General features: G+C 38.1%; 1 protein-coding gene and 1 pseudogene across 1 annotated transcript; one reads left to right on the plus strand and one right to left on the minus strand.

Annotated features, from left to right (window-relative positions):
• Positions 1-4,517: 4,517 nt before the first annotated feature.
• On the minus strand, positions 4,518-36,226 carry LOC122739409 (olfactory receptor 1N1-like). Its single transcript, XM_043981167.1, has 3 exons — positions 36,141-36,226; positions 34,014-34,935; positions 4,518-4,787 (listed from the first exon to the last, which is right to left on the minus strand). The coding sequence occupies exons 1-3, from the start codon at positions 36,224-36,226 to the stop codon at positions 4,518-4,520; spliced, it is 1,278 nt and encodes a 425-aa protein (XP_043837102.1).
• A 27,491-nt stretch (positions 36,227-63,717) lies between these two features.
• Positions 63,718-64,663, plus strand: LOC122740401 (annotated as a pseudogene).
• Positions 64,664-72,089: the final 7,426 nt, after the last annotated feature.

Below are 72,089 nucleotides of genomic sequence, written 5' to 3' on the forward strand. Positions count from 1 at the left end.
ATATACAACAATAACAATAACAATTTTGTAGCTACTTTTTGCACATATACTGCGTTTCTCTAACAGAATGTAATGTCCACAAGAGCAGGAACTATTTGGCTTTTGTTTTTCCATCCTCAGCACTTACACATTTGTGTTCCTTGTATATAGTATGCACATAAATACTAGTGGAATGATAGATCAGATAGAGAGATAGGAACGCATTTAAATATATCACTTCTTAAGTGCCCCTGTGAGCAGGCATCAGGGAAACAAAGGGAAAATACACAGGGAAAGGGGAAAACGATGCATAAATAAGGTCAGGAATGGGGTCTGAGATGTGTGTATCAGCATAACTTGGGCAGGCAGGAACGGGCATGGAAGCCTGGGTATGGACCGCGTCAGCAAGATAAGGGAAAAGCTCACTTATCAGAGCCAGGAGTTGATGAGGGAATTTGAGTTTCAAGTCAGGAAGAGAGAGAAGGCTCAAATAGTCATGGTACTGCAAGGCGCTGATTGGGGATGATTATATCATCTAATAGCATTCTTATATAATTAAGGCACAGACATATGATAGAACAAATACAAAGTAAAATAATCTGAAGTGGGTCCTCACAGTGGCAAGGCAATCCTTTTCTATTTCCCTTATAGATTCACTATTCTACTCACTACAGTGTCTTTTCCAAACCTTTCATCCCTTCTAAAAGTTCCCATGGCTCCCATTCCTCCCACTCTCTCAGATGAATATATGTATGTATGCATGTATGTAATTGCTGACTAAATATAATAATGGCATGGATTTGGAGTGGCATGCATAGATTTTGATCTGTGAACTGGCCCAACAAAGAGAGACAGAGACAGAGACAGAGACAGAGAAACAGAGAGAGACAGAGAGACAGAGAGGGGTGAGAGAGAGAGAGGAGGGAGGGAGGAAGAGAGAGAGAGAGATGAGAGAGAGAGAGAGAGAGATGAGAGAGAGGATGAGAGATGAGAGAGAGAGAGAGATGAGAGAGAGAATGATCTTTACAAGGGAGGGAATCTGCTTTAAACAGTCTCTAGACTTGCAAGTGCTGGAAGTCAAAGGACATGTTGGATAATTAATTGCCATTACATGCCTGACTCGATAGTTGTAGGAAGTTATTCAAAAGTTTGTGCTGTCTCCCTTGGACTGCTCTTTTGAAGTCCTCCAATCATTGGAAAAGCTCCCTTATCTACTCACATAAGTCTGTAGCTCAAAGACTTAATGTTCTCTTAACCAATAATGAGTCAAATTCTCTTACACTAACATAGGGCAATGTTGCACCTGGGTGTTCTTCAAGCACTGCCCAAATGAATGGGCAAAGGTAAGAGACTTTTTAAAATCGTCTCTATTGAATTTTATTTTTGAAGGTTCTTTAGCTAATATTTTTCTTATCCTGGTATTGATGCTTTGGGATTTTGGCCACGCACAGAATATGGAATCACCTCTTTGTTAAGAATATTAAGACATAAATCATCACTCCTGAATTAAAATAAAAACTTAAGGGAGGAGCAGATGAAAGAAATAAGATCAAGGTATATATCCCTAACAGGGACCCTTAAATTTTCAGTAGGAATTAAATTATAACAACAACTCCCCACTAACTTGGGGGTCAGAAGATCTATGTTCAATTTTCTACCTTTGACATTTATGAGATATATTCATTGGGTCTTTGTTTTGTTTGTTTAGCAGGGAAATGAGGGTTAAGTGACTTGCCCAGGGTTACACAGCTAGTAACTGTCAAGTGGTCTGAGGCTAGATTTGAACTAAGTCCTCCTGAACTCCAGGGCTGGTGCTTTATCCACTGCACCATCTAGCTGCTCCATTTTTGTTTTTGTTTTTTTGTTTAGCTACATTACCTTGGGCAAATCAGTTAACCTTTCTGTGCCTCAGTTTCCTCATTTATAAAATAATATATATTTCTAATGTTCCCTCTAGCTCTAAATATATAGTACTATTATAGTACTATTATAAGCAATCCTCTCAGGATCTCCATTTTTCCTCTATTATCATGGCCACTTTCATTATTATCGGTATTATTTCCTAATGTTTTATATTAATTACTCTTATATTAATGAAATTAATCATATAAATGAAAAAAATTACATCCATTTAGTACAGAATGAGAAACCAGTCATAGCACTTACTTGGTCACAGAAAAGGGTATCAATCTCATGCAGGAATTAATTCAAACCATGAAAGACACAGGAGGAAATACTTTTGGGGAAGCCAGAGGATAATTTGGATGAGGAAGGGGGTGAAAACAGATAAGGTGGTAGTGTACAGTATGAAAAGATGTTTGAGTTAAGTGACCTGAAGCTGAATGTGTTACCATGATGTGTACTTGAAATTACAGAGTTGAATTGTCCCTTATTCCCTTCAATTATGAAATAAATGTCTTTTGCTCCACACAAATTCTCACGCTCAGTATATGTCCATGTCTTTTGTTGCTTGGCTACTGGGAAGTGGAACAAATATACAAGATAAGAATTGAGATGGATCAATAGTGTAATGTGCTAGACAAAACAAAACAATGCATGCAAACTTGCCTTTCATAACAAGGGGTTTGGAGTCCAGAAAAAAATAGAGTGATAGTCCTGTTGTATTCTGATGTACTCCTAGATGGGCCACATGCAGAACACTGTTTTTAATTCTGGATGTTACATTTTAAGAAGGACATTGATAAGCTAGAGGGCCTCTAGGAAAGGACAACCAGAATGGTGAAGGTCCTAAGTCCAAGTGATCTGAGGATAGGTTGAAGGAACTAGAAATATATATATATATATATATTTTTTTTTTCCTGATGTGGGGACCAATTTTTAATTGGGGAGTGCTAGCTAAGCGGCTCGCCGCAATATTGGGGCAAGGAAAGAAATCGGCAGCTTCCCTCAAAACAGAACAAGATTTATTTTAAGAAGAATGAACTTAAAAAAAAAAACACAAACAGGGTCAGTAGGATCAAGGGAAAGGAAATAAAAATGGGGAAAGGGAAATTATAATACCTGAAAAAATACCACTGCCAAGGAATCAACTGAAAATACACAGCAGAACGCCTGTCACTCTCCAGCTTCCACCTAGAATGCCCAATTCTCCTCCTCCAAACCTAGAAAAACCCCACACAGTCCCAGCCAATGGGATGGCTGCTCTGACAGTCACATGACTGCCCTCACTAGGCTTCCAATCTTTATAATTTTGCCAGGCCCATGTAGGCATCGGAAAGTGGTGATGAAGTGAGGTGCCAGAGCCCTGGCAAGGGCTACAACCAGTGGGTGGAGCACCATGCGGTTTGCGGAGCCCCAGGCTAGTGCTTGTGGAGGCATAAAAACCTCAAATAACAATTAATTATTTACACTGAATAAGAGAAGACTCAAGGGTAATATATTAACAGTCTTCAAATTTAAAAAAAAATTGTCACATGGAAGAGATTTTCTTTGTTGTTTAGTAATTTGAGTTATATCTGGATCTTTGTGACCCCACTTGTTTTCTTGGCAGAGATAGTGGAGTGATTTTCCATACCCTTCTCCAGTTCGTTTTACAAATGAAGAAACTAAGGCAAACAGGTTTATTTGTCTCAGGGTCACACAGATAATAAGTGTCTGAGACTGAAAGATAAGTCTTCCTGACTCCAGACCTAGCCACTCATCCACTGTAACCATCTAGCTGCCCCTAGAAGAGAGATAAGGCTTGCCCTTTTTACTTTAAGAGGCTGAAAGTAAGAGCAATTGGATGGAAATTGCAAAGAATTTGTCTATGTTTCATGTAAATAAAGCTGCCCTATGATTGTAGCTATTAAAATGGGGAACAGGATGCCTTTCAGTGATATTGGCCTCCCTTTCTTTCTATGTTTTTTAAGCAAATGCCAGATGGCACTTGTTGGAAATGTGGTTGTCTCTTCTTTCAGGTACGGGGTTGTACTAGACAGTTACTACTCTCAAACTCTCTAATTCTGTTATTATATTTCTCTGTGACTGAGGCTACAAGTACAAGTAAGAAATTGTAAGTCCTACAACAGGCGATCATGAGCTTATTATTTCTTCATAATGACACTAGTTCCTTTTTCACCATGAATAACCGTAACAATGAAGCTTTGATTTCTTGATTTTGCAGGCTATAATGTAAGGGTTAGTGTTGGAGCCACCACAGAGAACATGACTGTGGCCACTATGGTCTTGATCTCTCCCCTGTGTATTTGTCTGGCTTGGGGGCTGCAAATAAACACCCACTAGAGTCCCTATAGAATAGCCCAACCACACATAGATGGGACCCACATGTGGCAAGTGCTTTGCGCACACCCCCAGTTGTTCGGATTTTATTACACAGCAGAGCCAATGAAGGCATAGGAAGTGACAATGCAGGCAGCAGGTAATAGGATGACGGGTCCTCCTTCAATTAGAATAAACTAGGTAGTTGAGGGATGTATCAGAACAGGCAAGATGCAGTAAGGGATAGGACATCACAGTAGAAGTGTTGGAAGGGGCATGGTTGCTTACAGAAGGACAATCGAGCAATGAGCAATGTGTTAAACAGAGAGTACAGGGCTGTACCCACCCACACAGCCCCCAGGAACATGTGACATCGTGGCAATGTTGCTATAGTTAGTATAGTGAAGTGGTCGGCATATAGCCACGTATCGATCCCACGCCATGGCAGCTAACACATAGCTATCCACATTCCCTGACATGTGGAAGAAGAAGACTTGGGTGAAAAGCAATGAATATGGTGTGATAGTCCTGTCCCTGTCAGCAGGGCATGGAGAAGTCGGGCATTGTGGTAGATGTAAAGAATAAGTCTGCCAGGGACAGGTTCACCAGAAGCAAGTACATAGGTGTATGGAGATGTGGTCCATTCCAATGGCAAAAGAATCAGCAGGTTTCCCAGGAGGGCTGCCAGGTATAGGGCCAGGAATAGAGGTAACAGGATCTCTGGGTGACTGGAAAAGGCCAGAAGAAGGAATTCAGAGGTGCTAGTCTGGTTTTCCACTGTTTATTGCTGGTTGGTCTGAGCCTGGGTTTAGGAGGAGAAGAAATAAACTAAGAGAGACTCCTGAGTTCTTTTTCTAAAACAACAATCCATCCACCAAAGCATAGATCATGTGGTGGATAGAGTGCTGGATCTGGAATCAGAAAGAACTGAATTCATATTCAGCCTCAAACAAAACCCCAATAGTTGGAGGTCAACAAGGGTACATTATGTCTGTAATCAAGGGTGGACTAACTGGAACCTGGGAAGTTGGACTTCATTCTTTCCTAAAAGCAGTGGGGAGCCACAGCAGCATCCTAAGCAGTTGTCCATGCAACAAAGAGAAAATGAAACAGCAGCTTTATTTGTTTAATACCTCTTCTTGTGTGTGTATCTTATGACTTGTTGTCATTCAAGCCCCTTAGTCAATGTACTCATCACTTCTCTGACCCTTTTCCTACAAATAAAGAAGGCTAATTCCCAAAGCTCAGCCAGAAAAAAAAATGTTTAAATAACCTGTTGTATTATTTCCTGTGCATCTCCTGAGGGAATGACTTCTGAAATTATTTTTGGACTGGCTCAAGTTCCCTTTGTAAGACTGAATTGTACTTATTAAAACAGTTGGACTGGAGGGACTTTCCCATAAGGAACTATTTTGAGGAGGATTGTGAGCTACTTAAAAGAGGCAAAAGCCATCCCCATAAACTCAAGGTGTTTACAATCTAATGGAGGAGTCAGTACAGCAAAGGAAATAATTAAGAGAGGGAAGGTTTAATTAGAATTAAATTAAGAGGGGTTGAGGATGGCTTATTGTAAGAGGTGAGGTTTTATTTGAGAACAAAAGGAAGCCAAAAAGGTAGGCATGGAGGATGGAATGTTTGAGAGTAGTAGCTGCCTAGTACAAGCCATACCTGAAAGAGCTCACATGTCCAACAAGTGGCCATCCGGCCTTTGCTTAGAAATTTATAATGAATGAGAGCCCAATACCACTGAAGGCATCTAATTCCTATTTTAAATAGCTACAATTGGAGGGAAATTTCACACTCCCATAGCCCATGTAAAACTTAGCATTTAAAGCTTTGACAATCTGAAAAGTGTGAGTAAAACCTCAGTTTTAAGTGTATTCATTCTTAGTTATTTGGAGCTTATTTAATATGATTATTTGTAGGCTTGAATCTTTTTGGAAAATACCTTTTCATTTTGGGAAATGGTTCTTGCTTATATTCTATCAATTAGATTTTGTGTATACATTTACATAGATGCTTATATCTTTACCATAGAAATTAATATAAACATTGCCCCTGATTAACCACTTTTATATACCTTCATTTGAGTTTGTTTTTATGAAAACATTTTAAATTTTAAGTAACTGAAATGCCCCTTCTATAATTAATTCTGTCCCTTGTTTAATAAGGAATTCTTCCCCTAGCTACAGTTATTCAATGAAGATTCTTGCATTCTGCTCCTGTTTTTTCATATTCTTCATGTTCTTCAGTGATACTGCTACTACCTATAATATATACCTCAAAGAAATCAAAGATAAGAAAAGGACCCATATGTCCAAAAATATGTATAGCAGCACTTTTTGTTATAGGAAAGAGCACTAGCACACCAGAGTTCATGGCCACAGTAGAATAGAGACCCTCCTCAAATTTATAGGACAGAAAAGATGACATTTGATTGCTCACAGACAAGAGCACAGGCCAGGAGAGTAGTAAACACACCTTACCTAAGATCATATTGCCTTGGAAGCACTAAAAACTTATAGGTCCCTAGAAGTTTCTGGAAAACAGCTACACAAAACCCTTGAAACTTGAGATAGTACATGTTCCACCTTGGAAGCAGAGCGTTATTTTAATAGAGTTGAAAGTTAAAAAAGAGGTTGGGAAAATGAGCAAACCATGGGAAAAGTTGACCATAGAAAACTACAATGGTCACAAGGAAGATCAAAACACACCCTCAGAAGAAGTCATAACAAAGTCAAAGCTCCTATATCCAAAGCTCTCAAGCCAAATATGAAGTGGTCTCAGGTCATAAAGGGGCTCTAAAAAGACTTTGAAAATGAAGTGAGAGGGGAGGAAAAATTGGAAAGATAAATTAGAATGATGCAAGAAAAATCATGAAAAAGGAATCAATAGTTTAATAAAGCAGACACAAAAAATGCTGAAGAAAATAACACTTTAAAAAATGAGGATTTTTCCTACTAAAAGAGGTACCAAAAGCCATTGAGTAGAACAATACCTTGAAAAGTGGGATTGGCCAATTGGAAAAAGAGGCACAAAAATTCACTAAAGAAAAAAAAATCAATACAAAGTAAAATTGGCCAAATGGAAAAGGAGATACAAAAACTCACTGAATAAATTAATTCCTTAAAATAGAATTGAGCAAATGGAAGATAATGATTTTATGAGAAATCAAGAATCAATCAAACAAAACCAAAAGAATGAAAAAGTAGAAGACAATGTGAGCTATCTCATTAGAAAAACAACGGACCTAGAAAATAGATTCAGAAGAGATCATTTAAAAATTATTGGACCACCTAAAAACCATGATCAAAAAAAGAGTCTACACATAATTTTTCAAGAAATTATCAAGGAAAACTGCCCTGGTATTCTTGAAATAGAGGCTAAAATAGAATTTGAAAAAAATACTACTTACCTCCTGAAAGAGATCCCAAAATGAAATCTCCCAGGAATATTCCAGTCAAATTTCAGACCTCCCAGTTCAAGGAGAAAATATTGAAAGCAGCCAGAAAGAAACAATTCAAGTACTATGGAGCCAAAGGCAGGATAATACAAGATTTAGCAGCTCCTACATTATAGGATCAGAGGGCTTGGAATATGATATTCCAGAAAGCAAAGGAACTGGGATTACAACTAGGAATCCACTATTCTGCAAAACTGAATATAATTATTATTTTTTTTTTTTAGTGAGGCAATTGGGGTTAAGTGACTTGCCCAGAGTCACACAGCTAGTAAGTGTTAAGTGTCTGAGGCTGGATTTGAACTCAGGTACTCCTGACTCCAGGGCCGGTGCTCTATCCACTGCACCACCTAGCTGCCCCTGAATATAATTCTTAAGGGGAAAAGATGAACATTCAATTAAAAAAAAGTATTTTCAGGCTTTTTTGATAAAAAGACAAGAGTTTAATAGAAAATTTGACTTTCACATGCAAGACTCAAGAGAAGCAGAAAAAGGTAAGCAGAAAAAGGAAATCATAAGGTACTTTAAAAGTTTAAGCTATTTATATTCCTATGTGGGAAGCTTTACTTGTAATTCATTAGAACTTTCTCATCGTTAGGGCAGCTAGATGAAGTATATATAGACAAAGGACAGAGGAATGAGTGGAATATGAAGGGATGGGGTCTAAAAAATTAAAAATTAAGGGGTGAGAGAGGAATGCACTGGGAGAAATTGAAAGGAAGAAGTGAAATGGAGTATAAAAAATATAAAAAAGCAAGAAAAAGCTAATGGGAGAGGTTAAGAGAAGTGAGTTAATCTTACTCTCATTAGAATTGGTTCAAATAGGGAATAACATACACACTCAATTGGGTATAGACATCTGTCTTACCCTGCAGAAAATTAGGAGGGGAAGAGAATAACAGGAGGAGGAGGGGAATGATACATTGGAGGGCACAATAGGGGAGGGACTAGTCTGAAGCAAAACACTTTTGCGAAGGGACAAGGTGACAGGAAAGAGAGAATATTATAAATGGGTTAGGGAGGGAATAGGATTGAGGAAAAATCTAAGTTAACAATAGTAACTGGAAAAGTTTTTGAATCAAGTTTCTGTGATTAAAGGCCTCATTTCTCAAACATATTGAGAACTGAGTCCTATTTATAAATAAGAAGATCCATTACCCCAATTGAGAAATGATCAAGAAATATGAAGTTTTCACATGAAGCAATCATAGCTCTCTATAACCGTTATTAAAAAAATGTTCTAACTCACTACTGTTTGGAGGGATGCAAATCAAAGTAATTCTGAGGTACTAATTCATACCTATTAATTTTGCTAATAGAACAGAAGAGGAAAATGACAAATATCAGAGGGGATGTGGAGAAAAATGAGACATTAATACACTGTGGAGTTGTAAACTGATTCAACCATTCTGCAGAGCAATTGTGAACTATTCTCAAAGGCTATAAAACTATACATACTCTTTGACCGCAACACCACTACTAGGTCTATATCCAAAAAGAGATAAAAAGGAAAAAAGGAAAAGGACTTATAGGCACAAAAATCTTTATACCAGCTCTTTTTTAATGGCAAGGATTTGGAAATTATGGACATGCCCATCAGTTGGGGGATGGCTGAACAAATTATGGTGTGTATTATGATGGAATACTACTGTGCTATAATAAATGATGAGCAGGATGCTCTCAAAACCTGGAATGACTTACATAAGTTGATGGAAAGTGAAATGTACTGTTAACAAATAACAGGAATGCTGTGGATGACCACCTATGAATGGCTTAGACTATTCTTAGCCACACAAGGATCCAAATAGCTCTGAAGAACTTATGATGAAGAATGCTATCTATCCCCAGAAAAGAACTGATAATGTCTGAATACAGACTGAAGCATGTTTTTTTACTTTATTTTCTTGAGTTTTTTTTTGGTCTGTTTTCTTTCACAACATGACTTACATGGAAATGTTTTGAATGACTATAGATGTATAATCTATATCAAATTGGCTTTGCATTCTCAAAGGGGTGGGAGGAAGGAGATAATTTGAAACACAAAGTTTTAAAAATAGTTGTTAAATTGTTTTATATCCAAAGGGGGAAACCAAAATACAACCAATGTAATTGGGAAATTTTTAACAAATATATAAAAATACAATAAATTAAGGTATATTAAATATGCATGATTTTCTAAGTCATTATGTAGCCCATGGGATTTTGACCTTTGATAGCACTAGCCTAAGATAATTTAACAAATGTGTATATAGATTTACTAGTCGCTCAACAAATTAGTAATTAAGACTTTATCTGAATGCTTAAAGTTCAGGAAAAATCTTTGTAGCTAAATGATTCAGTTGTTTATACAAAATTACTTATTCAAAGTTGCCTTAACTACCTCATTTCTCCTTTAAAGGGAATAGACAGGAGTTCTGTGGTTCAATCTAACTTACTGTTAATGAATTTATTGAGTAGGGCTGTACCTCTTTCTCTTTGTTCCTGTTCCCTCATACGTTAAATTTTGTACTTAATAAGGTCCCCAGATCACTTGTTCATAGGGTGAAAATCTATTCTGATGAAATATAAAGGATGTTCATAGAATTTGAGGGTTAGAAGGGACTTCAGCAATCAATCAATTCAATCCATATGTGAAAGGGGTCACCACTACTAGGAACATACCCCACAAGAAGTGATCCTTCTTTTGCTTTTTGAATGAAGACCTCTGATGAGAAGGAACCTACTGCTTTTTTTTGTTTTGTTTTGTTTTTTAGGCAATGGGGGTTAAGTGACTTGCCCACGGTCACACAGCTAGTAAATGTCAAGTGTCTGAGGCCGGATTTGAACTCAGGTACTCCTGAGACCAGGGCCGGTGCTTTAAACCACTGCGCCATCTAGCTGCCTCACTACATGCTATTTTTAAGGCAGCCCCCCTTCTGGTTTGGGACAGGTCTATTTGGTGGGAATTATTTTTCATTTCAAACCTAAATTTTCCTCCTTATAACTTCATCCCTATTGTTCCTGGATCTGCCCTCTCCAGACAAACAGAACTAATCTAACCCCTCCTTCAGTCTAACAGTTCTTCAATACATGGAGGTAGTTCTTATGTCTGAGTCTTCTTTTCTCCAGGCTAAAAATGACTAGTTCCTTCAATTCCTCATATGACAAGACTCAATGGTCACTCTACCAACTTGCTGACCCTTCTCTAGACATTCTCCAATTTATCATCCCTTCCTTAAAACGGTTGGCACCAAGAACAGAGCACAATTTTACATTGAAAAAGAGGTCCTGAGAGGAACAGAGGGAGACATCAGTTCCTTCTTCCTAGAAACTGCGCCTGTAGGAAAAAAAGAATTACCATATTGTTCTGAAAAATTATGATACTGTTTAAATCCAACACATGTATTAAAAAATGGTTTGCACCCAGAATGTCATCTGACTCCAATAATTCTCAGAATTGCTAGAGAGGACTACAAAGGTCCTGAAATCTTCCAAAGCAATCTGGTTTGGGTCCCACAAAGCTTGTGTTTTAGGTTCCCTGGTGTTTGACTTTGCTCAAATTTTATTGAATCTCTATCTCAATCTACCTTTTTTTCAAGTTCCACGTCTAGCAAAATGCTTAACTCTGTGGCTTATGTGCAGGCACCCTTTTTAAAACTATATTGTTCCTTCCTTCCTGCCCTCCCTCCCTTCTTCCTCCATTCATCTTTCTTCCTTCTTTCCTTCATTTGCTTTGACTAGGTAAAGGAGGCCATTCTTTGCCTCACTTGTTACCTAGACCACTGAATGGGCACTGCCACAGACAAACTGAGGCCTGGGAAAAACCTTAGCTTATAAAGGTCAATGTCTCCCACTGCCTCAGGGCATCTCTACTTTTCTGATGTATATCTTGCCACTGAACCCAAATGTCTCTGAAGGAGAAAATGAGGCTGGTGGCTTTGCACAGCCCTCCCTCACTTAAATCCAATTTTACTGCTAGTCAAGGCAATATAAGTATACTGCTCCAGCAGGAAGACAAAAAGCATTCTTAAATGAGCCCCAGGGTATTATACTGAAGATGGGTTTAGTCCCCAAAAGCCTTGAACCCTAGACATATTGGGTTACCACTCTTTCATTTGAGTTTTCTCTTAGTACTTTCCTAGCCTCTGGGCTTCCAGGATTCCTAGCCTTCCAGTCATAGGAAAGAATTAAAAGCTTTCTCATGTGATATATGCTCACTTAGAAAGAAAGATAGATGATACATGATAGATAAGAGATGCATTGATAGCTAGATATCTATTTAGATAGATAGATGGATAGATGGACATAGATAGATAGATAGATAGATAGATAGATAGATAGATAGATAGATAGATAGATAGATAGATAGATAGTTAAACAGATTTATGTGTACTTATTATGTTCCAGGTGCTATTGTGTGGGGGAGGTCTGGTTCCAGGCTTCATAAAGGGTAACATCTATCAGAACCAAAAATACTTCCAGGAGCAGAATAGAAGGTTCCTTTGGGGAGCAGGTGGGGAGGAAGGCCAGGGTACATGCAAAATGTTTTTGGAGCTGGTATCTGAAAAATGAACCTCCTCAGGGTAATCCATGTCAGCTGTGCTCTAGGGAAAGGTTACTAGGTTATTCTCAGACCTGGATGTCATTGTCCTGTTTAACTATTACCAGCTGTGTAAGTATGTCAGTGAATAAGTAAGTATGACTTAAGTAGTCCTACATTATCAGTATGTGGTTTATAAAGTCAAAATGTTTGGAAAATGAAAGTAGGGGATTACTAAGAACCATATAAATTTAAGACACACAGTCAAACATTATTATAATGTGTAGCTATTAATTTATTAATTAATGTACAGGCATAAAATGTTAGGTCAACATCCCATTTCAGTAAGATCACATAACATTGGTGTAAAAACAAAACACATTTAAAAAAAGAATATATGAGCAATTTACAGATAAATGGGAGAATGGCTAACAGTTTCTTCATAGACCAAAAAAGAAAATGGAGGGACTGCCTGCTTCATCCACCCAAATGTAACAAGAAACACCTTTTTAGGGGACACTTAGTGATTCCAACTTCAGGTGTTCATGATGAAAATAAACAAACCAAAAAAAATCACAGTGAAGATAACTGTTGTATATATGACAAGATCTCCAAATCAAGTCAATATATACACTCATGCATATACAGAGCAACCATCATTTATATAGAGACATTGATCATATCCCCCTTAATTCTTCTATCCCTAGGATGCTAGATTTGGAATGCAGAAAGAGAAAAATGCAATAGAGCTCAGCTCCAGGTTCCAAAAGAGAATCTTTTAGCATAAGATATATACACTTCACTCACCTCTGCAAGAGACTTGTTGACCCCCATTCACCTCCAGAGGGAGATTCCAACCCAGCTCTGATTCATCTTATAAATCTTTCATGATCCCTAGCCCTGATGGCAGCAAGTCTACAACAAAGATAAGAAATTTTGGCCACAAGTAAGGGGCTATGAGGAAAGGAAATAAAGGAAGCATAGCATACAGTTCTTACTCTGTGTCATAACCCACAATTCTAGGGCAGTGTTGGGGATATTTAAAGGATTGGTACACTTAAAATTTAACTTTGGCAGAAGCCAAAGATAAAGGGGCTCATTATTTCATTCTTCTCTAGGGGCTTTCTCTTTTCATTCTCCAGGGAAACCCCCTTGTCATATTTTTATCTCCCCAGTGTCTTCATTATAAGAATATGAGAATGCCAAATATATCCTAGACACCCTCTGTTGGTGCCAGGGTTTTATGCCAACATATTCACAACCCTCTTCTAAGTCAATTCTCAGTAATAACCTGCCCTCCCTGTCACTGTTTTATTCTGGATTTAGAGCCCAAATCACTGACTCACCTTGCTCTCTCCTGGTTGTTATCACCTTTCCTTGCCCCAGAATTTCCTCTACTCCAAGAGCCTAAGGAAAAGAGAATGATGTTTCATAATTTCTCCCTTTCCCTTTGGTTTATAACTGAAAATAAAGTAATAAGAAAAAATTTAAAAGATATCACAAAATCTTGTCTCACAAATTGCTCCTAATTTCTTTTTATCTATCCATCCATCCATCCATTCATTCAACAACTATTTATTAGAAACTTCCTGTATGTGAAGCACTGATCTAGATACTGAGGGGAATATACTTAAGTGAGTCTGTTTTCCATCAATTTATCACCATCAATATATCCCACAATTTAAATCAATCCCAGGCATACCTTCAAACTGATAGTGCTCCCAGGGAACTCTCCAAGAAAATAAAATCTTTAAGAGGTAAAATAAACTGCAACCTAATTGAGTGTCCTATTTTTTTTAAATGACCGCACTTCCCTGTCTTCTAATTGTTTAAAGTGCAGCTAATGGCCAGTGGAGCTTCCTCACTTTAGGAAGGGCACCAGGGAGAAAAGGATGCAAGTAAAAGAATCAAACATTTATTAAGCACAAATTGCATTCTAGGCACTGTGCTAAGTGCTTTGCAAATATCTCCTTTTTTAAAAAAAATATCTCCTTTTTATCACCACAAATACCCTAGAAAGTAGCTTCTATAAATATCCCCATTTTACAATTGGGGAAAATTACGTAGACATAAGTGACATGCTGAGGATCACAAAAAATAGTGTGTCAGGTCTTCCCGACTCCAAGCCGGGTGGTCTATCCATTGTATCATCAAGCTTTTCTCTGCATCAGCCCTCCTATTTTTGTGCTCCACAGCAATACTGAATGTTGACAAATAGAGCGTCCCTGGTTTCCTCCTTTATAAAATAAGAGCAAAATTAATGACATTCATATGGTATTTTCTCCTATTGACGTCTAGATAGAACTAGAGAAGGATTTTTTAAAAAGCACTGATCTACTGATCACTGGAGAAAAGCATCCTGATTCATAGACCTCAGTACCATTCCTTGCAGTGGAGTCTAGATACTTGATTCAAGGAATTAGAGGGTGATAGGAATGTAGGTAATCAGTTCAATCTAAATTTTTAGGAAGTTATCATGTAAAGAGAGGAGATATATGGAGCTATAGTCTTTGGGAGTGAGAGTCAAGAGAAGAATTTTTAAGGGTAATGGAATTTTCTGGGCATGTGTATAGGCAGTGAGCATGTAGATAGTATTTGGAGAGAAAATGGGAGAAAAGAAGAGAGGAATGGTCAACCAAGTAAACTCCCAGAGGAGAGGTGAGGAGATAAAATAAAAGCCTTCATGGCACCAATGGATCCTGATAGAACTTGGTTATCCTGATGTATAAAATGGTTATTTCCACTCCAATCTGTAATATATTTAAAGTATATTACTCTGTTTTCTTAGGTCTTTTGTTTAGTGACCCCTTAACATGTCAATGACATGGGACATGGAAATCAGACCAGTGTCTCTGAGTTTCTTCTCCAGGGGCTCTCCCAGTGGACAGAACACCAACAACTCTTCTTTGGATTATTTCTCTGCATGTACCTGGTTACCATGGTAGGGAATGTGCTCATCTTCCTTGCCATCATCTCTGAAGCTCACCTCCACACCCCTATGTATTTCTTCCTGGCCACTCTTTCCTTTGCTGACATTGGTCTATCCTCTAGTATAGTCTTGAAGATGCTACATAACCTGTATACTCAGCATCACACCATCTCCTATGCAGGGTGCCTAACACAACTCTATTTCTTTCTCTTTCATTTGGGACATGGACAGCTTCCTGCTGCTGTGATGGCATATGATCGCTATACATGGCCATCTGTTACCCACTCCATTATATCACAGCCATGAGTCCCCAGCTCTGCATCCTTCTGGTGAGCATGTGCTGGGTGATCACTAATTCTCCTGCTCTGTTACACACTATTGCTCATGGCAAAATTGTCCTTCTGTGTGGTAGGGAAATAATCCCACTTTTTTTTGTGACATTAGTCCCCTGTTGAAAGGTCCTGCCTCTTCCACCCATCTAAAATGAATTAATGGTTTTGTTGCAGGTGGTCCAGTTATGACAGTTCCTTTCCTATGCACTCTAATCTCTTAATCTACATTGTCTCTGCAATTCTCAGATGGCCATCTTCAGATGGTAGGTGGCAGGAGAAAGGCCTTCTCCACTTGTGGCTCTCAACCTCTCTGTGGTCTGTATTTTTATGGTACAATTTTCAGTGTGTATCTCTGCCCTTCATCTACTTCTCCTCCAAAGACATTGTGGCCTCTGTGGTATACACAGTGGTAATGCCAATGCTCAACCCTTTCATCGTATAGCCTAAGAAACCAAGACATGAAGGTGCCCTGGGGAGTCTCCCTCAGAGGCAAGTATACTACCTCTCATCACATTGACCCCTTAGCCTTCTATGCTCAGCATTCTCTTAATCGCTTTTCAACTTTGAACTGAAAAGGATATCAGGTCTTTTTTTATTCCCTCTGATTTATTTTTATTTTTATTATAGACCTCAGTACCATTCCTTGCACTGGATTATAGGATTAGGCTCCCTACCTTAGGAAAAGCTAGTCCTAATGGCTAAGACAGACTAACATAGATAGTCTTTTAAGTCTAGGTTTCCCATAGATTTAGGGAGCATATAAATTGTGAAAACTTTGTTATTTAGTAGCATATAAGTTAGAGTAAGATATAATAAAATAATTTTAGGATTAATATTAAAAAAAAACAACAAACAAACTAGGTTTCCCTTGCTGGCACAAAGGGATGTTTGACCAAAGGCTACGTCTACATTTCTGGCAGTTGGAGAAAACTTAGCCAGAGGCTAAGAGGTTAAATTCCTCTTTCCAGTCTCAGTGGACAAGCTCCTTTTTTCTTGAGCTGCTGGCTAAGTGGAGTAATGGAATATTCTAAGGAAGATTGAGGTGGGGGGGGAGGGTTGACTGCTAAACAATGACACAAATTCCTCTTTCCCAGTATACTTTCTGGTTACAAAAGGCCCCACCTTGTGGAAAAGACCTCTGCCATAGGATTAAGAAAATGTGGGTGGGGAAGCAGCTAGGTGGCACAGCAGAGAGAGCACCAGCCCTGGATTCAGAAGGACCTGAGTTCAAATTTGGCCTCAGACACTTGACACTTACTAACTGTGTGACCCTAGGGAGTCACTTAACCCTTATTGCCCCACCATAAATAAAAAGAAAAAAGAAAAAGAAAGTTTGGAAGATGTTAACTACTCAGGTGACCTCACTTGTTTAATTGAATTATGTTCAAAACAAGGTTCAGTCATTTTTATTCCTTCTTTTTACTATAGAATTCAGCTCTCTAAATCATTTCTCTCATACCTCTGAAGTGTAAGGTGACCTAGTTTAGTATGCAAATACTAGCTTTGCAAATTAAACTATAGATGACTAGATAACTGTCCTTGGTTCCTGGTTTATTGCAGACAATCAATTTTGTCAGAAAGTGGTATGTTTTGAAAAGTATTCACTAATGGGTAGAAGAAAACCTGGAGACAAGTTTCTAATGAAATGCCCCAATGCTTTGTCCTTAGCACTGTACTATTCAATTTTTTTAACAGACTTAAGTAGTCATACATACCATATTTATCAACTTTGTAGATGGCCTAAAAATAGGAGAAACACTTGAGATGACAGAACTGACATCCCAAAATAAATCATCAGGTTTTAATTATGGCCTACCTTACTTTATCACAGAATGAAAGAGCTAGAAAGGACATGTGAATACTAAGAACCTAAACTAATCCTGACGAAGAATGTTCTCTACAACACTCCCAACTTCAACCTGACATCAAATCTAAATTGTCTTCTTTGGAACTTCTACCTGTTGCTTTTTGGGACCAAGTAGATCAGGTCTAATCCCTCTTTCACAGGACCACTTTTCCATTCTTCAAGACCACTATAATGGCCCTCTCATCCTTCTAAATAGTCCCTTTTACATTCAATTCAACATATTTCCTTTAGCTCACATATGATACATTTATAAGTCATCTCAATCTTTCTGTTCATCCTCTCCTGCTCATTCATCAAAATATCCCATTTCTTTTCTCTTTAAAATATCATGCCCAGAGCAGAAAATATTCCAGCTGTGGCATCACTAGGTCAGAGTACAAGTATTACCTGTCTTTTTGTGGGCCTCTTCCCTTTTAATCCTGCCCAGGATATGATTAAGTTTTAATTTTAATTGACTCAGGTTTTACTTACACTATAAGGAAACATTGAGTTCTTTTCACAAGAAAGACCACATTTAGTAGGGAGAAATATGAAGTCTAGCTCTTACATTAAAGACAATCCACAGTATCTGTTCATACAAGCCTTTTCATATCCTTTTGAAGCAATTAATTTCCTTATTCCTTATACCACAGTCATGCTCCATTACATTCATTAACACAAATGATTCCTCAATATACTCCCTTAGTTTCTGACTCTTTTTTCCACTATAAAAGAGAGAGTGAAGTGAGCAGAGTTAGAAAAAAAATTTCTACTCATATCAATATTACAGGAAAAAGCAATTATGAAGAAATTTGCAAACCAATGCCAAGTAAAAGAGAAGAATCAGTAGAACAATTTGTGCAATAAAAATAACACCATAAAAATGAAAAAAATGAAATCTGTAAAGAAATATGATCAATATAATGACCATTCATCATTTCAAAGGGCTGTTTATGATGATGAAGAATGCTACCTTTTTACAGAGAAGTGACAGATTAAGGGGTTAGAATGGGGCAAATATTTTAGTATACCATTACTGATGGGATTTTGTGCTTGACTACTTATGTTTGTTTTAACAAATTTATTTTCATTTTTCCCCATTGTAGCAGGGATAAGAAGGAAAGAAAATAGATTTCTATTATTTAAAAAAATTGAGAGGTGGAAGGGTGTTCCAGATATGAAATGCTACATGAACTTTCAGTTGATGTTTGTTATATTATTAATTTTCATTACCTGTTTCATTTGGTTACAAAAGGATTCTGAAGAAGTAGGAATCATTTTAAATATTTATAATATAAAAAGATAATCCATTTATAAAATGTAAAAAGGAATAATTAAAAATTAAGGGCATAAATACAAGATGGAAGATTTGTATTTAAACAGCAATTCATGAGAAAAAGGCCAGGTAGAGTTAGGGGACTGTAAAAAACCAAACAAACAAAAAACAATGCCCTTCCATACTCCATTATTAGATGTAATGTGTTCATAATACTTTGCCTTGGTCAGAATATAATGTACATTTCGTTTCCAGTTCAAGTACGTAAATTCTATGAAGAATATTGACAAGTTAAACTATATCCAGAGGAGCTAGATGAGGGTGTTAAAGAGAAAAACAAAGTCATGGTAGGTGAAAATCATTGAAAAGAATTGTGTAATCTATATGTTTAATCTATAAGAGGAAAAAAAACTAAGCTAATTAACCTGTTTCCAAAGATCTGAAGGTCTTTTGAGTGAAAGACTCATTTGGTTTGGCCTTAGAAGTCAAAACTCGAAACAATGATCAGAAGTTACAGAGACACAGGTTTTAGCTGAGAAGAAACTTTCTAAAAATTAGATCTGACAAAAGTAAAATAATGCTGCCTCAGATGATAGCAAGCTCTCCAAACTGGAGGTCTTCAAGCAGAAGCCAAAAGGCCATTTGTGGGATGTATAGTAGAAGGAGCTGTTAATGAAGGAGAGGTTAAATTAGGAAGGAAAGTAGGAACTCTGAAGAGCCTTTCTATACTGAAAATCTGATTTTATAGTTCAAAATAATAAAAGTAATGATTTTTCTTCAGCTGAGAAGCTTTCATTTTCCAGATGAGGAAACAACCCCAGAGAATTATATAACTTAACAAAGATAAGAAGCCATGCGAAGATTGTTACCAATATCACCTTTATGTTTAGAAGGATCTATGTTATCCTTAAATGACATCTTTTGAACTTTGAATTGAGGGTGAAGGGGTTGGGGGGTATAATAGATTAACTCCAGTGTCATGCCATTTAGGGAACAAGGTTATATTCCTCTATTTGATATTCTATAGGCTTGTATTTTTTCCTTCTAAATCTTCCAGGGCAGCTAGGTGGTACAGTAGATAAAGCACCGGCCTTGGATTCAGGAGTACCTGAGTTGAAATCTGACCTCAGACACTTGATACTTACTAGCTGTGTGACCCTGGGCAAGTCACTTAACCCCCATTGCCCCACAAAAAAAAAAAGATATAGCCTTCTAAATCTTCCAAACTGAAGAGTCCTACTCTTCTGAGAGTGTGTTCTTAGAAAAGCAATTTATTATGTAAGACTCTGAAGGAGTGACAAGCAAAGGGAATTAGTGACTCTGGAGGAGGGAGCTGTGGGGATCCATGCAGCTACCTCTCAGTGAGGTTCAAAGTTATTACTACTGAGGGATTTCTACTAAGAAGAGCTTTCTCTGCTAAGAATTGGGACCCCATGACCTCAGCTCCTGACAATAATGTAGGTTTCCAGAGTTAATTTCAAGTAATGTTTTCCATCATTTTTATCATTAAATTCAGTGAAGAAACAGTGCAATCTACAACAGAAGTAGTTTTGCAAGATAATGACATTTGATGATATCACACTCTAAGAACCTAAATATCGGTTTGCCAAATCTTATATCTTTTTGCCCAGTCATTTTTTGATTAGCTGGAGGGTTCTTTCTGCCTTTCCACAAAACTTTAGCAATTAAGAAGCAAATAGCTAAACTACCAAACTTGAAAATAAATTTTTATTTTCCTTATTATTTTGGGCGTTTTGAAATTTTTCCTTGGAATAAGAAGGGGCCTTTACTGGTCAAAGTGGTTCCTCTACTAAGTATAAGAGTTCTTAGAGGTGATGAAGTAGATAGAATGTTGGACTTGGGGTTGGGGAAACCTGTGTTTTGATCCAGCTCCAGAGTCTCCTAAGCTGTATCACTCTGGCCAAGTCAAGTAATTTCTGTCTGCCTCAGTTTGCTCAGTTGTAAAATAAGAATAATGGCACCAACTTTCCAGGATTGTTGTGAAGATAAAATAAGACAATATTTGCTGTGTAAATGGTACCTATATATGGTCCACCAAAGTCATTATTAGAATTTTGGCTTTAGCTAAATTGGAATATCAACTCTGAAAAGTAGATAGCATGAGAGATCAGTCATCCCTGGAAACTTTGTGGTGCAATCAAATGTCATATTAGAGCACCTCAAAGAAGATACACAGTCAGAAAAAAGTTTCAACAATGAACTGTCTCACAAGAGAACCACAGAGTAATAAAACTTGTGTAGATTATAGAAAAGAAGATATGCGTAGAATATTAGTTCTTATCTTTAGAGAACCTGAAGGATTGCATATGATGAAGGGGCTGTACATGTGTTCTGTTTCAGCAGAATGTAGAACTAAATCCTATAATTTTAAAAAGATACTTTCTAACTCATTTTAATGAAGATTTCTAGAACTATTATGACTGTCCCAGAAATAAAATGAACTACCTTGGGATGAGCTGCTCTCCCCATCATTTGAAATGTTCAAAGAGGTTGTTTGACCATTTGTTAGGAAAATTTTAGTTCTGAATGGGAGCTTAGACTAGATGTTCTGTAAGGAAGTTTTTAATCATTATAAATAAATAAAGGATTGTCAATATTATTTGAATTCTGAATCTGTGATTTTATAGCTTCCATGACTATAGCTAATTATCACATCAAGCCTTATGCCTACACGTCACTAAGTATTAGGAAAACTTTTTGAGAGGAGGTGTGGTGGGTGAAAAATGAAATTATTATGGAAAAAAAGTTTTGAGCTTCTAAGAATGTTATTGCATGATAAGTCAATAACAGATCTTCTCAGCTTAGGGCTGCATCCCAAATACAGGGCTGACAGATTTTTATACATTAAAAACAATTAAATAAATAGGACCAATTAAAAGAAAACAATTAGCCAGTATAAAAATTAGGTAATCTGATTTCTACTTGGAGGAAAGAGTAGGGACTTTCCAAGTTGGGAGGGGAGAACTAACAGGTAAAATTCTTTGAAATTAATAAAGAGATGTCCTACCTATCCCCAAGTGTCTGTAAGAAATAATAACTGGTTGATTTGCAAGGTGCCAGTTTTCAGATAAGATTTATGGGTTGCTTGAGATATATAATTGTGAGAAACCTCCTTGCATCAATCTTTGGATCTGATTGGGTTTCAGGTCAGCATAACCTAGGTCCTTATTTAAACATCTCTAAACAATAGGTAGAGGTTGTCCAGCTATCCAATAATGCAAGGCTAGGTTCAAACAATGCAACAAAGTCCTTTCACAATTTCCAAAAATGAATATTTTTACAAGACAAAAATTGGACTAAACTGATAATTGAATAGAAAGGGAACTGAACTTGCTTCAGAACTGAGTCACAAGATAGAGTCAATTTCCCTACCACTTGCTATTCCAATCTCTTCTGTTCCTTCACAGGAAATGCTTTTCTATTTCATCTGTTTACCCTCAGCATCTAGAACAGGGCTTTGCATATAGTTGGCACCTAATAAATGCTTGATGAATTGGACTGAATTAAAATATGAACCCTGCTTATATATAGAAAGATAATCTCATAAATGCCATTATAAATTCAAAGTTTTGACCTTATTTTATCTTATGCTTCAACTGATTGGAACTCTTTACAAATAGCATTTTGGTGAAATATGGACTTTGTGAATTTGAAGTTGTCATGAAATTGGAAAGTTGACATTTTCTTGTGATTCTGACTGACAAGGACTTGAGCCTCACCACCTCTCCATGCAATAAATAATGAAAACATAGCTTTAGTTTTACATCACCAATTGCTTACTGGAAACTTTCAACAGATATTATATATTGATAACCAACTCAACATGTCAAAAATTAGAACTATGATCTTTTACCCTGAATTCACTCATATTTCAAACTTCCCTGTTGCTGTCCAGAGTAGCACCCTTTTTATTTCCTCTTTGGTTTGTATTCTTCATGTCATTCTTGATTACTCATTCTCACTCACTCCACACATCTATTCAGTTGCAAATCTTGTGATTTCACAACTAAAGTTGTGATCCTGGGTAACTGAAAGGCTTATGACATTTTTGATAATAATAGAGATATTTGGAAGAGGGTTGGGATTGGGAGAAAAACTAAACAGCTTTGACATAATGAGTTTCATTTGTCTAGGGGGGAAGCTATTTCTAAGTCAAACTGGCAGTTGGTGTTATAGGGTGGGAATTAAAGAGGATCACAAATAAAATTGAACACAGGTAAATTGAGTCAATTCTCTAAGGAGCATATTAGGTACTAAAACAGGCATGTGACCTGATAATAAAGAATGTGTATAATTGCTATGATTCTGGACAAAAGACCCAAAATTTAGACTGCAATACATTTTTATAAGCATAGAATAAGGAATAGAACAGAAACCATTTAATTGACCAGAATCACAGAGAACAAGGAAAGCAGGTATAGTGCCCACATTTCATGAAATCTACTTCTCCTTCTCTAAGGAATGCCCATGTCAATTTAAATGTCCTTGGGACATACTGAAGTTACTGAGAATGGCAAACTTACTAGTGACTAGGGAATTAGATAAGGCCACATTAATTTTTTTTATTTAGAATTTTATTTTCCCAAATTATATATAAAAACAAATTTTAACATTTATTGTAAAAACTTTGTGTTCCAAATTCTCTTCCCCCCTCCCACTTAAGAACTCAAGCAACTCAATATAAGTTATACATGTGTAGTCATGAAAAACATTTCAACATTTGTCAGGTTGTGAAAAAAAAGACAAAAAAAATCTTTAGAAAAAGGAACTAACAAAAAAGTTATGCTTCAATCTGTACTCAGAAATGATCAGTTCTTTCTCTGTAGATGGATTGCATTTTTCATAAGTCTTTTAGAGTTATCTTGGATTATTGAATTGCTGAAAATAACTAAGTCGTTTACAGCAGATGATCTTTCAATACTGCTGTTATTTTTCATACGGTACATTTCACTTTTCACCAGCACATGAAAGTCTTTCCAGGTTTTTCTGCTAGCTTCATGCTCATCAATTTCTTATAGCAAACTATATTTATATAGTACTTTAAAGAGAGATTCCATTACAATAACCCAATGATGCTGATTATTGCAACAACAATAATAGATAACATTTATATAGTACCTTATACCTGACAAAGAATTGTCTTCACAAGAGGCCAGCAAAGTACCACGAGTTCTATCATCATCATCCTAATCAGCCTAATCATCATCTTACATTGTTCTTTACTCTGCTTCAATTTTTTTTCATACTTACTATTGCTAAGTGTTTCCCTCCATCCTATTCCCTCCCCATAATATTTAATCTATTTTTATCATCTTTCACCCTATCCCTCCTCAAAAGTATTTTGCTTCTGACTGCTCCCTCCCCCAATCTGCCCTCCCTTCCTTCATCCCTCCCCCCTTATCTTCTTCCCCTCCTACTTCCCTGCAGGTTAAGATATATTATTATACTGTGATAAAATAATGGGATTTAGCAGATACTCAAAGACCCACCTGGAGATTAATCTAAACTGATTGTATCAAGTGAGAGTGATTGACTGCTGATTAGTCGACTTCAAAGTTAACTAGATTGTAATCACACCTGGCTAGCCCTTAACACATTATGGTTCTCAGAAGCTAGACTGTGAACTTAACTTGAGAACACCTTCAAGTTCAGTGAACCAATGGATTTGTAGGACACCAACCAATCAGCTTGAAGCAGTATGTAAGGACCACCTCTATAAAAAGCTTCCACAATCAGTTTTCCAGTGAGTTCCTGATTAAAGCAGGTTGGTGATGGAGGACGTGAGGAGGAACCAGACAAGGCTGGAATTCTAGACTAGGTAGGCCTTCTTTTTCTTAACTTTCTGAACTCCATGTGAATACCTGTATGCTTTTAATAAATGTTTAATGCCTAAAGACTGGTACTGAAGCTTTTTTATTTAAGGCGATCACACAATCTAGATTTTAAACATCACAATACCCAATTTAATGTGTATTCTATTCCCTCTTTGAGCCAATTCTGATTTTCATCATTCACTCCCCTGCCTCTCCCCCATATTCCTCTCAACTTCATAATTTTCTTCTTGCTTCTTTTATGTGAGATACTTGGCCCCATTCCACCTCTCCCTTTCCCTTTATTCCAGTGCATTGCTCTCTCCCATTAATTTTATTTTTTTAAGATTTCATCCTTTCATATTCAATTCACACCTGTGCTCTGTCTAAATATATTCCATTAAGCTGCCCTTATAATGAGAAAGATTTTATGTGTTAATCATATCATCTTCACATGTAGTAATATAAACAATTTAATCTTTTAACATCCCTCTTAATTTTTCCTGTTTAGATTTTTATGCTTCTCTAAGGTCTTGTTTTTGAAAGTCAATTTTTCAATTCAGTTCAGTTCTTTTCATCATGAATACCTGCAAGTTCTCTTTTTCACTGAAGTCCTATTTTTCCTCTAAAGGATTATGCTCAGTTTTGCTGGATAGGTGACTCTTGTGATCCCAGTTCCTTTGCCCTCTGGAATATCATATTCCTAGCCCTCTGATCCTTTAATGTAGAAGCTTCTAGGTCTTGGGTTATCCTGACAGTGATTCCACCATACTTGAATTGTTTCTTTCTGGCTGGTTGAGATATTTTCTCCTTGACCTGGGAGCTCTGGAATTTGGCTATAACATTCTTGGAAGTTTTCACTTTGGAATCTCATTCAGGAAGTGGTCAGTGGATTCTTTCAATTTCTACTTTGCCTTCTGCTTCTAGAATATCAGGGCAATTCCCTCAGGAGAGATGCTAGGACTGAAAGTACAGGTTTGGGAAGTCATATGGATATAAATGTTTGTCCTTCATTCTCGAAGAGGACCATCCCATTACATTAAGGTCATGACTTGCATTGAATTGGATTGAAGTGAAGGATGTGTGTTCAAGGTCACCAAGCTCATTCTCTCCTCCAGAACCATGTGGGTCCAGTGTCAAAATATACATTAGGATGACTGGAGACGGCCCAGATGTTTAAACAATTGGTGTTAAGTGATTTGTTCAGGGTCCCACAGTTACTAAGTGTCTGAAGTGAAATGTGAACTCAGGTCTTCTTGACTCAAGGGCCAGTGCTCTATACACTGTGATACCTCACTAATTTGGTACACAGAAGAGAAGTAAGGTTACGAAGTCACTCTGAGAAGCAAGTTAATATAAACATGTTCAATTTTGTATATACCTAATATATATATATATATGTATACATATATACATACACATATATGGACAATGTAGAATATATTGCATTATTTTATGTATGTATTAATATACAACAAGTTATTTATGTAATTAAACACTAATATATAATGTATTATATATATATATGCTGAAAACGGACTCATATGTAATATATAACATAAGTATATGTATATATAAAATACATAAAATCACTCTTTGGCTCTTCTTTGAGTAGGGAATATTTGGGTGTCCTTGATTTTTTTAAAGCCATAATTAAATTTTAATTTTATAAAGAAAATGATTTTTGTGATTCAAAAACTAATTACCATCAACAATGAGCTTCTGTGGAAGCTAATCCCTGACCTCAAGAAGATTGAGTTCTAGACATGTACACAAGAAAAGATAATAAGTGATATAAAAGTATATTATGAAGATCAAATGAATTGTTCCCATTCTAAATGCGATAAATGAGTGGCAAGGACACTGGGGAATCTAGATATTTGGACAGTCTTTTTTTGACCTGGATCTTGAAGAATCGGAACAGCGAATAAAGAGATAGATGTGAGACGGCTCACCATGGAGGAGGACAGAATGGAACAAGAGTTCAGAAGCAGCAAGGTTTCAACATATAGAATAGGATTGGTATATTTTTAGATCTAGAGATTTACTTCTATGAACGATGACAAAGTCAGAACATGTATGGGAGAATAAGGTGTGGGGGGTCTCATGACACAGAGAAGTGAGAGAGAAGTGATATACAAGTAGAATAGACCAAGGAGTAATACAAAAAATAATCATAATTGGGGAGAAAGTAAGTAATGCTATGAAATCAGGAAGTCAGCACGACTTGAGATGGAAGATGTCAGGTTCGCTGGGAGTAAGGGGCTTCATGAATGAAGTAAGAAGCCTCCAAGGAGACTCTCTAAACCATGGGTACATGCATTTTATAGGAACCTCCATGACACCAGTCATAAATTCCCAGAATATAGAGTCCATTACATAATGTTCTTTTTCTACTGAGAGCATAGGATGCAGGAGGCTAAAGGCCAGAAAGAATTATTGAACAATTTTTCCTCTTTTCTCTAAGAAGGATTCATGGCAATAAAATTCCAGAGGCACTGAAACTAAGTAAATATTCCTGCATTGAACTGCACTCCAATTCTTCACCCTTAGAGGCAAAGAACCCAGGCTTTAGTTCCTTAATTTAACCAACTCCACTAGGGGAACGTCATAACTCAGAATCATCTCATCTTAAAAGACAACAGATATCTGCAATCACAACCTCTAGATTTGAATTTGCTCTTGTCTTAAGCAGAGAAATAAACACAACAAAGATGGTTAACATGATCTGACATGATCACTGACTAACAGGGTAAGATTTAGGGGCACATAAATATAAGTGTTAGATAGGTTTGGGGGCTGTCATTAATGAATGAACCCTTTTCCCTACTCCCCCATTCCCAGATCTTACTCAAAAAATTAATGCAAAGGGGGGGCCAGGTAGATGGTGTGTGCAGTGGTTAAAGCGCTGACACTGAGTTCAAATCTGGCCTCAGACACTTGGACACTTACTAGCTGTGATGATGTTGGGTGGGCAAGTCACTTAACCCCCATTGCCCTGCAAAAAAACAAAGCACAAACAAAAAACAAACAAAAAAAAATTAATGCGAAATAGTCATTATAGCACCCAGCAAATTTAAAGTTTGGTGTAGTGAGAAGTCAAAAGAGGCGCATATAGACAAGGAAATATGGGGGTAAATTAGCACCATTGTATTAGATGAGAACATTAAAGGCTCCAAGAGGAGATTTGTGAGAAGGATGGTGGGCCTCTTGGTGATCATATCCTTGTTTAGGAAGTCAGGAAGATGGGCAACCAGTCTAAGATAATTCTCTGTGATGGGTAGCAAATTACTTCTTTTCTTTGGTATTTTTTCATTTTATCTTCAGTTGTAAATAGCTATCTTTCCAATGACACAAAGATATTGAGATGATGAAAGGGGATAGCAGTTCAGACACTGGACTCTTGGTTGACCCAAGCACCATGCAAATGCTAGGTGGTATTTGTGTAATTATATTGAAGGTGGATTTTTGTGAGAGCTGAGGAATGTAATCCTGTCTGGGCTAAACTTCCTCTGCATCCTCCCTCCCAGTATACATACATACATACATACATACATACATACATACATACATACATACATACATGTATGCATGCATGTATGGTTGCAGGATAGCTATTTACATCTAAAGATAAAATGAAAGAAGACCAAATATATAGCTTTTAACATACACGCACATACATACACACATGTTTATATAGCTTTGAATGAACCGAGGGGAAGGGAAGGGGTAACAGGAAGGAAAAAACAGGAAGGGTAGGGGAGAAAGAAGTACAATATCATGAATTTTTTTTCCTTTCAGAGTGGACTTGGTCTCTGTGAACAATCAACAACTGGGGAAAACCTTAAAAAGAGTCCAGCCTCCCCTGTTTGTGGTTCCCTTTTCTCTACAAACTAATTCTAAGCCAAGTGAGGAGATCTCAGGGCTGTTGCTCCTTAATTGTTTTTCCAAACATCCTACTCTGTGTGACCTTGTTCCTGTCCCTGAAAACTGTTTTCACCTCTATAAATATGACTGTTGAATGTCAGATGAAAGAAGTGAAGATCAGGTGAGTAAAGAAATTAATCCCCTTCTCCTTCTCTCTCTCTCTCTCTCTCTCTCTCTCTCTCTCTCTCTCTCTCTCTCTCTCTCTGTTTTTGGCAGGGCAATGAGGGTTAAGTGACTTGTCCAGGGTCACACAGCTAGTAAGTGTCAAGTGCCTGAAGTCATATTTTAATTCAGGTCCCTCTGAATCCAAGGCCAGTACTTTATCCACAGTGCCACCTAGTTGCCCCCTGAATGCACTTTTCTTAATGCTTCCATAGTTCTTTCTGATGAAGCAAAGCCAAGGAGGCTAGCAATACAGACATTACTGTTGTATCAGATCCAGAAATTTGAGGTAAAGATTAGTCACCTCTTAACTCTGCAACTTGAGAGTCATCAGTACTCACTCCCTTAAATACATGATTCTGCATTAGGACTGTCCTGCTGCTCCTGGGAGCCCTTAAAGCCCTTCTCCTGGTCCTTCCCACTTCCAGACAAACAATCTCAGGGGAAGAGTTAAGCCAGACAGAATGAAGAGTCCATATTATTACTGTCCCAGTGAACCAATTTAAGAGGACTAACCCAAGGGATCTTAACCATGGTGGATACTCTTAAGGCAATATTGCTTTTACTTCTAATGTTGTTAAAAACCCATCTGAATCCTTTAATAATGCTACTTATTTCCTTGTCATCCTTGGTAAAAATTCCTCATGCTAGTATGCTGTCAATGAATCCCAGCTATGGCTAAATAACTCTTCTCAGTCTATTATGTGAATTGGATGGGATTTTTCTTTACCACGTGGATACATCCTTAATTTTAATGTGATTGCCTTTCCCTAGTGTGCCCCAAGAGGGACTCTGCTTTTGTCAAGATACTGCATCCCCCAAATTACTGCCATCCGATGGGTGTACCCCAGAGGAGATTGGGAGACCTTTCACATACACAAGTGACTACTTACCCTACACTGGAGAGGAGTGAAAGTAAGGACCTCCATCATGGGGTTAGGAACCAGGAATCCATTGGTTGATCAGCTACCTGGTTGTCCAAAATCCAGCCTGACCTTGGGATGGATTATATCTTTATCTACCTAGGGCTAGGTTCCTGGGAGTTATCATTTCATAGTATCTTCTAATCTGTCACCTTCATTCTCTTACTGATTTTTATACTTATGCAAACACTCCTAGGTTTCAATGGCCAAACTCTAAGTAAATCACTCCAAGCTGCCCCAGTAAGGGCTAATCTTCCTGAAGAGATGGCTAATATGACAAAATATTTCAGGGCTTTTGGATATAATAAGCAACCAAGGATCAGGTTTAAATTTGTCATGTTCCTCCTTGGCCTATATAGCAATGAATCTTTACATAAGGCAAAACCATAGCTAGTGTACCATAACTTCCCCATTTGTCTGGTTTTCTTTGGCATAGTTAAAACTCTTCTATGTGGAGTTGCTCCCTTGCTGATTGGTCCTTGTTAGGATGAACTATTCCTGCCCCCTGCACTAGCCCATAATGGTCAGCTCCAGTGGTTCAGTGTCTTCAAGAGGAGTACATTCATCCCATTACATGTCTGGGCCACCACTGGAATACTTGCCCAGTGGGACTAAGTTCAGCACTTTGTTTCTGCAAAACACTGGGGATAGAGACAAAAAAATTAAATAGTTTTTGCCCTCAAGAAGCTTTTATTCTATAAGTTTATACATTATCTTCACTTTGTACATATTTTCCAGCTAAATGGCACAGTTCATAAAGCACTGGCCCCCTGAGTCAGGAGGATTTGAGTACAAATCTGGCCTCAGCCACTTGAGACCACTACCTGTGTGACCCTGAGCCAGTCATTAACCTAATTGGCTCAAACATCCCAGGTCATCTCTAGTCATCCTGAAGTATTATCTTGCCATTGGACCCATATAGCTCTGGGGAAGAGAGTGAGGCTACTGACTTTGCACAGCCCTGCCTCACGTAAATCCATTCACTGAAAGTCATGAAATTACCCCATATCCCATGGTTTTCTTCCAAAATTAAGTATATACAACAATAACAATTTTGTAGCTACTTTTTGCACATATACTGGTTTTCTCTAACAGAATGTAATGTCCACAAGAGCAGGAATCATTTGGCTTTTGTTTTTCCATCCTCAGCACCTACACATTGTGTTCCTGGTATATAGTATGCACATAAATACTAGTGGAATGATAGATCAGATAGAGAGATAGGAACGCATTTAAATATATCACTTCTTAAGTGCTCCCTGTGAGCCAGGCATCAGGGAAACAAAGGAAAATAGACAGGGCAAGGGTGAAACAATGCATAAATGAGGCCAGGAATGGGGTCTGAGACGTGTGTATCAGCATGACTTGGAACAGGCCAGGAACGGGCATGGAAGCCTGGGTATGGAGGTCAGCAAGATAAGGGAAAAGCTCACTTATCAGAGCCAGGAGTCTGATGAGGGTATCTGAGTTTTTTAAGTCAGGAAGAAGGAGAGAGAAGGTTCAAATAGACATGGTACTGCAAGGAGCTAATTGGGAATGGATTATATCATCTAATAGTATCTCTTATATAATTAAGGCACAGACATATGATAGAACAAATACAAAGTAAAATAATCTGAAGTGGGTCCTCGCAGTGGCAAGGCAATCCTTTTCTATTTCCCTTATAGATTCACTATTCTATTCACTACAGTGTCTTTTCCAAACCTTTCATCCCTTCTAAAAGTTCCCATGGCTCCTATTCCTCCCACTCTCTCAGATGAATATTTGTATGCATGTATGCATGTATGTAATTGCTGACTAAATATAATAATGGCATGGATTTGGAGTGGCATGCATAGATTTCTGATCTGTGAACTGGCCCAACAAAGAGAGACAGAGACAGACACAGACACAGACACAGACACAGACACAGAGACAGACGGGGGGGGGGGGGAGAGACAGAGAGAAAATGATTTTACAAGGAAGGGAATCTGCTTTTAACATGCTTTAGACTTGAAAGTGCTGGAAGTCAAAGGACATGTTGGATAATTAATTGCCATTACATGCCTGACTCTGATAGTTGTAGGAAGTTATTCAAAAGTTTGTGCTTGTCTCCCTTGGACTCCTCTTTTGAAGTCCTCTAATCATTGGAAAAGCTCCCTTATCTACTCACATAAGTCTATAGCTCAAAGTCCTAATGTTCTCTGGACCAATAATGAGTTAAATTCTCTTACACTAACACAGGGCAATGTTGCCACCTGGGTGTTCTTCAAGGCACTGCCCAACTGAGTGGGCAAAGGTAAGAGACTTTTTTATTGTCTCTATTGAATTTTATTTTGAAGGTCTTTAGCAACTTTTTTTTCTTATCCTGGTATTGATGCTTTGGGATTTTGGTCAGCACAGAATATGAAATCACTTCTTTGTTCAGGATATGAAGAAGTAAGTCATTACTCCTAAAATAAAATAAAAAACTTAAAGGAAGAGCAGATGAAAGAAATAAGATCAAGGTATATATCCCTAACAAGGACCCTTAAATTTTCAGTAGGAATTAAATTATAACAACACCCCCTCCCACTAAATTTGGGGTCAGAAGATCTATGTTCAATTTCTACCTTTGACATTTATAAGCTACATTACCGTGATTTTTTTTTGTTTTTGATTTGTTGTTGTTGTTGTTGTTTGCTTGTTTGTTTTGTGCAGCAATGGGGGTTAAATGACTTGCCCAGGGTCACACAGCTAGTAAGTGTCAAGTGTCTGAGGTCAGATTTGAACTCAAGTCCTCCTGAATCAAGGGCTGGTGCTTTATCTACTGCACCACCTAGCTGCCCCATTTTTGTTTTTGTTTTTGTTTTAGCTACATTACTTTGGTCAAATCTGTTAAACTTTCTGAGCCTCAGTTTCCTCATTTATAAATACTATATTATTTCTAATGTTCCCTCTAGTTCTAAATCTATACTGCTATTATAAGAATCCTCTCATGATTCTCCATTTTCCTCTATTATCATGGCCACTTTCATTATTATCAGCATTAATTCCTAGTTGTATTACATTCATTAATTATTATATTAATGAAAAAAATTTACAGCCATTTAGTACAGAATTAGAAACTAGTCATAGCACTTACTGGTCACAGAAAAGGTAATAATCTCATGCAGGATTAATTCAAACCATGAAAGACACAGGAGGAAATACTTTCGGGGAAGCCAGAGGGATAATCTGGACAAGGAAGGAGGTTATATAGAAGATAAAGTGGTACTGTGCAGTATGAATAGATGCTTGAGTTAAATGACCTGAAGCTGATGTGTTACCATGCTGTGTACTTGAAATTACAGAGTTGAATTGTCCCTTATTCCCTCAATTATGAAATAAAATGTCTTTTGCTACACACAAATTCTCACGCTCAGTATATGTCCATGTCTTTTGTTGCTTGGCTACTGGGAAGTGGAACAAATACACAAGATAAGAATTGAGGTGGATCAATGGTGTAATGTACTAGACAAAACAAAACAATGCATGCAAACTTTGCCTTCATTAACAGGGGTTTGGAGTTCAGAAAAAATGAAGTGATAGTCCTGTTGTATTCTGATGTACTCCTAGATGGGCCACATGCAGAACACTGTTTTTAATTCTGGATGTTACATTTTAAGAAGGACATTGATAAGCTAGAGGGCCTCTAGGAAAGGACAACCAGAATGGTGAAGGTCCTAAGTCCAAGTGACCTGAGGATAGGTTGAAGGAACTGGAGATATATATTTTTTTCTGAATAAGAGAAGAGTCAAGGGTAATATATTAACAGTCTTCAAATAAAAAGAAATGTCACATGGAAGAGATTTTCTTTGTTGTTTAGTAATTTCAGTTATATCTGGATCTTTGTGACCCCACTTGTTTTCTTGGCAGAGATAGTGGAGTGATTTTCCATACCTTTCTCTAGTTCATTTTACAAATGAAGAAACTAAGGTAAACAGGTTTATTTGTCTTAGGGTCACACAGTTAATAAGTGTCTGAGACTGAAAGATAAGTCTTCCTGACTCCAGACCTAGCCACTCTATCCACTGTACCATCTAGCTGCCCCTAGAAGAGAGAATGGGCTTGCCCCTTTTACCATTAAGAGACTAAAAGTAGAAGCAATGGGGGGCAGCTAGGTGGTGCAGTAGATAAAACACCAGCCCTGGATTCAGGAGGACCTGAGTTCAAGTCCAGCCTCAGACACTTGACACTTACTATCTGTGTGACCCTGGGCAAGTCACTTAACCCCCATTGCCCAGCCCCGCCCCAAAAAAGTAGAAGCAATGGATGGAAATTGCAAAGAATTTGTTATGTTTCATGGAAATAAAAACTGCCCTGCCATTGTAGCTATTAAAATCAGGAATAGAATGCCTTCAGTGATATTGGGCTCCCTTTTCATCTATGTTTTAAGTCAAGGCCAGATGGCCACTTGTTGGACATGTGGGGGCTCTTTCAGGTATGGGTTGTACTAGACAGCTACTACTCTCAAACTCTCTATTTCTTTTATTCTATGTATCTGTGAATGAGGCTACAAGTCCAAGTAAGGAGCTTTAAGTCCTACAACAGGGATCATGAGCTTATTATTTCTTCATCATGATACTAGTTCCTTTTCACCATAAATACCTTTAACAATGATGCTTTGATTTCTCGATTCTGCAGGCTATAAATGTAAGGGTTTAGTGTTGGAGCCACCACAGAGAACATGACTGTGGCCACCAGGTCTTCATCTCTCCCCTGGGTGTCCATCTGGCTTGGGGGCTGCAAATAAACACCCACTAGAGTCCCATAGAATAGCCCCACCACACATAGATGGGACCCACATGTGGCAAGTGCTTTGCGCACACCCCCAGTTGTTCGGACTTTATACACAGCAGAGCCAATGAAGGCATAGGAAGTGACAATGCAGGCAGCAGGTAATAGGATGGTGGATCCTCCTTCAATTAGGGCAACTAGGAAGTTGAGGGATGTATCAGAACAGGCAAGATGCAGCAAGGGATAGACATCACAATAGAAGTGTGGAAGGGCATGGTTGCTACAGAAGGACAATCGAGCAATGAGGGATGTGTGAAGCAGAGAGTGCAGGGCTGTGCCCACCCACACAGCCCCCAGGAGCATGCTACATCGTGGTAGGGTTACTATAGTAGCATAGTGAAGAGGTCGGCATATAGCCACATATCGATCCCATGCCATGGCAGCTAACACATAGCTATCCACATTGCCTGCCAACAGGAATAAGAAGACTTGGGCAAGACATCCTGAATGGGTGATAGTCCTGTCCCCTGTCAGCAGGGCATGGAGAAGTCGGGGCATTGTGGTAGATGTAAAGAATAAGTCTGCCAGGGACAGGTTCACCAGAAGCAAGTACATAGGTGTGTGAAGATGTGAGTCTGCTCCAATGGCAACAAGAATCAGCAAGTTTCCCAGGAGAGCTGCCAGGTACAGAGCCAGGAATAGGGGTAACAGAATCTCTTGGTGACTGGAAAAGGCCAGAAGAAAGAAGTCAGAGGTGCTAGTCTGGTTTTCCACTGTTGTATTGCTTGTTGGTCTGAGGAGAGGAGAGAATAAATAAGCTAAGAGAGACTCCTATGGTTCTTTCTAAAACTTCAATCCATCCATAAAGTATAGATGATGTGGTAAATAGAGTGCTGGATCTGGAATCAGAAAGACCTGAATTCATATCCAGCCTCAAATGCTTACAACCTGTATAGCTTTGGGCAAGTGACTTAATTTCTTTCTGATTCAGTTTCTTCACCTAGAAAATGGAAATAATCACCCTTACTTCCCAGGGTTGTTGAGAAAATAAAAATGAAATAATAATTGTAAAGTGCTTTGCAAACCAAGGTCTATAGCCACAGTTGAGGGCATTCATATAAGCATGATGCACAACCTCTGACCATCATTTCCAAAGAGGAAATCAAATGAATTTTCAGGTAAGCTATCAGTTTTACAATTTCTCCAGGATACTGATATACAATAGAGTAATAGTAGCTTGCACACACTAGGCACTTAATCCATTTTTATTGAATTAATGTAGATTATAATTTCATTGAAGTGAAGTCACTGAGGGCAGTACTATAGAAGTACAAAGTATAGTGCTTTATATTTCTTTGTTTCTCCTGTAATGTACTCTATGGTACTCAGCTTTGCCACTAGTTCCGGCACCCCCCCCCCCAAACTCCCTAAATCCTCCCAAAGAAACACTGTCTAATGAGTGAATTCGAGAACCTGGACCTAAACCCTGGATTGCTTCTGTAAGAAGCTTAATGAGTGCTATTCCAGCATTTCTAGAATAGTCAAGCTGGTGAGTGGAGTGTAGCTCAGTGGGGAGGAGGAGGGTGGAGTGAGGCGTTGCCGCTCGAAAAAGGAAGGAGGGCAAGCGGGCTCAGTGTAGGAAGGGAGATGGATAAGAGGTGGAGGGCTCGAGCTGTGGCAGGACTGGGTTGGAAACTAAGGCCCCCAAAAAAGAGGAAGGGGCCTTCTCTGTGTAGCTCAGCTTCCCTCCTCGGGTGGGGTTTCAAGGCCACGCTCCCCTCCTAGCACCTAGGTGACTTGGGGTAAGACGATTCTCTCTGATCCTCAGTTTCCCTCCTCTATAAGATGGGGTGAGGGGTTGTCAGAAAGGAACGTCGTATCAGGCCCTGCTTCTGGTGCCCAAAGTCACAGACGTGTCACTCCGACCCAGGCTGGTTTACAGGAAGCGACCTGCTGGCCTGTTTGGTTACCTGTATGTGCCTGTTCTATTTTTATTACTTGGGTGAGGCAGAGGGGGGATCCACTTCCCTGCCTCCACCACTACACCTGTAAAAAGGGAAGCACCGAGAGGCACCTGGCTTCATGGACCGGTTTAAAACCCATTCTCCCCTTCTCCATCCCCCCCAGACTTTGTTTTGCAAGCTGTACCCTGTGTTCCACCTCCAAAGGGTGGAGGGATGAAAGTAGGCCACCCCCTACCCTGCAGGGTCTTCCTGACTTCCCAGGAATGCCACCTGTATTAGAGTATATAGCGCACTGGCCCTGAAGGTGGGAGATTCTTACTTCAAATCTCAACTCAGGACAGCTAGATGGCAAAGTGGATAAAGCACTGGCTCAGGATTCAGAAGGCCCTGAATTCAAATTTGCCCTCAGACACTTGACACTTACTAGCTGTGTGACCCTGGGCAAGTCACTTAACCCTCACTGCCCCACAAAACACACACACACACACACACACACACACACACACACACACGCACACACACACACAGGCACACACACACAATCTACCTCAGAACTATTAGCTGTGTGACCTGGGCAAATCACAACCCCAACTGCCTAAACATCCGGGGCCATCTTGAGTCATCAGATGTATATCTTGCCAATGGACCCAGGTGACTCAGGAGGATAGCGAGGAGGTTGGTGACCTTCCCCACAGCCATTTCCTCACTTAAATGCAGTTCACTGGTGTCATGGGTCCTCTTGCAGAAGGAAGACCAACAACGAGTAATCAAGATAATAAAGATACTGCCCCGGGGCAGCTAGTGGCGCAGTGGATAGAGCACCGGCCTGGAGTCAGGAGGACCTGAGTTCAAATCCGGCCTCAGACACTTGACACTTACTAGCTGTGTGGACCCTGGGCAAGTCACTTAACCCAATTGCCTCACCTAAAAAAAAAAAAAACAAGATACTGCCCCAGCAGGAAGAACGAGAAGCACTCTTAAATGAGCCCAATATATTCTACTGAAGATATTTATTCTCAAAGTTTGAACCCAGAAAAATTGGGGCACCTCTCTTTTCATTTGAGTTTCTCTTAATACTTTCCTGGCCTTTTGGCTTACAAGGTTCTCTAGCCTTCCTGTCATAGGAAAGAATTAAAAGCTTTCTCATATGGTAAAAGCCTTCTCAATTAAAAAGAAAGATGATAGATAAAACACACTGAGATAGACATTTATGTATGCTTATTATGTTCCAGGTACTGTTTAAAGTGATGGACATACAACTGCAAATATAAGAAACAAGAAAACCCAATATATAAAAACATTTATATCTAAAGGGGGGAGGGAGCAATGAAAAAAGAGGACCTGGGAAGAGGTGAGGTATGCCCATGGCCCCATGATTTGGAGTGGGTGGCCAGAGGGCAGGGGAGGTCTGGTTCCAGGTGAGATATAGATGAATATCTATCAAAGTCAACAATAGATCCAGGAGCAGAATAGAAGGTTCCTATAGGGAAGAGGTGGGGAGGATGGCCAGGGTACATGCAAAATGGTTTGGAGCTGGTGTCTGGAAAAAGAACTCCACTGGGTAATTGTGTCAGCTGTGCAGTAGTGGAAAGGACACTGAGGGTTTGTTCTCAGACCTGGATTCGTTGTCCCATTTAACTATTACCAGCTGTGTGAGTATGTCAGTCTTAAATAGTCCTACATGAGCAGTATCAGTATGTGGCTACAAAGTCAGAATGTTGGAAAATGAGGTAGAGGATACTAAGAATCACATAGTTTTTAGACAGTGTGTAAACATTGGTTTATGTGGAGGTATTAATTTATTAATTAGTGTGTAGTTAGTATAAAAATGTTAATTCCATGTCCCATTCCAAAAACTTCACATAATAAGGGTTGGGGGGGGGGTGGGGACTAAACTAAAAAAAAATCAAGAAAACCAGAAGATAGAAGGAATTTACAGATAAGAGGGAGAATGGCTAACAGTTTCTTCATAGAGAGACAAAAACAAATGGAGGGACTGCCTTCTTCATGTACCAAAATGCAACAAGAAACACGTTTTTGTGGGACCCTTAGTGATTCCAACTTCAGATGGTCATGATGAGAATAAAGAAAAACAGCGAAGATAACTGTTGTATGTATGGCGAGATCTCCAAATCAAGTCAATATACACATTCATGCTTATACATAGGAGCTGTCCTCTATTTAGAGACAATGCTCATATACCCCTTCATTCTTTTATTCCTAAGATGGTAGATTTGGAATGAGGAGAGAGAAGACAGAGATCCAGGTCAGCTCCAGGTTCCAAAAGAGTTTCTTTTAGCATATGATATATACATTTCACTCACCTCTGTAAGAGACTCCTTGACCTCCCATTCACCTCGAGAGGGAGATTCCAACCCCAACTTTGATTCATCTTAGAATTCTTTCATGATCCCAAGCCCTGTTTGATGCAACTCTACAAAGAAAAGAAATTTGGCACCGAGAAAGGGGCTATGACGAAGGAAATGAAGGGAAGCATGGCATACAGTTCTCATTCTGTGTCACAACCCACAACTATAGGGCAGAATGGGGATATTTAAACTGAAAATTTAGTTTTGGCAGAAGCCAAAGATAAAGGGGCATATTGGTCCTTTCTTCTCTAGGGGCTTTTTGTTACTGTTTTCTCTTTTCATTCTCCAGGGTTACCTCATCATCATATATTTATCTCCCCAGTGTCCTCATTATAAGAACATGAGAACACCAAAAACATCCTAGATACCCTCTATTGGTGCCAGGGTTTTATGCCAACATATTCACACATGCATTCCCATCAATTTGTAGTCCTAACCTGGCTTCCGTGTCACTCCATATTTTTTTCTGGATCTAGGACACAAAGGACTGACTCACCTTGCTCTCTCCTGGTTGTTATCACCTTTCCTTTCACCAGGGTTTCCTATCCTTCCAGAGCCCATGGAAAACAGAATAATGTTTCATATTTTCTCCCTTTCCCTCCCATTTGTTTCATAACTGAAGGTAAAAAGGCAAGAAGAAAATTAAAAGGTATCAAAAAGTCTTGTCTCACAAATTGTTCCTAATTTTTGTAGACCCATTCATTCATTCAACAACCATTTATTAAAAACCTACTGTGTGTGAAGCACTGCTCTAGATATTGAGGAGAATATATTTAAGTAGGTCTATTTTCTATCAATTTTTCACCAACAATATATCCCACAGTTTAAATCAAATCCCAGCCACACCTTTTAATATTATCCAGTATGTTTCTAATCCAAGTCCTCCTATAAATCCCTTTTTAGCTCTGTTAACATTCTGTATGTACCAGGGACATACTTAAATTGTTCCTTTGTAATCCCTTACTCTTGCTATATGACTGTGCCCACCTTCTTTTCTAATATATTTCTTGGGTCATATCTTTGAAGCATTTTTTTTAAATCCCAAGAGATACAAATATTGCATTAGACATGGTCCCATGGGGCAACAGTTAATCAAAGCAGAAATGATATCTCTAATGTAAGTATACAGTAACTACTGAAATAGAATGTAATGAGAGCTTAAGAATGATTCAAAGTATCACCCAGAATGCAGGATAGTAGAGTTTAGAGACCATAACTGAACAAAGTTACAGAAGAAAGACAAAATATGTAGCACACATGGAAGGAAATGTGAAATATGAAGGAAAAGAATAATGGAAAGATCATATATTTGGAGTAAAAAAACTGAGTTTATGTCTCAGTTTTATCACTTGCTGATTATATGACATAGGACAAGTCATTTAACCTCTTAGTTTTATCACATTTAAAAATAGGGGGCTGGGATAGATGAATTCTAGTGTGGTTATTTTTCCCTCTTTTCTTCTTCTTCTTTTTTTCTTGCCTAATTCTAAATTCTATTATTATGAACTTTTCTGTTTAGGTAAAGGAGTCCTAGATTGAATTAGGTATTAAATGATAGACAAAAGAATTTTGACTTTACTCAGTAGAAAATAGGGGGACAATTCAAGCTTTTGAGGACAGGAAAGACATGATAGGATCAATCATATATTAAAATATGACACATAGGGGCAGCTAGATGGCACAGTGGTTAAAGCACCGGCCCTGGATTCAGGAGCACCTGGGTTCAAATCTGGCCTCAGACACTTGACACTTACTAGCTGTGTGACCCTGGGCAAGTCACTTGAACCCCACTGTCTAAAAATAAATAAATAAATAAATAAAATGTTAAAATATGACACATAGGATGGGAAAATGAGGGATTGTAGGCTGCATGACCTGTTAGAAGGTTATTACAACTATCCAGCTGTCAATGAGGATTTTCACTAAAGTGGTATTGGGAAGAAAGGAGTGGATAGAGGTACTTGAAGTCAATACTTATTGCAATGTGAATGGAGTTCAAATGTGAATAGATTCATCTCTTAGGGATTTTTTTTTCCTCTTTTTTCCTCATGAACTCATCTTCCTGTTGGTCTCTTAAGCTGGACTTTCCCCAATTTTCTAACTTTCTTTTATTCTTGAGGCTAGTGCTTCTATCCCCAAGGCTTCCTTTTGATACAAAAGTCTCTCTTCTGAACTTCATATCCTCTTACCTCTTGCCCATAAACCTTGATGTCTTTGTTGTTCAGTCATTTTTAGTTATATCCAACTTTTTGTGACCCATTTGGGATTTTATTGGAAAAGATACAGATGATGAAATTGAAGAAAAAACAGTTAAATGATTTTCCCAAGGTCACATGGCCAATGAGTGTCTCAGGCAAGATTTGAACTAGGAAATAGTCTGACTCCCAGTCTGACATTCCATTCACTGCACCAACTTACTGCCCATTTGAGCCTATTTGCAACTACAAAGGCTCACACAGGTACTAGTGGTTAGTATTTGCTTGTCCAAAGTACTCAAGGTATATTTTTAAGGCAACTCAAATGTTCCTCCTTGTATTCTACTTTACCAAGAAAAGTCATATTGCATCATGCACAGACATTGATCTCCACTTGCCAAATCTAGCCTGTTCTCCTTCAGTTACAGATCCTGCCTGTTAGAAATTGTAAATCATTTGATTTCAGAAAAAATAAAGATCAATTGTATTTAATAATTGTTCAGTTGTCTAAAAATAATTAAAAGATTCAGAATGAAAAAAGACACACACCTTTCTTAGGAAAATAAAAACCTGTTAAACTGAAAGTGACAGTAGCTTGTCAATTTACATGGCTGCTTGCAGCATCCTTTAAGTCAATAAATCCTTTAAGCACATTAAATGCACAGATCACATTGCAAAGTGTTATTAGCAGATAGAATTTAGGAGAGATATGGCCCCAAGAACTTCAAGTCTAGTAGGGAGATATGAAAAACATAGATTATCACTAGATAGTAATCAGTGTCTAGAACATACAAAGCACTTAATAAATGGTTATTGATTGATTGATTCATCAGTCTCTGCCTAAGTATAGCTTTTCTTAAATTCATGCATCAATTGGCAGGTTCTCCTAATGATAATATCAACATATGAAATTCAAATCATATGTATGTGAGGGGAAGATACCAGAGTGTGGAAAACAATTGTAACTTAATAATAAGTAAATGACTGAGAAAATGTCAACAATTACCTACCTATACGTCTATTTTCCCATTGACAAAATACAATTTTTGTGAGTCATCTATAAGTGAATCTTAGGCATCCCTAATGATGGTAGTAGTACAAAACAAGCAGGCTTTGAAAGTGATATTTAATCATGAATCTTGTCTTTGCTATTTCAAAATTAACTGATAGATCTAAAGAATATACAATCCCTCTCCACTTATTCTTTGTTGGTTATGAAAACATTTAATTAGATAAAGCAAAATTCTGCTTTATGTGGTTTTTTTTACAACAATGTGTCTAATCCATCTGTCAAATCATTAAGATCTTTGAAAGATATAACAATGGAAAGAACCTTTTTTGATGACACTGAAAACAGATGTAAGGTGAGTTATAAGATAGGGAGATGTATGCTCACCAAAGGTACTTGTCACTGTGAGAGACAGATTCAGCACAGAATTGAAGTTGAAGCAGGATTCTCTGTGGATAGCAAGGTCCCCCAGATGTTCCTCTTGATAGACAATGCCATTCTATTATCATCATGCTGTGTAACATTGCAAATCCTCTCAAAAATATTTGTATTCATTCAAAAGAATTTGGTCAGATTATCCACAAAATAAAGATTAAATGGATGAAGAATGTTTGTTGCTAAGATTACAACATATATTTGAATGGACAACCCAAATAACTTGTCTATTAGTATATTGTTATTTGTCCTTCATGCTGGAAGAGGACCAAAATGACATCATGATGCCAGGGACAATGTACACTGTATCTGGCTGTGGCTGATCATACCAATATGACTTCAGAAAGCTCTGCCAAAGGTTGAGCACAAGTAGTCCATATGACCAAGTGGGAGGAAGATGTCTCTAAATTTGTACACCTCATTTTTCTTTTGAAGTGCCACAATTTTGCTTTGCTCATAGAGCACAGCATCTTCTTTTATATGAACATACTATGCTGGATGATCTTGTGCCAGTGTCTCACATGTCTCACAATCAATACCAAAGTTCTTCAGAGAGACCTTGAGAGTATCGCTGATTGCTTCTTCTGACCACCATGAGAGTGCCTGCCTTGTGTGAGCTCTGCATAAAAGACTTTTAGGCAAATTCACATTTGGCATTCAAGCAATGTGGCCAGCCCATTGGAATTGCTCTCTCTGCAGTGGAATTTGGATGCTTGGCAGTTCAGCTCAAGAAAGGACATAAATGTCTGATACCTGTCTTACTAGGTGATCTTCAGAATCCTCTGAAGACAGTTCAAATGAAAGAGGTTTAATTTCTTGGCATGGCATAGGTAGACTATCCAGGTTTCATAGGCATACAAGAATGAGGTCAGTACAAAGGTTCTGTAAACCTTCGGTTTCATAGGAAGTCTAATATAATTTCTCTCCCACACATTCTTTCAGAGCCTTAAAAATACAGAACTAGTTTTAGCAATACATGTATCAATTTCATTTCTATGTGTACATTCCTGGAAAGTATACTCCAAGGTAAATTAATTTATCCACAGCATTCAAAACTTCTTTGTTTGCTGTAACTAATGGTTCCACTTATGGAACCACAATGTTGAATGATGGAGAACCTCTGTTTTCTTGGTGTTAATAATTAGCCCAAATTTAGTACAAGAAGCAGAGAATCAATCCATACTTTATTGCATCTGAGCTTCAGAGGCTGCATTGAGTGTACTATCATCTTCAAACCAAAAGTTGTCCCCCAATTCTCCCTTCACTTTAGTCTTGGCTTGAAGCCTTTTTGTTGATCATTTCTTGAAAGAGAATGTCTAGGCTCTGTTTTTTATCATGGCTTTCAAGTAGTTCAATAATATTTTAAATTATCACTCCTGTATCTATTTTCTAGGTCAGTTGTTTTTCCAGTGAGACATTTCACATTATCTTCTTTTTTTTTCATTCTTTTGCTTTTCTTTTATTGTTTCTAGTTTTCTCATAACTCATTAACTTCCATTTGCTCAATTATAATTTCTAAGGAATTATTTTCTTCAGTGAGCTTTTGTACCTCCTTTTCCATTTGGAGAATTCTAGTTTTCATGGAGTTTTTTTTTCTTCAGTGAATTTTTGTGCCTCTATTTCCATTTGGCCAATTCTGATTTTCAAGGCATTCTTCTTCTCAATGACTTTTTGTACCTTTTTTTAAAAACCATTTTGCCTCTTCTGTTTTTAAGGTGCTTCAGTATTTTTGTTTCTCTTGTAACAAGCTATTGACTCTTTTTTCATGATTTTCTTGCATCACTTTCATTTCTCTTTAGAATTTTTCCTCCATCACACTTACTTTATTTTCAAAGTTCTTTTTGAGTTCTTCCAAAGCTTGGGAATAATTCGTATTTTTCTTGGAGGCTTTGGATGTAGGAACTTTGACTTTGTTATCTTCATCTGAGGGTATGTTTTGATCTTCCTTGTGACCAGGGTATCTTTTTATGATCAGAATTTTTTGTTGTTGTTTGTTCATTTTCCCAAAGTATTTCTTGAATTTTAACTTTTTGCTAAAGTGGGGCTCTGCTTCCAGGGTGGAGGACAAACAGTCCCAAGTTTAAGGAGTTTTGTGTAACTGTTTTCAGAGATACTTCTGAGGTGGGGGGGGCAGTATCAGAAGTAGCAGAGTGGCATTGACTAAGAACTGTAGTGGCCTGGCTGACAATTTGTTTTTGTTTATTTCCAGTGAAGGACAGGGTCAGAAATAGCAAAATGGCATCGAGAGAGTGAGCTGTGCTGCCCTTGATGGCCTGATAATTTTTTTTTCAGTTTCATAGCATGAAAGCACCCTCTCCCCTAGTAAGGAAGACCTGAAAAATGTAAACCTCTGGGGTGTGGGGAATAAGGATGCAGTTAGAGCCTCTGGAGCATCTTGATATCTGCTCCAAGAAAAGGTCCAGCTCAAGGATAGAGCTTCTGAGGCATTATGACATTCACCAGAAAAATCTTCTACTGAGGTGTCCTCAGGAAATAGGGAAGAGACTTTGAATGATTTGTCTTTGTTTACTCTGCCCTATAAAAGCTAGCAGTTTCTTTGCTTTGGGAAGTTGAGATACAAAATCTCTTCTCCTGGTCAGTTGCTCTATTGCAATTAACCAAATCTTACTTTTATCTAAATTATGTATATGGGAGTTAAATTCTTTAACTGAAGATATCCAAGAACCAGTCCCCCACCACCACCACTCTCCATGACATTATGTTGCTGAAACCCAGGAAACAGGATATTCCTCTTTCTCCTCATCACAACATACTGAGGTAAGGCTCTTTCTGTGTATTTTCTCCCTCACGTCTGGCCCCTGTCCCTTGTCGGTGGCCTGTAAAGGGAAGGGAGGCTCCTGTCATTTAGACCAGAGTGTTGGGGGTATGCCCCAACCCATGTTTGAACTCTTGGTTTTGTAAGGGCTAAAATTCTAGCTATACTGTCTAAAATATACAGTGAGTGGTTGCCTATAAATTATAAGCTTTAGCAAGAATTAGACTGTTAAGCATTTATTAAGGAGAATAAGAACTTGGTAAAGAGAAAGAGAAAGAGAAAGGCCTAGATTCATCTATCTATTAAAGGGAGAGAGTATTCTTAGTTCCGCTCCCCGCCAGAGTCCACACAAAAGAGAGTGAGCCAGCATGCCAGCCTCCCCCTTCTTCCTCCCACAAGCAAACGTCACTTCCTGATGCCAAAGAAAAGACTCAGGGTCCTGCCCTCAGAGGCCCTCTCCTCATGTTGAAGCTTTTCTATAGTAAGATTCCAGCAGGTGGCATCATACCAATTGTTACAGTCCCTGCTTTGTTTCTTCAAGAAACGGGGCGTTTCCTTGATGAAACAGTAAAAAAAAATAACAGAATATAATAACCTATGCTAACTAACAATATGTTAATAACAATATAGAAAAGGGAGAGAAGAAAGTTTTGTCCAGAGGGGCAGTTCCTCACGAACTGGCGCTTTGACATTGGTCTTGCAAAGGGAGGGCCTCTGCAGAGAGTACATATTACAAATGGTGTATATTATAACAGGAGGGAAAAAGAAAAACAACAAAACCAAACTATTCATTTAAAGTCTTTGAAAGTCTTTTCTTTTAAAGGGAGAGAGCATTCCTAGCTCCGCTCTCCACCAGAGTCCACACAAAAGACAGTGAGCCAGCGTGCCAACCTCCCCCTTCTTCCTCCTACAAGCAAACATCACTTCCTGATGCCAAAGAAAAAACACATGGTTCTGCCCTCAGAGGGCCTCTCCTAATATTGGAGCTTTCCTACAGTAAATCTCCAGCAGGTGGCGTCCTTCCAATCATTACAGTTTCAATATCTCCTTGGATGCAGGGATGATATCTGGGTAGTAACCTAGACATCCCTACTCCTCCTAGGCATGGGGTAGGGAGAGAATACTCTGAGGGATTTCCTTTTGGGAAACATTTTGAACAATTGGGCTAAATTTGACGTTACACACCTGAAAAACAAGTGTATTACCATTTATGGTAACACTGCCTGGCTGCAATTTGGAATCCCAAGCCTTTCAGGATTACACCGATCCCTTAGATGACTTACTTCTCTTGTCATGAAGCTGTGGTCCTACAGGGCCCATGGGACTGACTGGTCTTTCTAGTACCCCCTCTGAAACTCCATCTTCCCCATCTCTCCTCAATCCGTCTTCTCTTCCTCACACTCTGCTGTACCCTCTCTGCTGTACACTGCTGTAGTTTTAAAGGGAAATAGAAACAATACATCCAGATGATTGGTAAAAGGCCATTAAACAGAAGGTAAGAGAAGTGTCAGATCAGAATATGAAAGAAACAAGACTGTGCAGTTTTAAAAGATATTTAATCAAAGGTCACCAAAGGGATATGTACATTGAAGGGAAAGTGAGACATTTTAGGGATGTAGGTATGAGAGGAATGAAGGGTGGAAAGTCATAATCTGTTTGCACTGACAGTATGAACTGAGGATTTGAGAGTAAGCAGTTTGGAAGTTTTGAGGAAAGAAAAAAAAGCTTACTGTCTGCAGTTGCATGGTTATCTAGAGGCAGGTTTGGGAGCTAAGCCAGTGAAAAAAAATCTCAAGGTGAAGGGAAAAAAAATCTTCCTCTTTGGAACAGAAGTGCTATTTAACCTTTTCTTGGCTCACAAAAAGAGAAAAGATTTGTGCAAGTGTAGGAACAACTAAAAAGTAATTGAACTTAATTGAAACATCTAGTTAGATGTTTACAGTCTTGCAAACTATAGTAAAGTAGTGGTCAATTTTTAGGTAACTTTTAAATTTGTGTGTGTGTGTGTGTGTGTGTGTGTTGTGGCATTTAAAATTATATGGAGGGGGCAGCTAGGTGGTGCAGTGGATAAAGCACTGGACCTGGATCGAGTAGGACCTGAGTTCAAATTCAGTCTTAGACACTTGACACTTACTAGTGGTGTGACCTTGGACAAGTCACTTAACCCTCATTGCTCAACAAAACAAACAACAAAAACAAACCAAAAACAAATTTATATGGAATTGCCCTATAATTGTCCCAAGTTTTAGGGAAAATTAGCTGGAGTTCTAATATATTGCTACTTATAAATTAGTCTACTGCACCAGTTTGGGGCATTAAGCATTTATTAAAGCATATTAAATATTAGTAAAGAGAGAGAGAACATGGTTAAGAAAGATAAGAAGCCCTACATACTGTAGGGGCCAAATTTAATATGGGGAAAGTTAATTGGGTGGCTTGCCATAATACTGGGGTTCAGAAAATAATGAAGAACCTCTAGGTCCAAAGTTTCCTACCTTCCAAACTGCCTTTTTTAGTTATTTCTCCCAGGTCAATAAGAAAGGAGATTAACAGCCTCTTTTCCACAAACAAATCAGGTTTTATTAATGGAAATAAAACATATAACAAAGGTGAAATTAATAAAGCCAAGGACAAGGGAATGGGGAAGAGAAAAATGCATAAGCTCCCTGGCTCTAGCAAAGATTGACACAATCCCCAAACTTGCTTCCATCTCAGCTAATTCACAGAGCTGGCTTCGTTTCTATTAACTCACCACCTGGGGTCCGTAGTTTCTAAAGGAGTCAGCTGTGCAGCCCCTCTCCCATCTGCTCTTGGAAGCTCACCAACCAGAAAGAGAGAGCTCAGAGTGAGAATTCTCTTTTCTACCTTTTCTCTCTCTCCCCCAAAAAGGGAGATTCTTCAAGTTGCTTGGCCAAGAGTGGTCCCCCTAGTGACTCAGTAGTATACAGCACTCAGGGCAGGCCAGGTGTGGCCTATATCTAATCATCTCAAGTAGGTATTTTGTCAGCTTCTCAAACAATACTAGATCAATCAGGTGGGACCCCTGGGCATCTGCTAAATTCCATTATTTTATCACAATACCTAGGATAGAGGGGGGAGAGAAAATGGGCTGTGTGGATATTCCCTCTGCATCTCAGTGCCAAGAGAGAGATGAGCAAGTATAAGTTTACTGAGGTCAAGCGTAGAGGTGGCCCTCACACATTGCTTAAAACTAATTGGCTAGCATCATTCAAATCTATTGATTTACTGGATTTGAGGGTGGTTTTGCACAGTAAGTGCTGATGTCAGAGTACAGAGCCCTCCAAGTGGAAAAAGCCTTCAGGTAGGTGTGGTTTTGAGTGAGGTAACTTTTATTGTGTGTATTCACAGTCCAAAGTCCAACTTGACTGACTCTGGGCCAGTTTTAAAAGTTCAGGGAAGGGAGTGCAGTTAAGTGGCGCAGTGGATAAAACACCAGACCTGAGGAGGACCTGAGTTCAAATATGGCCTCAGACACTTGACACTTACTAGCTGTGTGACCCTGGGCAAGTCACTTTGCCCCAAACAAGCAAACAAAAAAAGTTCAGGGAAAGGGGCAGCTAGGTGGCACAGTGGACAGAGCAACAGCCCTGGAGCCAGGAGTACCTGAGTTCAAATCCTGATTCAGACACTTGACACTTACTAGTTGTGTGACCCTGAGCAAATCACTTAACCCCAATTGCCTCACCAAAAAAAAAACCACACCAAAAACCCACAAAATCAAACAAAAACAAACAAACAAAAAACCAAAAAGTTCAGGTAAGGCTCTCTGTGTTAGGTTCTCAAGAAGGGGCCTCTGGGAGTCCCAAAACCCCATTATTTTCTCACTCTGTGTGTGTGTGTGTGTGTGTGTGTGTGTGTGTGTGTGTGTGTGTTAACTGCCCTATCTCCTCCTTAAGACAAAAAGAGGAAAGTACTGGAAGAATTGTAGAAACAAGGGGAAAGTTGGTAATTACTGTTTGGGAAAAGGCATACAAAAAAAAGTCATAGACTCCCCTTGATTTGTAAACTTGCCAGGTTTCTTGAAACCATCTGTGTGGGCAAGGTCATCTGCCCTCAGAAAGAAGCTTGTTATGGGTTTTGAAATTCCTAAACAAGGAATAGTCTTATTGAGAATTTATATGCTTGCTTATTGTATGGAAGTAATTCCTAATGATTGATTTTTACATGAGGATAAGTTTAAAGCTCCTTCCAAGCTTGAAGGCCCATCTCAGCTGCATGCAAGCTGCTCCTAAGTACTGAACTCCATTGGGCGCAGTCCTTGGTTATCTCCTCCCAGCTGCTGATGTCTATTCCCAGAGCCCTCAAGTCTCACTTGCATACATCTCTGTAGTGAAGCTGGGGGCATCCAGCAGGTAATCTATTGATTGAATCATTGGTTGTACCATATAGTTTCAGATTTCAGATGTACAGGCATGGTAAAAGGAGGGACTAGGATAGACAGTGTGAGGAAATAACCTTAAATTCACCAGAAACTGAAAAGTAATGGAGATCAGAATTCTGTTTAGGAGATATATTTTACTCAGAGGCCAATGGGTACAACTCTAAGACTATTTTACTGTCTCCTACTGCAAGAGTTAATAGAAGAAGGTGAGATTATCCCACGAAAATCTCAAATTAACTGTTCTACAGTGCCTAGAGAATGGACAATGCATTAGGTCCCTCACTGTGGAACTCCATCCTGGGGACCCTCCCCTCTGTCCTAGGTGGGAAAGGTCTGGAGGGTATATAGATGGTTAGGCAATTACTCATTATTTCTTTAATGAATCTTTGGGAAACATTTTCCAGAGACTGTCAAGTGCCAGTTAAGAAGTTAGGATTTCTGATTTGTTGGGGCTAGGGGAGGAAGAGTGGGAGAAAGGCACTAGGACCCAGACACCTGCTCCCTAATTCACTCCAGCTCAGTGTGGGGTTCCATAGCCCCACTTATGCTTCTAAATGCCAAGGCTAAGAACAAAGACTTTTCCTTCTAAGCCATTTGCTCAGTCCAGAGCCCTATATGTTTTTATCTTCTCTTTGAGACAAGGGAGGTCCCCCATATCTCTCAACAAGTCCTTGATTTCCTATCATCTAGAGAGGAGAAGTGGTGGCAGAAGAAATTGTCCACTGACAGTTTCTCAGAATTTGAAAGCACAGAAGAGCTGGAGCTAATTAATGATGAATAAAATAATATCATTAACAACTACCTCACTGGGAACTTGTGAGAAATATATGGAATAATGTGTGTAAAGTACTAAGCACAGCGTCTTTCATTTAGTAAAGGACTATGTAAATGTTAGTTCTTCTTGTTCTAGTTCATTATTATTATTATTATTATAAGAAAGGGATGTGGAGCACAGCGCAATCATTAGGCTGATGTTTAATTAAGAGGTACTAGATTCTAATCAATGCCTTATGACACATACCAACTATATCACCCCAGGCCTATTGTTTAACCTGAGAGTTGCTCCCAGGGAATACTAAAATAAAATCTAGAAGAGGCAAACTTAAATTGCAACCTAATTGGACGTCTTATTTTTAAAAATTTTTTCCTCACTTCCCTATATTTTAAGGTCTTCTAATTGACTAAAATGACATTGATGGCTTTTGAGCTTCCCCCTATATAACAGCACCAGGCAGGGGGGGGGCTGGGTGCGCGGGGGAGGGGGGGGAAGCAGCTAGGTGCTGCAGTGGTTAGAGCACCGGCCCTGGAGTCAGGAGGACCTGAGTTCAAATCCGGGCCCTCAGACATTTCACAACTTACCTAGCTGTGTGACCCTAGCAAGTCACTTAACCCCAATTGCCTCACCAAAAAAAAAAAAAAAAAGGAAGAGCACCAGGGAGAACAGAATGCAAGTAGAGGAAGCAAACATTTATTAAGCACACACTATAATCTAAACACTGTTGCTAAGTTGGCTTTGCAAATATTATCTCCTTTTTATCACCGACAAATATTCTAGAAAGTACCTTCTATAAATATCCCTGTTTTATACTGGGGGGAAAATTAAACAGACATAAGTGGCATGCCAAGGATCACAAAAAATAAAGTGTGTCAGGTCTTCCTGACTCCAGCCCAGGGCAGTCTATCCATTGTGTCATTAGGCTTTTTAAGAGGGCCTCAGAATTAATTTCAAGTAATGTTTTCCATTATGTTTATCATTGAATTCAGTGAAGAAAAAGGGAAATCTTCAACAGTAGTTTGCCAGATAATGAAATTTGATGATATCACAATCTAAGAACTCAAATGGCAAATCTTCTGTCTTTTCTTCCCAATCATGTTTTGATAAGCTGGAGAGTTCATTCTGTCTTTCCACAAAACTTTAACACTATTGCAATTAAGTAGCAAATAGATAAACTTTCAGTTTTTGAAAATAAATTTTTATTTTCTTTATCATTTTGGGGAGTTTTAAAAATTTTTCTTTGTAATAATAAGAGGCCTTTACAAATCAAGTGGTTCCTCTACTAATTTAATAATTCTTAGAGGTGGTTTAAGTAGATAGAATGCTGAACTTGGGGTTGGAGAAACCTGAGTTTGAATCTGGTTTCCAGACTCTCCTAAGCTGTGGGACCCTGGCCAAGTCATTAATTTCTGTCTCTCTCGATTTGCTCATCTGTAAAATAGGAATAATGCCATCAACTTCCCTGGGTTGTTGTAAAGATACAGTGAAATAATATTTTTGAAGCATTTGGTAAACCATAAAGTGCTATGTATTTACATATGTAAGGGTCCATTGAAGTCATTAAATTTTTGGCTTTAGCTAGATTGGAATATCAACCTGAAAAGTAGATAACATGAGAGATCAGTCATCCCTGTAGACTTTGTGACACAACCAGATGTCATATTAGGGCATCTCAATCATGACATCTGGTGGGAAAAAAGTTCCAACAATGACCTATATCATAAGAGAAACCACAGAGTAATTGAACTTATGTAGATTATGGAAAAAGAATATATATTATTTTATAATAGAATATTATTTCTAATAATAGAATGCTATTTGGTAACTTCAGAGTAGCTGAAGATCTGCATTTTTGTGATGTTTAAAATCTAAATTGTGTGATCGCCTTAAATTAAAAAGCTTCAGTACCAGTCTTTGGGCATTAAACATTTATTAAAAGCATACAGGTATTTACATGGAGTTCAGAAAGTTAAGAAAAAGAAAGCCTACCTAGTCTAGGAGTTCCAGCCTTATCTGGCTCCTCCTCAAGTCCCCATCACCAGCCTGCTTCAACCACAAACTCACTAGCAAACTGATTGTGGAAGCCTTTTATAGGTCTTGAACAGAGGCTGGTCCTTACACACTGCTTCATAGCTGGAATTGGTTGGTGTCCTCCAAATTCATTGGTTCACTGAACCTGAAGGTGTTCTCAAGTCAAGTTCAAAGTCTAGCCTCTGAAACCATAACCCTCCTAAGGGCTAGCCAGGTGTGTTACAATCCAGTCAACTTTGAAGTAGACCAAATCAGCAGCCAATCACCCTCACTTGATACAATCTTTAGATCAATCTCCAGGGGGGCACCTGAGTATCTGCCAAATCCCATTATTTATCACAATTTGATGAAAGGGCCATACATGTTTTCTGTTTCTGCAGAAGAAGAACTAGGTACAATAATTTAAAAAGTTATTTTCTGACTCAGTGTGATGAAGATTTTTACAACTATTAAAACTGTCCTAGAAGTGGAATGAACTACCTTCAGATGTGCTGCTCTCCCCATCACTTGTAGGGTTTAAGGAGAGATTATTTGAGCATTTGTTAGATGTATAATGGAACAAATTTTTAGTCTGATTGGGAGCTTGAACTGGAATGCTCTATAAGGCAACTATTTAATAATAATAATAATAAACAATAATATAAAATTAATAATAATTTGTCAAAATTAATTGAATTCTGCATCTCTGGTTCTTCAGTTTCCATGACTGTAGCTTATCCTCACCTCAGGCTCTATACCTATACCTCACTTGATAACTACAAATTTACTGAGAAACTGACTGTTTCCCCACCCAGTCCCCCCTACATAGGCAGGGTGAATTGCCTGGGGCTGATGGTCTTTATCATTTCAGACTCTTGATGGACGTATGGACCTCTCCCACCTTCCTCCAAGCAACTTATCCCCTCCCAATGTTTCCCCACCTTACTCCCTGGCCTTTAGTTATCCATGTAAAAAGGGTCCACATACTTTAAGTAGTTTCTTTTAGAATTAGTAGTGTCTATACTTAACTCAGTAGCAATTCTATTGTTTCTTTTGTTAAAAGTTCATTTACATTAAGTAGTTGTATGTGACTCCCAGAGGCAATCTTTTGGTTCCCTTCTGTTCTGTTAACACCATAAAACCTTGTTTTCAAGTTCCCATCTTGGGTATTCCTAGCTTCCAAGCTTTGTGATACCACAAGCTATAGTTCTTCCTCTGCCCCAATTAAAGACCTTATTTCTCCTATATTGATTGTCTCCTTAATTTACAGGTTAACACACTAAATATTATGAGAGATATTTGATAGGTATGGTGGGATGAAAGGATGAAATGACTGTGGAAACAAAGGTTTGAGCTTCTCAGCATATTGACTTATTAAGAAATGCATGCTAATTGCATTATAAATCAAGAACAGATCTTCTCAGCTTATGGCTGGATACAGAGAAGACAGATTTTTATACATATAAAAAGAATAAAATTAGGAGTGATTAAATGAAAACAATTTAACCACTAAACAAAATGATACTGGGGAGGGAAGAAGTATGTGGGTCTTTAGGATTCCTCTGTAAAGAATTACACTCTCACACAAGTCCTAATTTGAAATAAAAGAACAGGTTTATTGGGGTACAAGAGAAACTGGGCGGTGAGGAAATGTTTTGGAGGAAACAAAATGCTTTCCTCCTTGACTAGCTCAGGGAGCACCCTTTTAGAGGGTTCAGAATGGCAATGGGTAAGAAAAGTCCCTTATTGCATGAGGGGCTGGGGGTTCTCTGAAATTGGTCGGGGTAGGAGAGAGCGGTTTGTGAGCAATCTGGTGATGGGTGTTAACTCTATCCTGATGGGTCAGAGCAGTCTGCTGGTGGGCAGTTCCAGATGGTCTTCTCTGGGTGTAGTCTCTCCCAACAGGATACCTCATCCAGGTGGTCTTCTAGTCATGCCCAACAGGATTACCTCCATCCAGGTAGTCAGGAGGACTAGCATGATGGGGTGGTGGTACTTGAGCATGCTCAGTTCCATCTGGTGCTGCTTATCTCTTTTGGGTGTTGTATGTCCTTGATTGAGCTCAAGGATAGACCACTTGATTTCAAGGGAAAAACTCCTGAGGTTTCAAGGAAAAAAGTTCCTTGACCTCCCCAGACAACTGTTGGGGTAACCAGGGCCCATAATCCTCCTATAACAAAAGTTAGATAATCTTATTTCTACTTTGAAGAAAGATTAGGGACTTTCCAAGTTGGGAGGGGAGAACAAACAAATGAAATTCCCTGAAGTAAAGAGATGTCCTACCTCTCCCCATGTGTCTGTATTCAATCAAAGGAACATGAAACAATAACTGATTGATCTGTATGGGGCCAGTTTTCAGATAAGACATATGGGTTGCTTGAGATATATAATTGTGAGAAACCTCTTTGCATCAATCTTTGGATCTGATTGGGTTTCAGATCAGATTGGGTTTCAGATCAGCATTACCTAGGTCCTTAGTTAAAAGTCCCTAAACAAGAAATAGAGGTGGTCCCTCAGCCCAGTCATACAGTACTAAATTCAGACAATGCAATCAAGTCCTCTCGAAGTTTCCAAAAATTAATATTCTCACAAGACAGAAATTGGACTAAACTGGTAATTCAATAGAAATGGAACTGAACTTGCTCAGAATTTCGTTATAAGATGGAGTCAATTTCCCTACCACTTGCTGTTCCAGTCTCTTCAGTTCACTCAAAGGAACTTTTTTTTTTTTAAAGTTTTCATCTTTTTGCCTCTAGCATCTTATGTGGGATTGAATTTGGGGTCAAATTGATCGTGAGTCATTCCCCCCAAAATTACAAGACTCAGTGGACTCAGTTTCCCAAGTTTTATTGCAATACTGTGAGTGACCACAGGGAGAGAACCAGAATAGGGGAAAGTATCTCCAGAATAGTAAAAGAAAAAAACAGTTATATTTATAGTATGGATAAATTGATTATCAGTCTCATTATAATAATGTCACTTTGGGGAGGTACAGGGGAGGGCCTGTCCTTCTCATCTTAATATTCTCCAGCTTGGGGTGTTTAGGGGAGGGCTTATGCTCATTTGGAGTTCCTGGGGTCCTAAGCCAACCCCAGAGGCTAGGTACCTTTTTCAGTGGAGGTGTGTTTTGGGGGTTTACATGTCATAAGGTGAATCTGGGGACAAATTTGGCCTTTTCTGCGCATGTCTCTTTCTGGCTCCCATGACTAGTTTCAAATATCTACATTTTTCATTAGAATTTCTATATCCTTGTCATTTTATCATTGTTATAGTCTTCAGATCTCCTTGGCCTCAGTTGCTCTGTTCCCATTATGGGTACTGATTTATGTGGGTATGAAAACCTAGCATAAGTTATCCATTAACTGGGGTCTAACTCCCTTTTGGAGCTAATAGCTGAATTAAAGCTTGGGTATTAGGTTTTTCTATTAACCCCTTTTCACCTCCTACATCACATCTAGCATAGGGCTTTGCATATAGAAGGCACCTAATAATGCTCGCTGAACTGGACTGAATTAAAATGTGAATCCCTGCTTACATATCTAAAGATAATCTCATAATGTCATTATGCTTTCAAATTTGGACCTTATTTTGTCTTCTGCTTCAATTGATTAGAATTCTTTACAGATAACATTTTGGTGAAATTTGGACTTGGTGAATTTGAAGTTATCATGAAATTGGAAAATGGAAATTTCAATTTGATTCTGACTGGTAGTGCCTTGAGCGTCACCACTTCTCCATGCAATAGGATAGTGAAAACATAGCTCTAGTTTTACATCACCAGTTATTTACTAGAAAATTTCAACTGGATGTTCTATAGGGGATAACCAATTCAACATGTCCAAAAATTGGACCTATGATCTTTTATGCTACTTCACTGGGTGATCTCCATCAATTACCCTGGATTTAATTATCACCTCTACAATGCTGATTCTGAAATATACTTATACAGACCTAGCCTCTCTTCTGACCCCCAGTTTCCCATTTCGAACTGAGTATCAAACATCTTGAACTAGTTGTCCAACAGACTATCTGCAATGCAATATTTCCAAAAGTGAACTCATTTTCTTTCTTCTGATTTTTTTTCCATTTCTAAACTTCTCTATTTATTTCAAAGGCGATACCATTTTTCCCAGCTCCCCAGGCTCACAACTGAGATGTCATCCTCAACTCTTCACTGTCTCTGACCTGCTATAAGAAATATGTTATGCTGTTGATTCATTTTTTAGTTAGGTCTGACTCTTCATGACTGCATTCAAGGCTTTTTTTGCAAAAATACTAGAATGGTTTACCATGTGAGGAAACTGAAGAAAACCGGGTCAAGTGACTTGCCCAGGTCACATAGCTAGTTATTGTCTGAGGTAAGATTTGAACTCAAGATGAGTCTTCCTTACTCCAGGCCCAGAACTCATACCTACTGTTCCACCTATGTGCCCTTAAATCTGTCATAAATCCTGTCAATTTTACCTTTGGGGTAATTCTTTATGTACCTCAATATCTCCTCTGATAATACCATGACTTCATTCTCTCTTGCCTTGACAATTGAATTAACCAGCTGGGTGGTCTGCCCTGCACAAGTCTCTCAGGTTCAAGTTCATCCTCCTTCCAGTCACCAAAGTGATTTTCCTGACGCACAGGTATGGCCATGTCATCCCCTTATTCAATAAATGCCAGTGGCTCCTTATCTACAGGATCAGATACCCAAAATCTCTGTTGGTATCAAAAGATCTTCATAACCTAGCTCTCTCTCCTATATTTGTCTTTTTATACCTTATATGTCACCATATACTCGTGATTAAGTGATACTGACTTGGTGTTTTCTCCAATAAGAACTGTCCATCTTTTGGCTCCAGGCATTGTTGCAATTGTTCCTCAGGGCTAGAATGAATCCCTCTTCTTTGCTACTTCCTGGATAATCTGGTTTCTAATCAAATACCTGGTAAAATTCTACTTTCTATAGCAGAGGTATCCAACACACTGCCCCCACAGAGTATTGGGGCTATACTATGGCCAGAGCTAGACTAAATATCAATATTTTTTTCACTGCAAAAAATTAATAAGACATAGAAATACAATAAAAGATAGATAATGCTAAATTGTCATTTTCTAAGTCATATGTGGTAACAGGCAATCCGATGTGCTGCTTGGTGGCCCAGTTGCTATGTGTTTGATACAACTCTTCCATAGGAAGCTTTTCCACCTCCTCTTAATTCTAGTGTCTTTCTCACTTTATCATTTCCCTTTTTATCCTGAAAATAGATTATTTTCACATAATTGTTGTATGCCATTTCCCCATTAGACTATGAACTGTTGAGGATCTGTCTTTCTTTTCTTTACATCACAGAGCTTAGCAAAGTGCTTGAAACATAGTAGACACATAGTAAATGTTTGTTAATTGACTAAAATGTGTGTGTGTCTTGTTTTGCTGAAGACCTAATAAAGTTTCGGCATGGCATGCAGGGGAGCCCAACTTCTTAATGGCTGTTCCAGTTGCACAAGTATAGTCAGATACCACAACAGTAGAAAGGTTTTCAAGAATGGGACTAGTGATAGACTTAGTCCATCATTATGCATGAATCAGCAAGGTTAAGTAACGGGCAGAAGAACTTGTCCTCAGATAGCTGGACATCCCGTTCAGTATGGATGTGATATACTATGGAATGTGAAAATAAGTTTTTTAGGTTTTGATGAACTCTCATTTCCCATTTTAAATTTTTATTATAAACTGTCTCTGGGGAGGGAAGGGAAGTGATACTTGGGGAAATATAGTTGGTGACAACAACCAAAGAGATAAATAAATAAACAAACAAATAAATAATTTAAAAGAAATTAAAATTCTCTAAGTTTAAGCAGATTTGAGGATTTCAGGATCACTTTTGCCTGATCACTAAATAGTTGCTAGTGTTCATGCCTCGAATTTAGTTTAACTTTTTTATACCTATTGGTGTAGATTTTGTCTCCCTTAATAGAATGGAAATTTCTTGACAACAGTGATGATTTCATTTTTATCTTTCTATACTTATGGGCCTAGCACAGTTTTGGTACACAGAAAGTGTTCAACAAATGTTTGTTAATTGATTGAATTAACTGACTTTACCCCTATACTTCCAGGTTCCAGGTGTAGGGTATGATGAAAGAGGGTCTGGGATAGACAATGCAGAGCAATAAGCTAGAATCCACTAGAACCAGAACAGGAATGGAGGCAGGGACTCTGTTCAGGAAACAGATTAAATTCAGAGCCTAGGGAGGCTAGCTCTGAGAAGCCTGCCTTGTCCTGTCCCCTACTCCATGTGTTAGAGAAAGAATCCCTGAAGATAATGTAAAATTAGCTGCTCCTGAGGAGCCCAAAACACAAAGTAGAATTCCATCCTGGGGACTCTCCCCTTTGCCCCAGGAGGACAAGGCCTGGAGAGGATATAAGTGGTCAGAAAATTACTTGTCTTCCCCAACAAATCTTCAGGGACTGTTTTCCCAGAGACTGTCAAAGTGCCAATTAAGACATGAAGAACTCTGATCTTCTGGGGTGTGGGGGGGAGGGAGGGGAGGGGGTGTGGCAGAGAAGAGAGAGAGAGTTTCACATAGGACCCAGACACCTACTCCTCAATTCAGTCCAACTCAGTGTAGGGCTTCATAGCCCCACACTTATTCTTCTCAATGCCAAGAGAGAGGACACAGGCTTTTCCTTCCAAGTCACTTGCCCAGTCCAGAGATCTACAGCCTATAGAACTATGTTCTCTGACTGAAAGAGAGGGTTTCCCAAGTCCCTCATAGTCTTTTGAATTTCTACCATCTGGAGCTGAGGAGTGGTGGCAGAAGAAATTGGCCTCTCAGTGACACTTTCTTAACATCTGAAAACAACAACAAATAGCCAGAGGTAAAGGATGGCAAAACTTATCTTTATTATATAATTCTTTTTTTTTCCTAATGATATTTAACTGGCAAAGGGATGTTTCCAGTGAAGAGACTCCCTTAACCAAAGCAGGTTTATAATTGTGCTGAAACTTGTGCTCTAAGAGTTGCTCTATGGCCACTTGGAGGTTAGGTGACTTCCAGGGTCCCACAAATAGTATGTGCCAGAAGTCAGGTTGAATCTAGGTCCTTCAGAGTTGAATTCTCTATCCATCATGACCATACTGCTTTTTTTTTTTTTTTGTGAGGCAATGAGGATTGAGTGACTTGCCCAGGGTCACACAGCCAATAAGTATCAAGTGTCTGAGACTGGCTTTGAACTCAGGTCCTCCTGAATCCAGGGACGGTGCCTTACTGCACCACCTAGCTACCCCCCATACTGCTTCTGTTACACAAATAAGGCTCTTAAAAAATTTAGTGTATGCCAAGTCTATAACTAAGGTGTAAACAAGGTTTTCTGTGAAGTCCAAGACATTACTGACTGAAAACATTTCAAGGAGATTCAGAGATGGAGTAGAAATTCAACTGGCAGGAGAGAATTCCAGATATACGCACAGATATACACATTGTAAAAAAATAATAATTCGCTAGCTAATCTAATCTTGAAAAATTATATAATTGGACTTATGAAAAATTATGATTATATGAAAAATTATAGGTTTAGAAAAATTATAATTGAGCTGTAAGTCCTGCCACGGTCACCATTTAAAATGTGAAAATATTTTGAATGACTAGGCCTAATTTTGGGGGCTAAAGCTGACTGGAGGACTAATTTGGGGACTTTTGACTATTTGGCTATCTGACTGCTATTAATTTAATATGGGCCGTTTATAAAATTCCACCACACTGCTCCACTCCCAAAACTGATAAGCAAAGGATTAAGAAGCCTCTTAACTAAATAATAAAAGCAGAGTTTATTTATGAGATACTATTTAAAATTAAGAATACAGGGAAATAAATGCACAACCTGACTGCATTGCAGTGGGTCTCTTTCCCACTGCTCTCTTTTCCACCTGCTGCACCTGGAACTTTTTTAATACAATTAAGGGCCTTAGCTGCCTCTTGCCTTAGGCACTCAGGTCCTTTATTCTACCTCCTAGCCCCTTTCATTTGTAAATCCCCTTGCTTCTAACTTTCTCCTCTCCCTTACTGCCACAGCTGAACCCCTGTGTTTCTCTCCCACTGACCTTCTGTCTGTCTGCTCTGTCAGTCTGCCCTTCAGCCTCTCTTTTCTCTGCTTCTAGTACTTTTAGTCTTCTCCTGCGTCCTTGTAGCCCCTTCTCTAGTCTGCCTGCTCTAGTCCTCCTGTCTCTCTATCTCCAACCTTTCTATCTCGTCAGCTGCCCCCCTGAGTCTAACTCTCAGGTCTCTCTATATATTTTCTTCTCTTCACTCAAATCTCGGGGCTTCCTGCACCCCCCATAGACCAAAGCTAATCCTCAGCCAGGGCTGTGGCTGGTGGAGGTGGGGGTGCGCTCCAGCCTAACGTGCCTCAGCACAGGCTATGCCAGAGCCCGGCCTGGACAAGCCCAAGATCTCTTGGATAGCTCTGCTCAGGCAAAGGGAGCTGGGGGCTTTTTCCCCCCAGCTGTCTGACCTGGCGTCTTGTACAGCCCACAGGGCTTTTTGGCTCAGCTGAAGCAGAGCGCGAGAGGCCAAGCACCTCCCACACAGAAGAGACCCTGAGGGCCTAAGGCTTTTCTGACTTCAGCCTAAAGTAGGTAGGGTCCCCAAATCAAAATAAATTTCCACAACATGTATATGTGTATATGCATATATGCATTTTTGTTGTACCTAAGCCAAGGCTATTTTGAGTTTAAGTAGAGAACCAACACAGAGATGGCCAATAGTCCTGTATATAATATTAATAGATAGCATTTTACACAGTGATTTAAGGTTTACAATAGCATTTTATGAATATTATCTCATTTTAATCTTCCAACTCTGGGATATAGGTGCCTTATTATAATACCCATTTAACAGATGAGGAAACTAAGGCAGATAAAGATTAAGTGACTTGTCCAAGGTCACAATAGATAGTAAAAGTCTCAGACCAGATTTGAACTCAGGTTTTTGCTGACTCCAAAGCCCAGTAATCTATACCCCTATATCATCTAACTGCCTCCAAGTCAAATTACATCATGGGATTAGCATAAATTAAAGCTAGAAATGTAATCTAGCACAATATTGTGACAGGCCTTGAATGTTTGGACTAAAAAGTATGAACTTAATCCCTTAGGTATTATTGGAATCATTGTTGGATTTTAGTGTAGGAGTAGGGTCATGAAGGGATGAATTAAATAGGATAGAAAGTAGAAAGAGGAAAACCTGGTAAGAAAACCAGGTGAATGGTAATATAGGCTTGTCCTAAGGGAGAGGACTTAGTGGAATATGGATGATTTACAAAACTTTTTTTTTTAATTTTAGTGCAGACCTGAGTTTTCATCTATATGGGAGTTCTATGTAAGGAAAATGGCTCTACCAAGTGTAGATTGGGCTAGTGCTTTGCAATCTATATGTTTAGATATTCCCTGGGCACTATAAGGTTAAGGGAGGGTTCCTGATTCACATGCCAGTATGTGTTAGAGGCATGCCTTGCACTCCAGTTTTCTAAGTCTAAGACAAGTCTTCTGTCTTCTATACTATGTTGCTTCTCCGTACAAACCCAAAGCATTTTAGCGTGCACACACGACACACACACACACACACACCACACACACACACACACACACCCCATTTGTGATGAAGCTGAATTCTAAGATAATACATATATTATTAATTTCTAACTAAGAAATGGATGTAGGGCATAGTGGATCATGGGTTGGTCTTACAGTGGGAAGTACTAAATGCAAATCCTGCCTATGACACATACTAGCTGTGTCACACTGGACAAATTGCTTGACCCGACAGTACTCTAGGGTACTTGCCAAGAAAAAAAGTCCAGAAAAGCCAATAATTAGACTGAATTGCTAACTGCATATTACATTTTAGAAGTATTGCCTTCAACACCTTATGTTTTAAGATTTGCTAGTTTATTAAAATGCATTTGATGGCCACTACAGCTTCTCTCTTTAGAAATGGCTCTGGGGAAGAAGAGAAAATAGAAGGGATAAGAAGGAGGGAAGAAGAAAAGAAAAAAAGATATTGGGTATGTGCTATGTGCCAGGCACTGTGCTTAGAACTTTACAAATAATATCTTATTCGATCTTCACAACCATCATTTGAAATAAAGGCTATATATGTGTGTGTGTGTGTGTGTGTGTGTGTGTGTATTTTTTTTTGGTGAGGCAATTGGGGTTAAGTGACTTGGCCAGGGTCACACAGCTAGTAAGTGTCAAATGTCTGAGGCCGGATTTGAACTCAGGTACTCCTGACTCCAGAGCCGGTGCTCTATCCACTGTGCCACCTACCTGCTCCTACAAATATTTTTATTTTATAATTGAGGAAAATGAGACATAATGATGGTTAAGTGACTTGCCAGGGTCCAGCAGTCAATAAATTCTTCAGGCTGGGATTTGAACTCAGATCCTACTTGACTCTAGGCTCACCCTTCTATTATTGTGCCACCTAGCTTTTTTAGGAGGGCTTTAACCCTGCTCTGCCTTAGCAGTTATTTTTGTATTCCACAGCAATGGAACTTTCCCAATATTGATCAAAGGGGCATCTCTGTACTCTTTCTTTATAAAATAATAGTAGGGGCAGCTAGGTGGTGTAGTGGATAGAGTACCGGCCCTGGAGTCAGGAGGACCTGAGTTCAAATCCGACCTCAGACACTTAACACTTCCTAGCTGTGTGACCCTGGGCAAGTCACTTAACCCCAATTGCCTCACTAAAAAAATAAAATAAAATAAAATCTTTTATGACAAAATATTCTCTCTTTTTCTGCTTCATGAAATATAATTCTGTTGGATTTACACAAAAAATAGTACCGATCTACAGACTTCTTGACAAAAGCATGTTGATTCATACAAACCTCGGTAGCATTTTTTTTTTTCAGGGCAATGAGGGTTAAGTGACTTGCCAGGGTCACACAGCTAGTAAGTGTCAAGTGTCTGAGGTCATATTTGAACTCAGGTCCTCCTGAATCCAGGGCTGGTGCTTTATCCACTGCACCAACTAGCTGCCCTGGTAGCATTTTTTGTAGTGGAATCTAGGTACTTGATTTCAGGGATTAGAGGGTGATAGGAGTATAGATAGTCAGTTCAGACTACTTTTTTTTTTTTTTTTTGGTGAGGCAATTGGGGTTAAGTGACTTGCCAAGGGTCACACAGCTAGTAAGTGTTAAGTGTATGAGCCGGATTTGAACTCAGGTCCTCCTGACTTCAGGGCGCGTGCTCTATCTACTGTGCCACCTAGCTGCCCCCAGGCTGCTATTTTAGGAGGTTAGCATAAAGAAAAGAGATATATGGAGCTATAGTCTGAGGAAGCAGGAGTTAAAGAAGAATTTTTTTAAGGGTAAGGGAATTCTGAGTGTGTGTTTAAGCAGTGGGAAAGTAGATAGTATTGGAGAGACTGGGAGAAAGAAAAAAGAGGAATGGTCAACCCAAGTAAACTCCCAGAGGATAGGTGAGGAGATAAAATAAAAGCCTTTATGGCACCAATGGATTCTTGATAGACTTGGTTACCCTGATGTTTAGTCCTGGTTCTTTCCACTCCAGTCTGTAACATATTTAAAGTATATTACTCTGTTTTCTTAGGTATTTTGTTTAGTGACCCCTTAAACATGTCAATGACATGGGATATGGAAATCAGACCAGTGTCTCTGAGTTTCTTCTCCAGGGGTTCTCCCAGTGGCCAGAACACCAACAACTCTTCTTTTGGATTGTTTCTCTGCATGTACCTGGTTACCACGGTAGGGAATGTACTCATCTTCCTTGCCATCATCTCTGAAGCTCGTCTCCACACCCCTATGTATTTCTTCCTGGCCACTCTCTCCTTTGCTGACATTGGTCTCTCTTCCACTATAGTCCTTGAAGATGCTACATAACCTGTATACTCAGCATCACACCATCTCCTATACAGGGGTGCCTGACACAACTCTATTTCTTTCTTTCATTTGGTGATATGGACAACTTCCTGCTTACCGTGATGGCATATGATCGCTACATGGCCATCTGTCACCCACTACATTATACCACAGCCATGAGTCCCAGTTCTGCATCCTTCTGGTGAGCATGTGCTGGGGTGATCACTAATCTCCATGCTCTGTTACACACTTTACTCATGGGCAAAACGTGTCCTTCTGCATGGTAGGGAAAATATCCCACTATTTTTGTGACATCAGTCCCCTGTTGAAAGTGTCCTGCTCTCCCACTCATCTAAATGAATTAATTGTTTTTGTTGTTGGTGGTCCAGTTATGGCAGTTCCTTTCCTGTGCACTCTAATCTCTTATATATGCATTGTTTCTGCCATCCTTAGGATGCCATCTTCAGGGGGTGGCAGGAGAAAGGCCTTCTCCACTTGTGGCTCTCACCTCTCTGTGGTCTGTGTCTTTTATGGTACACTTTTCAGTGTGTATTTTAGTCCTCCACCTACTTTACCCCTACCAAAGACATTGTGGCCTCTGTGGTATACACAGTAGTAACTCCAATGCTCAATCCTTTCATCTATAGCCTGAGAAACAAAGACATGAAAGTGGCCCTGAGAGGTCTCCTTAGAGGCAAGACATTTGCTTCTTAGACACATTAACCCTTTGGTCCTCTCTCCTAAGTCTCCTCTTAATTTGTCCTTCCAACCTAGCTTTGCTCTTTTTGCATAAAATGCATAAAAGCCTGAAGACAGATATGTAGTAGATTGCCCCAAGCTCCATCCTTCGCATATACTTTTCAACACATTATACAGTGACTTGAAACATCATAGATGTTATAATGATCAAACTTGCAGATGGCATGACATCAGGAGGGATACTTCACATGAAAGAACTGACATCCAAAAATATCTCATCAGACTAGATGGTGGTATTTTTCATTGAGCCACAGACTCCAAGTACTGGAAAAGACATCTGAGAACATGTAATCTAAAAAATAATTGACCAAGAATCTCTCATGTCCCACTTCAACCTTACATCAAACCTAAATAGACTTCTTTAAAAATTACACCTGTTATTTCTTTGGGACCAAAGAGAACATGTGTAATTCCTCTCTCACATGTCAGGCTTTCAATTCTAGAAAACTACTATGATCCTTCTAAATCTTCTCTTTTTCTACCAATTCAACATGGTTCCTTCAACTGGTCCATAAATGACACTTTTTCCAGTTATCTCAAAAGAAAGAACAGAAGAGGTAGTTAATTGCAGAATTTCCATATCTGGACTGTTCATTGTATTGATGATGCTTCTTACAACTTTAAAAATTGTTGTTTTTACAGAGTTGTTATTTTGTAAATTGCTCTTTGGTTCTGCTTGCTTCATTCTCCATCAGTTCCTCAAACCCTCCAAATTGTTCATTTCCATGATATTAATGTGATAGTATCTATTTACCACTCTTACTTTTCTTATAGCAAAAAACTCTGGGAACTGATAGGAAAAAATCATCAATTGAAGAATGGCTGAATCAATTATAATATAAATATATAATGGATTACTATTGTGGTACAAGAGATGAGGAAATAGATTACCAGAAAATATGGAAAGGCCTCAAATGAAATGATGCTGTTGATTTTTTATACAAGTATGACTTCTCATTTAACCCTTGGAATCTGAAATACTGTTTTGATTCAGATGACTGATGTTGAAACATGCAATCCATTATAGGCTGGTGATGTATTTAGGTACGGAAACACTTGTTTTTATTTACAGACATTAAGATTATCTGTTTTGCTTCATATATGTAGTTATTGCAAGAAATGTTTTATTGTTCTTTTAATCCAATGGTGTAGAGGGTGGGAGAGAGCAAAAATAGATTTCATTTAAAAAATTTTTTTAATAGATTTCTATTAAATTTTTAACAGATAAGTAGGGGAGTTGTTGTGTTAAGATGTGACATATTCCATGCTCTTTCAGATAATGGCACTGTATTATTAGTTTTAATTAAATATTTTCTTTTGTTACAAGAGACCCCTAAAGAAGTAAAAGAATTCTGTGAATTGGGGTTAAGTGACTTGCCCAGGGTCACACAGCTAGTAAGTATTAAGTGTTTGGGGCTGGATTTGAACTCAGGTCCTCCTGACTCCAGGGCTGGTGCTCTATCTACTGTGCCACCTAGCTGCCCTAGGGTATACTTATACAGTAGAAGCTTTAGCACAAGTTTTTGGGCATTAAGCATTTATTAAAGAGTAAAGAGAGAACATGTGGAGTTCAAGAAAATTAAGAAACTTATCTATACTAGAAGAGAGATAAGAGTTCAGCCTGACCTGGTTCTTCTCCCAAGTCTTCTGCCACCAAGCCTGAACTGTGTGTTTCCCAGCCCCCTTCCTGTGTCCTTGGAAGAGGCCAGTCCTTACACACTGCCTTCAAGCTATTTGACTAGCATCAACCAATCCATAGGTTCACTGGAACTTGAGGATGGTCCTCACTGTTGAGGTGAGCTGAGAACAATACCGTCTTCAGAGTCAGGCAGATGTGGTTTCAATTTAATGAACTTTAAATGGGTTAATCAGCAAAGGCAACCACTCTCAGTCCATTTAATCAGTCCAAATCAATCTGGGGCTTTTTGGCATTGGAAAAAGACAATTATTTCTTATAATATCCAGACTGAAATTGGCTTTTTTCCTCCCTAAACTCTGTGTCCCTTCATCTTATTTCCTGCAAGCAAATGAGAAACTAATCTTCCTGGCAGTCTGCCTGTCATTTGTGTTTAATGTATTATATTGGGCTCCTTTCCAATCTAAATTCCTGATATCTGAGAGTGAGAATGTCCCTCAGTTATAAATCTGATGTAAGCCTTGAGTAGGCAATGTTACACTCTGAAATAATCATATAAATATGATATAAGCCTTAAGATTGTTTCAAGAAGTCATTAGTCATTATGAGATTTGTCAATCTGTTTTGGAACAAAGCCATCTCTAGTTTCTGTTGGTAATTTGGTGAGAGGTGGGGTGGAGAAGGAAATTCCAGGAAGGGCTGGTTTGTCTAGGTCTATACTCTATCAATCTAAATGGCCATCCTATATCTATTCTAATGAAGAATGAAACTATTATTTGATGTCTTTGATTATGAAGCCTTACAAATTCTAAAGAGTAAAATATGTTCAATTCCCTAAACAAATGATTTTTTGGTTTATTTGGCAGAAAAAAATCAATGCATCTTTTTTTTTCCCCACAGGAAAAGGGGAAATAATCCCACCTCCTTATGAGGCTTTACCAGAATAAGAATGCTGACATTCTGGGTCACCTCCTCTCCAGATTTTTTAACCTAGTGTCCCACCACTTGTCTCAATAATTCCCTCTTTGGAGATCCAAGTACCACAGAGGCAATATCTGGACAAGACTGCTATTTTGCAGAACATAAAGGGAACAAAAGATGTAAACTACTTCTTGCTAGTTTGTATAATTACTGATAACTAACCAGGTACTAGAATGCATGCAAAAGTAACCAGCTTTCCCAGTAAACTTTCAGCAGAAGATAATGAAAAGATGGATTGGAGAAAGAAAAAATGCTTTAAAGCAGTTTCAAGGAGAGAACTTTTCTGGCAAAAAAAAAATGCTTCTAAAAGATATATTTCCATCTCTGTGTTCCTAATCCTAATTTTGACCAAATTGGGAATAGGAGAGGAGAGAGACAAAAGGGAGCAAGAGAGAATGAGACAGAGAGAGAATGTTTTACTTTTCCATTATGTTCTTTTGTGAATTATTTAATAGAACTTAATTGTTTTAATTAATTAACAGTAAAGTTACTTTAAAAGGTTAGGTATAGACTATTTTATAGGCTTTAAAAAACAAATGGAAGTCTCCTTGACTAAAATGAAAACAAATTTTCAAACATTGACATTTAGATTTTGATCAGGGAAAAGTCAAGGTTTCATAATGAATTAGTAGGAAATTCAATTTGTGTTAACTTGGTCTAACTTAAATAAGAAAATGAAGATTTCCTTGCCCATAAAATTTTGAACTTTGTTTGGAGAAGTGCTAGTTTTTTCCTCAGGTATTTAAATTAATTGTGAGATTTTTCATCTATCTCTAAACTATTATTTAGTTGATTTTGATGTTCTTGTTGATGTGGAAAGTAGCCGGAATCATTTAGCATGTAAATTTAAAACTTGGAAATTTAAGATTTAGATTAAATTGGGTTGGATAAATTAGGAAAAATTCATAGCATGTTGATCTATGCTTGAAATGGCAACTACTGGTACCACCTCTGTAAATATAAGAGAAATATGATTACAATTATTTTACACTGGTTTGTGAATTCAACTAGTATAGCATGCCAAACTGATTTGACAAATGAAGTGATTTTTTCCATATAAAATAATTCAGAAATGCATTCACTTGGATTAAGGGATTATTAGTTGGACAATACATTTTGTGTCTCCATTTTAAATCTGTGATATTGTTCTATGTTAATATTATGTTTCTAATATTTTTGCATTGTGATTTAGGGAAACCATTCTATAAAACATGTTGTTAATTTCAAAAAATGATACTGAGAGTATGATACATTAGGAGGTTAGCTCCCCCTTTTTGATCTGTATGCTGTGAAATATTTAATTTGGTTATCACCATTAGGGACTTTTGTTCTTATAGTTAAAAAAACCCTATCTTAAACATTTGATGATCATATTTTGGTTTAAAATGAATAATAATAATTACTAAATGTTTGGAAAAAGTACAAAAAACTTTTAAAATTCTCATTTTCTGTGAAGTTTTTTTTTGGGGGGGGACTTGTCAGGTCTTTTGGATCTTCAACCTTGATAAGGTCATAAAATTTTATCTGTGAAAAAAGGACCTACAAAAATTTATATGACTAATGAGAGCCTTGTAATTCTTTAGACCAGTAAAACTGGTTTACTGAGGAACTGAGATTCCTTCAACATAACTGAGAGCATACAACACAAACCCTCCCAGCCAAATGGAATATGGTCTACAAGTTTGCGTATAGTATAGAAGTAATTTATGTGATGAATTGTCTGACTAAAAATTATGAAATTTATGGAAACTAAGTTGGATTGATTATGCCTGGAACAATATTTATTGGAGTTATTACTTTGAACAAAACTTAAGATTAATGGCCCCAGTTTACAATATTTTTTTTTTCCTTTTTTGGCTTGGAGGTTAATATAAAAAAAAATTGGTGTATTTAGGCTTACAGAAATCAGTGTTCTTCTAGGTTTTGAATAAACTATCATAATTTTACTTTCTGTGTAAAACTCTAGAATGTGATTACTTCATTTAAGAATTTAATTATTTTTACAACAGGATATCTGAAAAATATGTGAATGAATGCTTTTTGGAAATGTCTTCTATGTTTTTAAGTACTGAAGATACATATTTTATTATTTTTTATTTTAAACTAAATTTTATTACCACAACAAAATAACTACACCCCCGTTTGAAACTACAAATATTGGAACTTAGTATGTGAAGTGAAAATCTCTTGGGAACATATCTGATTCACTCTGAGTTTTATATTCAGGTAAAAGTATTGTTAAGCCAGTAACCCACCATTCAAAGAGAAATGCCAAATGATCCTCAAAAGGAGTATGAACTGAAAATACTACAGGCAGATGTAGGTACTTAGGAAGCTTAACAAGACTGCCTTATTGAAGGTAATGGCAGGGTCTTCTTGACTTGATTTCCCACTGTGCTACTTCCCCTTCTCAACAGGAAAGTTTTCCACCTGGTAGACCATGAGTCTGGCTATGATATTCTGTGAAAAATATGGAACCTTTAGAAGAATCTGGAAAGACTGACTGAAGCTGAGTAAAGTGAGCAGAACAGGAGAACATTGTACACAGTACCATCAACATTGTTTGAATGATCAACTGTGAAAAACGTTAGCTCTTCTCAGAAAAAACAATGATCCAAACACTTCCAAGGATTCATGATGGAAAATTCTTTCCATATCTAAAAAAAAGAACTGTGAAATTTGAATTCAAATGAGCCATACTATTTCTACTTTTTATGTTTTTTTTGTTTTTCTTTTTTGAGGTTTCTTCCCTTTTGTTATGATTCTTCTTTCACAACATGACTAATGTAGAAATAGGTTTAATGTGATTCTACATAAATAACCTATATCAGATTGTTTTCTATCTTGGGAGGGGGAAGGGAAAGGAGGGGAAGGAGAATAATTTGGAACTCAATAATCTTATAAAAACAATTGTTGAAAGCTATCTTTACATGTAACTGGAAAATAATAACAATATTTTTATGATTTAAAAAATGTGGAACTCTATTGCATAATTAGGTCTTTCAAGAACTATTTATTACTTTTACCTGAAATTAAAACAGACCTAAGAGATTTAGTCCTATTATATCTATGATAAGTGAGTCTATACTTTTAGGCCTAGGCCTAAAAGGAACATTCATGAAATTATTAAACCAAATCCCTTTTTCTTCCTTTCATAGATAATGTCAATGATACTGGCAGGAGAACTACAAAGGTTTTATAATGATCTTACTATTTCAAACATCAAGCATTTCTATGCAACTATAATGAGATATAATATAAGGGACTCTATTGCTTTTAATTCTGTTGTTTTGAATTTGCAGTCATTACTTGTTTCAGCTTCCTAACCTAGAAAACTGGGATAAATCACTTCTTAGACTTGCTATCTCCTTGCTCATTGATTTATAAGATTATGTCCTTGCAATATCACATTCTTTCTGAATGACATGAGGATAAAATATATCTTCAAATACAGCATGTGATAAATGTGATAAAGGTATAAAACTCTAATTGTTAGAGTTTGTGGTTATATTCTATTTTGAGAAAAGGAATAAGACTAGAGTGGTTTACATTGAGAATATGTAATTGACTTTCAAATGTTTTATATTGAAACAATGACAAAAGGCCAAAGAAAGATGATGGTCCTTAGATGACATATTTTAAATTTGATCCTGGAGATTAAAGAGAAGATAGCTGAAAAAGGTAATGTACTAAACCTCCTTCAGGTCCATTGAGTAACTACAGTTGCCTATCCCAAAAAAAAATAAAATACCTACCTGTATTGGCTGAAATGTTTTACTAATTGTCTACATGTATTCAAATCAAAGGAAAGATTTTACATGTAAAATATTTGATAGTATAAGAAACTTTTACATAACATTTTGCCTATTTGAAGTCATAGGATAATATGAAGAAAAAGAAGGAACTATTTTATGTCAGGTATTCAAAGATCTTTTAAAGTTTTCCTATAGCCCTGATATTCATAAGATTAAAATACATAAGATTTGCAGTACATTTTACCATATAAACTGGTTACAGAGAGGACAATGAAATTAGGTTTTTTAAGGTCCTTAAATTATACCAAGTATTATAACTACCAGGTTTAACCACAAGTGGCTTGAAACCTAGAAAACTAATCTACTGGAATACTCCCAAGATACAAGGTGGAAAGGTCCATTCCAGGTATGGTTAACAACTAATATCATGATTAAAGAGACCTAAATGCTGATTCAGAAATGCACATTCCAGAATTTAAGTATACCAAACTGGATATTTTGTGAGACAAGAGGCAAGGATAGACTCCTTTGACAGGATTTCCAAGGGAAAACATTTCTGAGAAGCAGACTTTATAAATAGAGAAGCAAATCCAAGATGATAGGAGACCATTTGTTTAAATGGATATTAAAATGAATTCCTTGTTCCTTTTTCCTCCCGCTGATAATAGAATTATGTTTATTGTGCATTGTGTCCTAGAGTGTCCTAACTCTTCTGGAAAAGTACTTAGTTGTCAGATTTAAAACAAATCTTGAAGTATAAAATCAAAATCTTCATGTTCTATTTTTATTTTTGTAAAATTACTATTTATGATGTCTCCATCCATGCCTGAAAACATCTTGTATCCCATAAACATTGTACTCCTGAAATTCAAGTTATCTACCTTTGAATGTGAATAATTTTGCCAAAAAAAGTTATTTCTATTCAAAACAATATTTCTAGAAGCTGTATTGAATAAAACTGAGTTTGGGAAATTATGATGACTCTCCAAGCTGTTTTAAGATTTATTTA

Source organism: Dromiciops gliroides, chromosome 2, assembly GCF_019393635.1.
Source record: "Dromiciops gliroides isolate mDroGli1 chromosome 2, mDroGli1.pri, whole genome shotgun sequence".
Lineage (NCBI taxonomy): Eukaryota > Metazoa > Chordata > Mammalia > Microbiotheria > Microbiotheriidae > Dromiciops > Dromiciops gliroides.

Coding starts and splice junctions, on each gene's coding strand:
- LOC122739409 (XM_043981167.1), bottom strand. CDS start 36,226: ATGAAGCCAGGTGCCTCTCGGTGCTTCCCTTTTTACAGGTGTAGTGGT. Junction 34,936..36,140: donor CCCCCCTCTGCCTCACCCAA/GTAATAAAAATA, acceptor TCCTCTCCTCAG/ACCAACAAGCAATACAACAG. Junction 4,788..34,013: donor TCAAAGCATCATTGTTAAAG/GTATTTATGGTG, acceptor TGTCCCTGGCAG/ACTTATTCTTTACATCTACC.